At 38.1% G+C, this 71,394-nt stretch overlaps 4 protein-coding genes and 1 non-coding gene across 6 annotated transcripts; 4 read left to right on the top strand and 1 right to left on the bottom strand.

Moving 5' to 3' along the window:
* Positions 1-23,138: 23,138 nt before the first annotated feature.
* Positions 23,139-29,874, top strand: LOC133739205 (vacuolar protein sorting-associated protein 45 homolog). The gene is made up of 13 exons (XM_062166942.1): positions 23,139-23,395; positions 23,495-23,696; positions 23,780-23,859; positions 24,428-24,655; positions 24,897-25,022; positions 25,143-25,223; positions 25,314-25,455; positions 25,580-25,758; positions 26,550-26,705; positions 27,070-27,177; positions 27,272-27,393; positions 28,435-28,566; positions 29,192-29,874. Exons 1-13 carry the CDS (start codon positions 23,306-23,308, stop codon positions 29,247-29,249), a joined length of 1,704 nt encoding a protein of 567 aa, XP_062022926.1. The 5' UTR covers positions 23,139-23,305; the 3' UTR covers positions 29,250-29,874.
* A 7,356-nt stretch (positions 29,875-37,230) lies between these two features.
* LOC133740726 (uncharacterized) lies at positions 37,231-38,704 on the bottom strand. Of its 2 annotated transcripts, none has more exons than XM_062168669.1 (3): positions 38,333-38,704; positions 37,986-38,181; positions 37,231-37,878 (listed from the first exon to the last, which is right to left on the bottom strand). In XM_062168669.1, exons 1-3 carry the CDS (start codon positions 38,456-38,458, stop codon positions 37,526-37,528), a joined length of 675 nt encoding a protein of 224 aa, XP_062024653.1. In that variant the 5' UTR covers positions 38,459-38,704; the 3' UTR covers positions 37,231-37,525. The 2 variants fall into 2 exon arrangements, with proteins under 2 accessions (XP_062024653.1, XP_062024652.1); XM_062168668.1 differs by having other exon boundaries at positions 37,233-37,893.
* Positions 38,705-50,259: 11,555 nt separating this feature from the next.
* Positions 50,260-53,205, top strand: LOC133737561 (protein FAR1-RELATED SEQUENCE 5-like). Its single transcript, XM_062165088.1, has 4 exons — positions 50,260-50,458; positions 51,557-51,633; positions 52,069-52,969; positions 53,051-53,205. The coding sequence occupies exons 1-4, from the start codon at positions 50,260-50,262 to the stop codon at positions 53,203-53,205; spliced, it is 1,332 nt and encodes a 443-aa protein (XP_062021072.1).
* A 2,167-nt stretch (positions 53,206-55,372) lies between these two features.
* LOC133738853 (protein LAZ1 homolog 1) lies at positions 55,373-61,261 on the top strand. The gene is made up of 9 exons (XM_062166525.1): positions 55,373-55,507; positions 56,677-57,196; positions 57,357-57,413; positions 58,604-58,712; positions 58,948-59,132; positions 59,229-59,317; positions 59,539-59,794; positions 60,240-60,485; positions 60,585-61,261. The coding sequence occupies exons 2-9, from the start codon at positions 56,984-56,986 to the stop codon at positions 60,879-60,881; spliced, it is 1,452 nt and encodes a 483-aa protein (XP_062022509.1). The 5' UTR covers positions 55,373-55,507; positions 56,677-56,983; the 3' UTR covers positions 60,882-61,261.
* Positions 61,262-62,094: 833 nt separating this feature from the next.
* Positions 62,095-62,180, top strand: LOC133741556 (small nucleolar RNA Z221/R21b). Its single transcript, XR_009862002.1, has one exon. It is a non-coding gene; the product is annotated as a small nucleolar RNA Z221/R21b (small nucleolar RNA).
* The last annotated feature ends 9,214 nt before the right edge of the window (positions 62,181-71,394 follow it).

Below are 71,394 nucleotides of genomic sequence, written 5' to 3'. Positions count from 1 at the left end.
TGAGAAAATCAAGAAACTACTTGAAGAAAACATCGATACAGATCCTCAGAAGTTTTGGGAAAAAGACCCAGTGGTCTGTGAATTAAGATTGCATGACATGAATGCTATCTGTCATGTCAAAGCCATTCCTCAATACAAAGAGGAAGACCAAAAAGAATTCAGAAAAGATATTGAAGATCTCCTGAACAAGAGATTAATTCAACCTTCCACTAGCCCTCATCATGCTCCAGCATTCTACGTAAGAAATCATGCAGAAACCCTTAGAGGAAAAGCTAGAATGGTTATTGACTACAGAGATGTCAATAAGAAGACTGTCAAAGACGGCTATCAAATTGCTCAAGTACGAGTATTGATCAACCAGCTCAGAGGAGCCAAGGTCTTTTCAAAATTCGATGCAAAGTCGGGTTTTTGGCAAGTCAAGATGCATCCAGAGAGTGTACCTCTCACTGCATTTGGGACACCACAAGGACATTACGAATGGCTGGTAATGCCTTTTGGCCTAAAGCAAGCTCCCTCAATCTTCCAGAGAAAGATGGACAACATCTTCAAGCAAGTGGCGGAGTTCTGTGTCGTCTACATAGATGACATTCTAGTCTTCTCAAAAAATAGAGAAGAACACATGAAACACCTCCATGAGGTTGTAAAGCTGATAGTTCAGCATGGAATTATCCTAGGAGAAAAGAAAGTCTTCTTTATCCTTGATGAAGTCGATTTCCTAGGAATAAACATCAAAAATGGGGTAATAAAACTCCAACCCCATATCCTTGAGAAGATCTGGAAATTCCCAGATAAAATTCCTGATGCTAAGAGTCTAGAGAGATTCCTTGGTGTCATAAATTATGGGAGAGATTTCATCCCTAAAATTTCAGGGTTAACAGCAATGTTATCTCCTAAGACGAGTTCCAAAAGAAAATGGAACTTCACAGAAGATGATGAAAAAACAGTAAAGCAGATAAAAAATCTCTGCAAAAACCTCCCTCCTCTTCAACAACCTGAAGAGAATGACGAGATTATCCTCCAAACAGATGCGAGTGATAATTACTGGTCCGGTGTAGTTCGGGCGAAAGCGCCTGGAACTAACATTGAAAAGATCTGTAAATTTTGTAGTGGCAAGTTCAGCCCTGCAGAACTAAATTATCCCACAGGGGAAAAAGAAATTTTGGCTGTTAAGAAAACAATTTTAAATTCTCCAGCTTTTCTTGGAAAACCCTTTACTGTCCGCACCGATTGTGCCAGAGTAAAGAATTTCAAAAATTTCAAACTTGATAAAGCTGCTGATAGAGGAAGATTAGCCAACTGGCAATTATTTCTTAACCAGTACGATTATGTTGTTGAATTAATTGCAGGAAACAAGAACTATCTTCCAGACGCCTTAACAAGAGAATTAGCCATGTTCAACAGAAGAGATGATGACGACGAAGGTCGTAATCCCAGAAGCAGAAGAGCTGGGAAAGAACATGAAGACACTGAGGATCACAAAGAAAAAATCCTCAAAAGATTCTTGCTAAGTCCAAAAGGACTAACCACAACTGATCAATCCCAGGGTAAAGGATTGGCTAGCCCGTCTCAAACGGCAGACGGTAAAGGCTCATCAAGACCGTTGACGGCTGTTGCTTTGCCAAAAAGCAAACCTACTCCAACTGGAGTACTAAATGTCTTTAACTATGAACTTCGAACCTTCGATACTCCTGTGTTCAGAACCAGCAGGAGACTTGCTTACCACCAGAAGGCAATTCTAGATAACCTTTTATTTGCCTTTCAGGAAAGAAGCAGTGGTCTAATGTTTCCAGCTCTCTTTGCCTTAGCTGAGGAACTCTATGAAAACGGCAGACCACAGTTTGAAGAAATACAGCAGAGTGCTGTCAAGAAAGAAAAAATTAACTTCCTTGAAAACTCAGAAAGTGCTAGGGTCCCTATCATGGCACTCACTGAAGCAGATTGGCATGACTTCCACAATCTGATAGGAAGGCACAACTCAGAAGACCTAGTTCCTCCAACTCTCTTTATTATCTCAGGATCATATGTTGGAAGATACTTAGTAAATGTTCAGAGTGAACATCCTCAAGAACACAAGCTTTGGCTTGTTGAAAATGGTTTTGTCCATAACCTGTGGACGAAAACTAATGATGATCTAAAAGGTTTGCCACCCATCATCGTCAACACAGTCAAGAATGTCAGAAAAACTGATGGCATACTCCGACTAAAGTTTAGATCCACTCCTCCAGAATGGATTAGAAAGGCAAACGGCGAGGTTGAATACATTTCTCCATATCATTATGTGAGAGTTATTCAGAGAAAATATCTACAACCTGCCTGTGTTGGGTACAATGGCCAACCAAACTCAAGCATCCCATGGATGAAAGCCATGGCCCTGGAATATATGAAGAAGATCATCTCTGAAGATATCAACAATACCTTCCTGGCAGCAGGAGAAAAAACTATTATCACTGCCTATGATCATCCTGACGTAGTCAGCAGTGACCTATTTCTATCTCTCACCAGAAAAGAGATAGACTCAACGATGGCATGCATGCAGTGGATAGAACGACTTGAAAATGACAACCACTATAAAATGTATGTTGATACAGACGTTGAAGATAATGCCACAACGGATAGAATGGCCCAAGCTGACAACAACTCCTTTGTCTTAGGCCATAATTCTGAAACAGACGAGAACATGTGAAGCAGCAGGTGTAGAAAACCACCGAAAGTACTTTTGGACTCTTCCCAAAAGTTACTTTTGCTTTTCAAAAAAAGAGAAGGTGAAAAACATTTCACCCAAAGGGAACCTGCCTTTTCCTTGTCCGACCTCTACCAACAAGAGCACTCAGGAAAGCAGGAAATCACGGAGTCCTCCTGTACATTTTATGATTTTGAATGCCAGTTTGAAGTCCGCTCCCTATATAAGGAGTTTTAGTTTCATTTGTAAGAAATCGAAAAATCCCCACACATCAAAAAAAACTTCGACCATCTGTAAAATAGCTTAAGAACTTGAGCAGAAGAATCTTCTCTCAAGAAGTAGCAGTGTGACCTTTCTTTCCTGTCTAAGTGTGAAGTGTGCTTCTATTTACAAGTAAGTACTGTAATCATTCTCATGGATAGCTAAACAGCTTTTTAGCTGTTTACCTGAGAATGAGGCTCTGAATTCTTAGCTTGTAATTATGTTTATATAAATAATTTCAGTGTGTTCACCCACTTCATCAAGTTTTAAATTAGCAAGTTAATTTCTGTTATCATACTCATGTTTGGCTCGTATCCTATACTACCTTCTAAGTTCAAGATTTTCTGATTATTAGAAAAATTTGCCTCAGCTTAGGATAGAAACAAGCAGCAGTGATTCCGCCTGTTAAAGTAACCGTTAGGCAGGAAGCCGTTAGGTGAAAAACGTTGGCATGTTGAAGGCTAGTTTTGTTTTTCTCAAAAGTTGAAACAGGTTTTTCTAAGAAAATGTGAAATTGAACCCAAAAGTCAGCTTAGGATACACTAGGCACTACTTTAGAAAAGACTACCCTTATGGGTCTTTTCCCCTAAAAGTTGTGTAATTGGGCAAAATACAAGGATGATGGATTGATTGGGTAAAATACTAAGGGATTTTGGGCAAACGGGCACAACCCCTTATATTTATTATTTACCAATTACAAATAGGTAGGGGGAAAAACTAATAAATGTATTAGGTATAAAAATCTGGTGCTATTGAATAGAGAAATCTTGGTATTAAGTGTTATTAACTACTTAAAACTTTTTATTTATGAGGATGGATTCCACTAAATGTTGGATTTGGTTAGCAATATGGTTTGGTTGGTGTACCAAAATACCAAATCCCATGACAAATCCAAATACAACTCATAAGATTCCAATTCGTTTCTCTTGATGAACAATCCTCTGATTATAAAGAACAATTTTATGCACATGGGACCTTCTAGTTAACGGTTAAGACCCACTTTTACATCCAACACTCCTTCTAACTATTTTTTTTAAAACTTCATCAAGTTATTACGTGTCTTAGTATGTATGTATAACTTCTATTTTTCACTTCAAATGGATCTATAAGCGTGTCCAAAAAATTAAGTGACATGGCCAACGTATAATTAAGTACTTCATGTCATTCCAATCCCTAGTTATGAATGAAAATATTCGTCGTCCAAATACCAAATTGTAACGTGGTGAAATTTTCGTAGCAATCTATTGTTGAGTCATACACGTCAAGGACAAGTGAGAACTTTCATCATTCAAAGAGGTTCAATTTATTATTATGAATCTCAAAGAATTTTAAGTCGTATAGACAAGATCGTAAGAAAGTTATAATACCAAAACAGGTATCATACATTCATCAACCCCTAAACTTTGTGAAAAGCCATAGGATAATCAGTTAGGGCTATTTATTATGTGCACAGGCTGTGAACATCCCATTATCTCTGCACCTCTTTTTATTATGTTCTAAAGGGCTTACGGGACTGTTCCAAAAAGTAGGCAGGGAAGGCCTTATACAGGGAGCTAGGAATTGTTACATTTTGAAACAGTGCTTACTACTTTATGAGAGTGCAGCAGGACAAAAGATTAATTTTCAGAAGTCTGTTGTTTCCTTTGGGCCAGGTATTTCGAGGGATCAGAAACTGCCTATTATTTAGTTGCTTGGGGTGCCTAAGGTTCCGTTTCATGAGCGGTATTTGTTTTACCAACAGCAGCGGGGAGAAATCGAAAGGAAATGTTCAAGAAGATCCATGAGCGACTTGATCATCATCTACAAGGTTGGCAGACTAAATTATTGTCGAAGGCTGGTAAGACGGTGTGAATAAAGGCGATAGCTCAAGCTATTCCGTCCTGCACTATGTCGGTGTTCAAATTATCTAAAGGGATTTATTGCACCTATCAATCTAAAGTTAGCAAATACTGGTGGGGAAGTGGTGATACATTGGTGTAAGTGGGAGGTCCCAAGGAAAACTTGGTAGGCGGTCTAGGTACGTTTTAGGGATATTGAATGTTTTAACCAGGCTCTGCTTGCGAAGACTATATGGAGAATTGTGCTTCACTCTGATTCTCTGGTTAATCATGTTCTGCAAGTGAAGTATGGAGTTGGGGGCAATTGGGTTGCTGCTCAAGTGGGGTCCAAGCCTTCTTTAATTTGGCGTAGTCTTGTATGGGGTAAAGAATTGCTGTGCTCAGGGATTCGATTGAGAATTGGCAATGGAGAAACAACGAGAATCTGGGAGGATAAGTGGTTGCCCTCACCATTGACGTTCCAGGTGGTGACTCCAAGATTTACGGTTGAGAATGTGGCTATGAATCAGTTAATGGAACACCCAGGTTTATGGAATATTAGTTTTATTAAAGATAATTTTCTTTCCGTTGATGTGGAGAAAATTCTTTCTATTCCTTTTTTTGTGAAAGTAGTGGGGGTATGTTGCTATCTGGCATTATACGGAGAACGAGTATTACACCGTGAATTGGGGTTATTGTCTTAGCATGGAGCTGCAACAGGTGAGGGTGAGAGCTGAGTATAGCAGCGAGAGTGATGATTCAAACTCCAAATATGTATGGAGTATCATTTGGAGTCTCGGAATCCCTAACAAAATCAAGTTTTTTTTTTTTGTGGAGAGCTTGCCATTCATTCCTGCCTTGTGTTGAGCGTTTGTTTAAATGAAAGATTTGCTCTCATGATGGTTGTGGTAGATGTGGAAGGTCGTGTGAAATTGTTTTGCATAGCCTTTGGGAATCTCCAGAAGCGCAGAAGGTATGGAAGTGTTCCTAGTTAGGAGGTTTTCTTAAGCATTGGAAGGAGTTCTCATTTATTGATTTACTGCTCCATGTGGCCGCTGTGGGTAGTAGGTGTGAATTGGAATTATTTGGATTAACTAGTTGGTGGATATGGAAGAGCAGGAATGATGTGTTGCATGGTAAAGCAAAAATGGAGGCTAAGCAGATTGTACTAAGATGTGAGGATTGGTACCCTGAATTAGTTCAAGTGTAGCAAGGTAGTAGTTTAATGCAAGGGGAACGGTAGTTGGATGAGTGTAATATTCAACAGGAAACAAGCATGGCAGAGGCCAGAATGTTCTTTGATGGGGTAGTGGATGTGACAAAGGGTTGTGTTAGGTTTGGTGTTAATAGTGCAGGTAATCTGGTAGGTGCATTATCTATTCCACTACAAGTCCCTATTATACCTGCAGCAACTGAGGCGTTGGCCTTGTGGCATGGGCTAAGGTATTGTAAGGAGTTGGGGTTGAGTACAGTTGTAGTACATGGTGATGCACTTGATGTGCTTAAAGGCCTGCATTGCACTAGTTGGGATTTAAGTGATATCGGAGGAGTTCTAGATGCAGTTTGTTTGATGATACGAGAGTTTGAAATGGTCTCTTAGAAACATGTGAAGAAGCGCTCCAATGACATGACTCATAAGTTGGGTAGATCGGCCTTGTCCTTGGTTCAAGCTATGTTTTGCAAGGAAGTAGGACCTCCTTGGCTCCATGAGTTTATTAATGTGGTTTATTTTGTTAGTTCTGTGGGGTTCTCAGTTAGAGAACATATATTCCCCATATTGATGTACTTTGTTGAGTTAATAAAATTCTTCTTCAATAAAAACAAAAACAAAAAACAAAAAATTTGTCCACAACATTTTAAAAATAATGTTAAATCAGGTCATTTTAATATATTTGACAAAATTTTCATTCAAATTTGACTCTTTTTCATATCAGCCTCTCTTTTTTTCTCCGTGGCTTCTTCTCCCGCAACCAAAACCACCTCTGCTTTCCTTCACCTCTAACATAGCCCAATCATGTCCACCCTCACCACTGCCTACCCCAAACTTCACCGGGTCCCACCGTCATCACCGTTTACCATCGTTAAGGTCCTTCGCCCTCCCCACCACCACCACCACTCTCCTCCCCTCAAACTCAATAACCACACCTTCCCTTTCCTCCTTCAGTTCTTCAAATCCATTCCTTACCTCCAATCAAGAAAACAAATCCATGCCCAAGTTCTTTCTCTTCGGGTTCGATCATAGATTCCATGCCTAAGCACTTGCCTTATTTCATTTGATCATAGAATGAAAGCTTTGCTTTCTTTAATGAAGTTGACGCTTGGGGATTCGAAAAGTGACATGGTTAGCAACGTACTGTGACATGAACAAATAAACTGTGACATGAACTGTGACTTCATATTGTGTAATTTGAAGTGACAGTTCAAGTCACAGTGCATGTCACAATTCGTCATTGACTTGCCTTGTGCAACTACATTCTGAGGGCTGGCTTTCATGGTAATTGTCTATGAGATTTTGCTCTACCTTGCAAATAACTATATCATAAGTGGATCTGAACTCTTCTTCAAAATGTATGGAACTGGATTCTTTGGTGCTAGTTCTTCCACTTGCTCGGCAAAATACCATAAGTAGGAATTGTTCTTGATTGACCAATTCTACAATTTAGGGATCATATCGAATCCCTCAATCGAGTATTTTTTTTGAATTCGAAGAAATAAGTAGAATGGTGTCAGAGCTAGGGAAACAGACAGTGGACCTCTCCATTGTGGTGAACCGCGCTGTGGGGGAGTTCTTCCTTTCTTTAAAGGAGTTTATGGAGAAATAGAAGGCAACAGCATCGGAGCTCTCAGATAGTCAACAATCAAATTGACATCCAAAATACTTAAAACACTACTCGCATCAAGCTTCTTCTCATTAGAGTACCCAATTTGCTCCGAGTCAGGCTTAAACAGATTGATCTTAGGTACCTCAAGCTCATCCTCATCTTCACCACTTGACAATGTACCAATCAAACCACATGTTCCCAAACATTTGACCGCGGAATCCATCACTTTCTCAGTAAAAGTCTTCCACATGACTAATTGGGCATTCTCATCCAAATCTTGACCCGACAAAATACCTTTCTCTGTTGCAACTGCTTTATTAATCAGCACCAAACTCCTAGCTTCAATATTCTTCGTCGCAAACAAGCCACACCCTCTAATCCCTGACTTCCTCATCTCCACTGCCCCAATGTACTCAGCTGGCTCCGGAGGCTTAGCTCAAAACCCATTGATCACCCACTCAGACATATCAAAACCTCCAGTTTTTGACATCAACTCGAGGGGTGCTCTCAATCTTTAATGCCTCATCATAATCCTTCAAGGCTTATGCATAATCTTGGAGCTTGGATCGCGCTTCGGCTGGGTTCGATAGGGCCAGGCAGAGAGACTTGTGGAGCTTTGGGAGGTTGTCTGGGGTAGTTTCATTGATGTGGTGCTGGCAGAGATTGATGAACTGAGAATAGACTTGTATGGATTCGTTCCATTCTTCTCTGAGCAAGAGCTCTATGGCTTGGATCTGAGTTGTTGCATTAGCTCTTCTGCCATTTGTTGTTGTTGTTGAGTTTCTCTCATTTCTCATTGTGATTGTTTTAGGTTTAGTAGTGACATTTGTTCTTCACTGTAATTTTTGAAATATAAGAACATGTAACTGTCACAAGGTCTTTTTTTATTCGATATTTTTGTAATGCTAACGGCTATATCAGTCTTCCACTGTTCAGAGCATCTTATCTAGTGTAACAAACTCACCTCCCTTGGGTTCATAAGCTAATATATACAACCACCCATTAACTTATTTCTATGGATCATCTTATTAACTTATATACATCTTTTAACCCCATGGAATCAATTCCGTAACTTTCTCCGCAAAGAAAAAAAGAAAGAAACTTCAACTAAATCTGTGAATCATGTACACAATTTTTTAGCCAAAATTGCATGTTCTTATTTTCGCACCAAAATTTTTTCACTGTCAAATCATAATTTTCAAGCAATTCTCAGACAGTTAGAACTCAAAAATATAGACTTTTTTTTTTTGTTACGGTTTTTCAAAGTCGAAAAACAAGAAAGTTTATTAAAAGAAATCATATTGAGATTCTTGAGGTCTATAACTTTGAACAGTTCCTAAAAATTATTACTTAATAACAGTGAGATTATGACACATAAAAATTTCAAGAAGAAAAAGATTGCTGTTAAAATTTGACATGTTTCAGCAGTCCAGTAACATCATAGATGAGAAGATTCTGCTCTGCTGAAAATGCTTTGGATTATAACTAATTTCTATCGAAAAATGGTTAGTAAGTACCACTATCTTTTACTTGAGCAATTTTCTCTAGGCTAATCTCCGGTAATCCAGAGTTTCAGGCATGTCTACCGACTAGCAAATCATCATTTTACATTTGGTACATTGAAAATGAATCCTCTCCACTACTGGTTCATGCAAACCTCTCCATCTCATTACAAATTATGAATTGTGAATTGGCGTCTCCATCAGATTACTCATATGTCTAACCTACAATATTTAGCAATCTCTCCTATACATTGGTAATGCTTCTGCATCTTGACCTTGAAACAATACAATGGGTGAATTAACACATTCTTTTCATTCACCTTCCAAACTTGAAAGAAAATCTCATTTGGTGTGTTCGACTTCAGTCTTTTGATTTGAGGATACCTAGTGATTGAGTATGTCAGGTTTACTACTTCTTCAAAAAGAACATGCCATCTCTTAGTTCTAACTTCTCTTCAGAAACTAGACCTGATAAGAAACTTTGCAGCTGTTGGAGGGTTTTGTCATAAGTAGGATCAGTTATGCAGAACATCTGCAGAAATGTGGTGAAAAATCTATTAGAAAGAGTAATATGACAAATATTTATCCAACCATGTTGCGTAAGCCAAATACTACGAGGAACATTTAAGTCATGTTCACCTTGAGAGTATTATGAATTCGATCTAAAGCCATGCTTCCAAAGTTTGTGAGCATCCCCAAAATAAATTTCTACAATAAACCAAAGATTCTTTACAAGAATGAAGCCATACTTGGTACTGGAGATAATGAATATAGGTTCTAAATTTCAAGAGGCAACCATGCATGTTTTAGTTTTTGCTATTTCCCCCCTTCCCATAGCGGGAAAGCTGATTTAAGAATACTGCACTTTGTTGTGTAGATATCAACAATGCCATGAGGCAACACCAGAAGATTTTCAACACATGCCCTCTGTAGTTAGACCAGCAAATTTGGCCCCCTTTGCTCTTTATCCAAACACAAATCCAAAAATAAATGGGTCATATCTATCCATTTAAATCCCAAATGCTGGAACTACATGTGGCTTGATCTCGCAAGAGTATGTAGGCAATCTAGAATCAAATGATCTAGATGCAACCGCACCTGAAACACTATTCCATTCCAAAAATCCAAGCCCTTCAATGAGTCATTCACTCATTATTACTCTTGAACTACAACTATGAATGGCTTTATCCCCTCCTAGCTACGTAGGTAACCCATTTCAAAATTCGGGTGCAGCCACAAAAATAAAGAAAGACACATTGTTTCTTTAAAAATGGAATCAAAGGGTGTTCCCTTGTAACAAGGGATTGTAATTAAGAGACTCAACATAATTTTTAGCATGCTCGGTGGGACCTATTTTCCTTTTCATCTCCATTTACTAAGAAACTAATCAAATCTGTTACTTGTTTGTCACAGAAAATAAAATGGCACCACAAGTGACAATCTACTTCCATGAGCTCGAGGGTACTCAATCAAAGGATGGACATGTAGGCAAGCTGATCATCGCAAATCATTCATCATTGATCAAGCTTCCATTTCAAGCAATTTATTGAAGTCCAATCATGATGTCAAAGAGAACAAGGTTTCTTTGACGATTGACAAGGCCCAATTGAATAAAGCACCTTCAAGGAATGCTCTCAGAAATGCAAGGAAAAGGGTTGCTAGAGCGCTAAGGAGAAACATCACTAAGGCTCAATTAGGGGAAACTATTCAATAAATCAACTCAGAAGTAGCTGCTCAAAATACATCAACAACTTTGAAAGTCATCAAAATGTCAACATTGGAGACTAATGATAAGATGAAATCATTATCAGAAGAAAAGCATAAGATTACAAGGCTGCACAAGAGAACAAAACACTCCAGCACAAGACAATTGGGAGACAACTCATGCTCTCTCAGCCACATACAATAGACAAAGCTTGTTGCTACATTGCAGACCAAGAAGACCAAGCACAACCACATATTGAACTGCACAGCTGACATCTCTCTTAACAGTCATATGTGATCTTATTGTATGATAGCAGCTAGGCTTGCTCACAATTGTAGTATTTATATGTGTTCTCTTTTGTAATGATTCATCCACTTCAATCAAGCAAATTTCATTTCTCTTCATGGTATCAGAGCCATTATTTGCCTAACAGCTCTTGATCCTGTGAACTCCAAAACTCTCCCTGGGTTTATGGAGTAAATTTCTCCATACACCCACGGGTTTAAAACCAATTGCAACATCCATGTATCCTTCCTCTTAGTTCAATTTCCATTTCTACTTTGTTAACTCCCTTCTTTAATTGTTGTTATGTGCTCAAGCTAAAATCTTTCATTTTTCACTTTAGTTTTTCATTCTCAATTATCATGGCAGAAGCACCATGTTTCAATTTTCCATCAAATCCGAGCAACCCTTCTCCTCTACAGCTTCCTTCCATTAACCTTAGATTGTTGTTTGGAAAATAGTAACCACATTCCTCTGTTCTTTTACTTTCTCCTCCCAACTCATTCTTCTCTCTCATGAAGCACCCATTTTGAGGGTCAATTTCTTCTTTTTCACGTCCAGGTATATGAGCTTTTCTTCCAACTTTATACTCCACCTCATGCTGCACAGCCGCAACCGCAATCTTCTTTCACATTTCAATTGCACATCTCTCTCTTTTGCATTAATGTCGCTGCATCTCTCTCTCTTTCTTACTTGACAGCACCATGCATCATGTTCTTCTCTTGTGTTTACTTGTTTAAGTCTTTCTTCCTTGTTTTTGCTTTTGCTTAAGCTATGTTTAAGTCGATCTTTATGTCTTTTTGTTAGTTTCTTATGGTTTCCTCGATCTTCACCTAGTTATGAGTTTCCCTCATCATCTTGTTCAGCAACCTTATATCGATTTTCTTCTACCTCTCTTTTAAAAGCTTCTCCATCTCATTCTTCTTCTCTTCATCCTGCTCACTCATGGTTTTCTTCTCATACCTACCATGGCAATCACTTCTTCGTCACCCCAAAAGAACAAAAACATTACTCATCTTTTATATAATCAAGTCCATCTCCTTTCTCATCTTCTGTGTTTTTAAATCTATATTCCCTCTTCCTCCCCACGTCCGCTATTTTCCTTGGTTTATAGTTTCCTTTTCCCATATTTGCAAACTCTCTCTTCTTTTCTTGTTAGGATTGTATATCATGCTCTTCTCTTGCTATTACTTTGACTTAGTCTCTCTGTTCCATGCTTTTATTTTCTGCTCTTTTTTGCTTTGTTCAAACCTCTATGCCAAACTCAGCCAACATATTTCACACAGTCTTCCAAGGCATAGTTCTCGTCATCTAACTTCCAAGCTGATTGCTTCACATCCCGCATCAACTTGCGGGGGGATGATAAGATGAAATCATTATCAGAAGAAAAGCATAAGATTACAAGGCTGCACAAGAGAACAAAACACTCTAGCACAAGACAATTGGGAGACAACTCGTGCTTTCTCAGCCAAGTATAATACACAAAGCTTGTTGCTACATTGCAGACCAAGAAGACCAAACACAACCACATATTGAACTGCACAGCTAACATCTCTCTTAACAATCACATGTGATCTTATTGTATGATAGCAGCTAGGCTTGCTCATAATTGTAGTATTTATATGTGTTCTCTTCTGTAATGATTCATCCACTTCAATCAAGCCAATTTCATTTCTCTTCAACTAATCTTGCCCCTGTCATTGATCAAATTATGATTGGCTCAATTCCAATTAATTTGATCACTACACCATCAACGAATGTGGCTACTCAAATCATTATAATTGCCACAGAAAATGTGATGGTGTCCACCAAGGAAGGAAGATGAGGTTCTAACAAGGCCTGGAGCCCAGACCCTCAAGTCCCCACAGTAAGCATCGACAACTAATAGAACTACCAAATGATCTCAAACAATTATTTTCACTTCAACCTCTGACAGTTCGTCGAGTGAAGGAGAGTGTTGTAATACCACAGGGGACATTCCCGATAAATGGTAGGGGCATTTCAAGCTAATATATCACAGGGGGGAATTTTCCGAGTTTCAAGTCAAATCAAGACCTCATACTTGGTCAATATATACCTCTAAATGGTCCAAGAAATAAACAGATACAAACTCTGAAGCCATGTCAGTTATGGTGACTAATGCATCAACACTAGAGGAGCAAATGCAACAATTGCAAACAAGACTAACTTAAGCTGAAGCAGAAGTAGCTTAAAGGCAAGCTGACAAAGAACTAGAAGCCAAGAAGCGTGTTGACATTGAAGCCGAAGTAGTTAAACAACTAGCCGCAAAAGATGCTGAAATTGCTGACCTTGTGGCAAAGTGTGCCTTATGAATCAAAAAGACAAAAAAACAAAAAAAACAAAAAAAAGGACGACAAGAAATATGGTCATTTTGATTCAAATGCGTTCACGAAGCTGAAAGGATTAGAGAGTTCCAGTTGTCTCTAAATCCCCCAGTTTCTGGGTATCTAAAACCTGTCCATTATGATACATTACCATTTCTTAAAGTGTATCAGAAGCCAAATTTCGACAAGCTCGACGGAGTAAATAGTTCTCCTCATGAACATTTGGCTCATTTCTACTTAGCTTGTGGGGAAGCATCATAGGTCGATGCATTATTAATTAGGCAATTTGTCCAGTCCTTAAAGGAGCAGCTTTTACCTGGTACACTTAACTACAACCCGGTTCTATTGTCACATGGGAAGACATGCAAAAAACCCTGACGAAGGAAGAAAGTCTCAATAATTGACTTGGCTGACACTAAACAAAAGCCTAACGAAGGCGTCAATGCGTTCATTTCGAGATGGAGGAGCTTAAATCTTCAATGCCCTGAGAAATTGACAGAACAATCTGCAGTACAAATGTGCTCAAACAATCTCCTTCCAGAAATAGCAACTTTTGTTATCATCGCAGAGCCTCAAACATTCGACGCACTTGTCTCAAAGGCTAGTAATGTTGAAAGACAGATTGCTCGTAAGAAAAACTCAACACAAGGGATGATCTTCAAAAGTAAGAAAACTGACAGTACAGGAGACTCACTAGCTACCTTTGTCAAAACTGACGAAAAGTCAAATGCATGCAAAGGAAAAGAAAGGTTGAGCAAACTCACTCTGAAAGAAAGAAAAGAAGTGCAAGTACTCTTTTGATGATGATGATGATGACATCAAACAAATCTTCATTGAGCTCTATAAAGAAAAAAAAATTGAGCTTCCTGAACTAAAACGACCGAGTGACGTCAATAAGACCAAGAATCACGGATTTTGTCAAAACCATCGTATTATCAGTCATCCAACAAGTGATTGTTTCATTTTGAAGAACATAATTCAGGAAATGATCGACAACAAGGAAATAGAGGTAGAAACATCATCACTGAAGTGATGTGCAAACAGTGGGTGATGAACTACTCAAAAAAAAAAAAAAAACTCTTTGGAGTGAAAACCCAAAAGGGCGGTCTAAGCAAAATATAGAGCGATGAAAAAAATGACAAAGCTTGTTGAACAAAAAACCCACAAAGGGCAGTTCAAGCAAAAGTTAAGGCTAAAAAAAAAAAAGGGTACCTAGGGAGTCTAGCCTCAAATACTAGATCTAGCCGTAAATCTCTCAAATCTCATTTCCCAACCAACGGATTGTGATAAAGTGCTACTAAGCTATACAATCCTCAAAAACTCCAAGCATGTATGAGTATAAGCTATATAGTCTGCAAAAGATTTAATTTTTTTTCTTCGGGAAATGGGTCAAAGCTAAAACATTGTCGAGCCTCGCACGTGCAAAGCTATTCCACACATAACGCTTGAGGAGGCAACTGTTGAAATAAAAAAATTTCATCGTAGGAAAATATGCGTGCTTTATTGAAATAAAATTGAAAGCCTCTAATTGTTGGGTAGCCCTTACTATTTTAGCCCCCCGATAATCACTATTCATGCAGATAATAAGAGCTATCATTTCCAACCCTTAGGGCTATAAGTTTAAATGCCATGTTATTTTATTGTTTTTCATTATGTAGTTCAAATATATATATCGTATAACTATGCTACTATTTGTACTCTTACATAATTATTTTTCTGCTCAAATCTTATTAATTTTTTGGATATGATTTTATAGTGTCACGTGTCACTTTTTAAGCAATTATTAAGATTCTTGATTAGATTTTGTGTCATCTTCTCAAAATTTTCAAATAGGATTTTACGTGTCATGTTCCTTATCAAGATTTTTAACTAGATTTTATGTCCATGTGGTATATCTTATCTTCAGCCCTAAAACTCAATAAAATGTATGCTTTGGGTTCCATTCTTCACCATCTCAACTACTTCGTCTTTAATCACTTTCTTTCATAGAGATTTTAATTAAATTCGAGATTTTAATTAAATTCTGCAATTAATTCTGATTGGGATGCCAGGTGAGAGGAGATGACTACCAAAGAAGAGGAGGAGATGCAAGAAGAAGAAGAGGAGGAAAAAGAAATTGCATATGTGCAGTAATCTGAGCCATTGATCTCTTAAGCCTCATGGATCTGATTTATTTGGGCCACCAATGTGGTCCCCACGAACAAATAGCCCAATGGCTATATAGATGGCTAGTTTTAGTCCACCCCTTGGCCCTCTAGCCCTCCCAAGTTATATTTTTGGTTTAGCCTAGCCCCCAATTGGAGGATGAAAATTGACATTTTTTTGGCTATATCCACCCCTTAGCCTAGGGTTGGAAATGGCCTAAGAGTCACTTTTGGGGCTATTTTCAGCCCTCCCCACCCCCGCTTTGGATCTGGACTAACCTTTAGCCCTATGGCCTTTTGCTTACTGGAGTCTATAATTTTTAGAAAAGAGTTAGAGAACCTAGTTTGGCCCACCTATTGGAGATGGCCTAATGGAGGGCTATATTAGGTCCGAAGCTAAATTTTAGCCATCGGGATGGTCTCCAGTAATGTAGGGCCAAAGTTTAGCTAGTTTTAATATTTTGTTATTATTTAATTTTTTTTTTTTAATTTATGATATTATTTAGTTGTAATAATATCCCTTATCCTAAACTTGGATTTTTTTTAGACTTAAATATTTTTTCTAAAGTGTACAATTTCAATAAGATAAAATATCTATGTGCCATCGTTCATAACTTTCATACAGGATTTTCAAGTGTCACGTGTCCACTTGTAAGAAAATCTCCAGATTTCCTATTAGATTTGACGTCAACGCGGCAACTCTCATTTTTATATAGAATTTTATCAAATTTTTGGATAAGATTCTTGATGCCACATGTCATGTTGTAATCATCTTTATAGAGAATGTGTGAAATTATAGAGAAATGATATAGGTATAGAGGAAAAATTAGATTTTTTAAATCTTAACGTTATAAAAAAAAAAAAAAAAAGGCATCAACTAGCCGTTGCCTTTAACAGTCATGAAATCTCAGCCATCCAAAGCCTATATAATTGTGTTGGTGTATAATTATACACCATTGATTACCTAAACTTGGAACATAAGATTTTGTCAAGTTGTTCGTGGACATAATATTTGTCTCATTTAGTGTCTAATGTAATCTTATTTGATTTCTTGAACGGCAAGTGTTGTAGAGACTCTTCCGTCTAGCTCTTTTTTCTTTTTCTTACAAAAAAAAAAAGACTAACCATCATGAACAATTTAAAATTTTTAAGCAACCAGTGGCAGCTTGCCATATGTCCATCACCTTGATAATAATTACTTTATCAATACATTCATGAGTCACATGCCATCAACTTGTGTTTTTTTCTCCATGTAGTGATCTCAGCAATTTGGAAACAAGCTACTAACATGGCCACATTTGGCCCTCCTCTACGTCTTTTGGCCCTCTAATTGGCTCTTTAGCCCTCTTGTGGGTTCTTATTAGAGATGAAATTAAACGAGGGCTAAAATGTGAGGTTTAGGCCTTTTGCCTTATGTGCTGGAGATGACCTAATATATCAATTCGATCTTTATTGATTACTGTACATTACTATCAATGAGTTGCTACTGGAGACTGAAATGCACCATAAGTAATATTCCATACAAAGATCACATACCACATAAGTCTATGTATGTATGTCTCTTTAAATAACATAGATATTTATTGAGGGCTGATGAAGAATTATGGTCAAAACGGTTACCTTCTCATTTGTTATGATTATGGTGTCAGTTTTTCAGCAAGACCACGGGTAAAAATTGAACTTGTTTTGTATAAGTAGACACTTAAAAACGAATCAATAGGACTCCCTTAAATTGTCATGGTACTATTAATTTCTATAATTTTGATTCGGATTGTATAATTAAAGCAGTTTCAACTTCCAATCTAGTTGGTTTTTGTTGTTCTTTATCTAGAGGTTGTAATCTAGACCTCATCAAGGCATAGATAAAATCAACGTTGATTTTATACATTCTTAAGTATAAAGACAATGTATAAATTGTGTGAGCGAGTTCTTCTTTGGTGCACATGTTGATGTATGAATACATATATAAATCATGTTTGTTAATCTTGTATCCTCAATGTGATAATTAGGGTGGTTAGACTTTTTCATGGAGTCAGTTACTTCGTATGTGTCCAGCCGGTTTGATCTCTTAGGTATATGAGAGATTAGTAGTCGTGAAACCATAACTCCGCCATCATAGAATTTTGTTATTTATATGATTTTATGTTTAAATCCTATACAAGTAATTTGTACTACCTAATGTGTGAAATTGTGTAAATGTGAGTATTGCTTAATGCATTTCTTCTGAATTGGGAAAAAAGAAGAAAAAAGCATATGTACCGGGTGATCAAGAAACTGAGATTGGTCAAATGTTAGTGAGAATTCTCTAAATTCTATCAACTAGCAAAAGGAACAAAGGAAGTCAAAGTCATATTTGACTAAGGGCAAAAGGCAAAGGAAGTTTGATCATACTAGAGTGCTAGTGTTACTAATTGACATCATATTTGAAATTATGATATGTCTATTTCGATCATTTTAGGAACAAGTAGTTATTTCAACATTGTTTCGATCACATCAACACATGTGGATTGGTGGTGTAGCGTTAATATTTATCGATATCTAATTTTTCATGTACCTACGAGATCAAAAGTGCCACATTTGATATGAAATAACCAATTTATGAAAACATCCGACCCTAATTGTCGAATTGAAGATACATGATAAATGACCATTATCTGTATGAATACATACAATCAAGATATGCATATCAAAGAAGCTAGGACTCCCGCAAATGATAGCAAATTGTTAACCCGCCACCAAATTCAATCTTCATATATACTGCACAATTATGAATTTAATTGTGCGAGAAACAAATTATGAGAATTTTTTAGTGAACTAATTAAACACATAAGAAAGTTGGTGGGTTTTGGTCAGTTTTGTACAACATAATGTAAATACTTAGGAGAAACTAATGATTTTGAAGTAAGAAGTAATTAGAACTATATTGGGAACTAGCTTCAACCATTATTCCACTCCAACTTAATTATCACTAACCAGCCTCATGTCAGTCATGTGCTCGAAGAGGGGTTTATATATATACTATTATACTATTGGGCACCTCGGCCATCCAGCTGTCATAATATTGGTGTGTGTGTGTGTGTGTGTGGGAGAAAACAGTTTTTTTGAAGTGGTTTTGTTCTTTAACTCTATGAAGAATGTGGTCTAGCGAATTGAATCACGAATTCACGATATATAATTGTGGAAAAATCTCAATTCTCTTACATCTAGATTTTCTTAAACAGGAGAAGTGGGTGTTTGACGAAATGGAGCACAATGATGGGACAGTGAGATCACTTGCATGGTAGCTATTTCTCTCTCTCTTTTATCAATTTGATCTTTCTAAATGAAATTAGACGGTATGTTCAAGCGTTCCATTTTTTGTTTTATTTACAGCAACATCTCATTACCTTCATCTTATTATCCATTGGATAGTAGTCATCATCATGCAATCACCAACTTCGCTCTACTCATCATACATTTTGTGTTGTCGTCCTCTCCCCATTTTATACTTCAAAGACATGCCTTATTTCTTCCACCTCTCCATCTTTGTCTAGAGAAAAAGATGATACATTCTTCCACTTCCTTTATTACAAACATTTAGAGGTCATTTGTTATGTGAGAGTGTATTATGTATCTCATTATTTGTTAATATTGTCACTCTTGAAAGTGGGCTTAAGGTAGACTAATTTTGGCCTATATTTTTTTCTTCTTAGAAGAAAAAGAAAGATCACAACCGAAAGCCCTCAACACAATCACCACTAAACTGGTCAAAATTAAAAGTAGAAAAAGGAAGCTCATTCTTTCAAATGCGGAGATCTTGGTTCGCATGGCCAAGGGACGTCACCGCATTGGCTCAAAATAATTTTGGCATATGCATGTTTGGTGCATAGAAAGACTATGTCTTTAGTGTTAGCTTCTATTCTTTCTTAATTCCTTCCTCCAACTGGATATTGTATAATTCATCATTAAATCATCTCTTTATCTTCATAAAATTATTTCATTCGAATTCTACAAAATACAATGAATCAATTCAATTTCTATAATATCTAAGACTTAAAAACTTGAGAATTTCTTCGTGCCTCACAAATTCATTATCTCTTCATCTCCTTTCCAATCCACAATTAAATTCAACAAAGATTGAGAAACTTAACATAGATAATAAAAAAGACCTCTGTGGGCAGAATTGAAAAGGAAATAAAAATAGCATATCTGAAAATGTGGAGGAAGAAGAATAGTAGATCTGAAAATTTGGAAGAATAGTATAATAGCGATCCTTGACAATTTTCGTTGCTTTGAAGGATGATTTGTAGATTCCCACAAGTTTAAGGGGAGTGAAAGACACCAACAGATGGAAACAAAAAAAATAGCAGAGTAACAGACTTGTGCAGTGTGAGTTTTGAAAGGAAGAAGAGGGGTGAAGTTAGTCTTAGCTAGAGACACCCAAAATGTGTACTCAAGTTAATGCATGCTAGGGAGGTTGAGAAGAAAAAGCGGTGCTATGATGTCCCATTAATGTTAATATTGACCAACTCCAAACGCAGTCCAAGCCATACAATAATTCTTATGTAAGACAGTACCATCTAATCCCACGAAACAAACGTGCACTTATTTGGGTGTGTGTGTTTGGTGGGGTGGTAAGGCTTTGGTCTCATATATAAGAGGTCAGGAGTTCGAGCCCCATCAAGGGTGGGAATGGGGTGGGGTTTAAAAAAAAAAAAAAAAAAAAACGTGCACTTATTTTCCTACACTTCCTAATACATCTCATTCTCCCTCGTTCTCTACACAATCTACTATCTTCTCCATCACCACCACCATTTCTTATTTTCTACCTCCATTAACACCACCACCATTGCACCATTTTCTCCATCTTCAATTCTCTCATCAAAATTCTCTATCTACTCCACTTACTTAGCCCATAACACATTACTCAAGCATTATTTTCTACTATCATCAAAAGCAACAAGAGTAAGAAAGATCCCTTATATGAACAATGTCTAGAGAGTAGCTAACTTTTCTCATCTTTTCCTTAAGTTCCTTTTATGCCCCTCTAGGAAAAAAAAAACAATGAAGTATGGCCACGACCATGAAGCCGTTCCCAACCTCCTTGCCACTCAGACACTCTCAAACTCAATCGTATAGTTTACGTACTGTATTTTCTTAACCAATAATCATGAGATAAGCTTACAATTACACAAATTAAATAAGGTATCAACATCATTCACCAACAATGAATCATTTTCATTTTGATTGTATAGTAGGCAAGAATCCACATGACAATGGCTTTCCAAAACAAACTCATTCTCTATAGAACGCATCATATAAAGAAATTCACTTAGCCAATTTACTTGTAACCCAAATTTGCTTCCTAAGATTACCAGAGAGTAATGCAACCAGAGTCAAAAAAAACTTTAATGTCTGGCGAGAAAGTTGGAGGAGCTTCACGGGTTGGCTGAAGCACCATGAAGGAGTTAGTATTCTTTGTCAATGGGGGTAAAAATGTATTCAAAAACAACTAAACAAGGGTGTTTATTAAGAAGATAGATATCAACCATAACCAAATTTTTTTTTACGTAAATATCCTTCATATACAGTAAAACTTCGATAAATTAATAATCCCACATAAGACAATGTATAAAATTAATATTCTCGCTAAATGCATAAGATAATAATTTTTTTTTATACTTCTACCAGTCCCATTGAATATATAAATTAATAATTGATTAAAATGATATATAGAAATTTATAAGACATATTAAAAATTCTCTTTATTCTCGTATTCTCAACTTCACAACTTATTCAAGTAAAATTTACCAGTTTATTCCAATTGTTTCCAATCAAGTAGTCAGATTTGAAAGACCTAAACCCTAGCCACAAGAGTTTCTCTCAAATTTCTTCTCACTCGTCCGGTGACGCGTCCTACGGACGTTGTTGCCGGACGGGTAGGCCTAGTGTCGCCGTTTATCGGCAAGTAGTGGCGTCGATCTTTGGTCAGTAGGTTTTGGGCTTCGACCATTGGGAGTTCGCGGGGTTTTTCGGCCGGCGGAGGATGGACAGATGGATCGGAATGGGCGCCACTCATCGGGACTGGATGGAGAAGTCGTATGGGGACGTCGTGGAGGGGGTGGCTGGATCGATCCGGGCTTGGATGGTCGGGTGGCTGGAACCCTAGATCGAGGATGATGGTTTGTTCCCGATCTGGTTTAGGGGGATGGGTGGGGTTCGGATCGGGCTTGTTTGGGTGCTCTACTGTTTGGATCGCAACTTCTTGGTGGTCTGAAGTCAGATCGATCTCCGGCCGGGTTCCGGTGGGGTGGTGCTAATGGGCGGAGTGGTGAGGCCGCGATCCTGGTGGATGTGACCGCAACGACGGTGATGTGAAGACAAGTGAGGTGTCTCGATCTACAACCAAGGTTTGGACGGCGAAGGGGCGAGGGAACTGTGGTCACGGCGGTCAATGGGAGTCGGGATGATGGAGCTGCAGTTAGGTCGAATCCGTGGTTTTGGGCCCAATCTGGACCCAATCTGGGAAACAGTATTTTGGTGTTTTTTCTTTCATTGTTTTTAGGTCGGGTGCACTGCAGGTGGTGGCAGCGACAATCATCATTTTGGCCTTCCTGAGGGTCGTTCCTGCCTAGTTTCGAGTCAGCATAAAGTCTGCCTGTGGCATAGACGAGCATTAATGGCTTTCTAGGAGGTCTTTCCTGTCAGGATTTGGGTTGGAAGTGATGGCGCTTTGGAGTGGTGGGATGACGGTGTTGGGTTTTCTTTAGTCCTAGGTCTGACTGTCCAGAAATCCCTTTGATCGGGTTCGAAGCAACGACTAGTGTTGGCTTGGTCGATCAATTGCTGGCCAGGTGGATTCTGGGTGGGAGTTGGTATTCTTGGATGAGTCTGCTCCAACACGTTTTGTTGTTTCTGCCACTTTGTCTGGTGCCAGTTTAGTATTTTTAGTTAAGTTTTTTAGTATGTTTGGAGTCGGGGCCTAGTTTGGCTTCAACAGTGCGTCAGTATAGATGTCCATTTTGACGTCTAAAGTGGGAAAAGTTTCGGTTGATGCTTTTATCTCTCATTATTATTGTAATCTTCGTTTTTATTAATGAAGTTCTTATTTGATCAAAAAAAAAAAAAAACTTCACAACTTATTCATGAAAAAAAAAACTTGACAACTTTTCTTCTTTATTCTCCTCTTTCTCAAAATATGCATCTATAGTTGTTTGCTTTTTCTGTTTCCCTAAACTGAACTGAATCTCATTCTTGATTTTTTGGAGTGCTTAACTCTTGGTATACTATGTATGTACGTACTCTTACTTAGAAGTACATCAAACATAAAATTCTTTCTAAATTAATATTTTATTATTTTATCAATAAATTATTAATTACTATTTTATCGATTAAATAATAATGTAACTAAATTAATAATTTTCCGGGTCATAAATAATATCGAAGTAACCAAATTAATAACAGAAAAATAAAAATAGATGGGAGATTTTTTTTTTTGAATTGGAGATTAAAAAACGAATGAAGGACATTAATAACTGTAACAAAAATAAAAGGAAAACTATGCCGGGAGCGCGAGGCCTTAAAAACAAAACGTAGCGGCATTGGCCGGGAAAACCTGACGCCTGCTATTTAAAACGGTGTGTTTCGATCGCCTTCTATTTCCTTCTCCCAATTCTCTAGATCTCTCCCAATTCCACTCACTCTTTGTCCGAATCTTCCCCACGCAACTCTTCCTCATCGCCGTCGCCGTCCGCCGCCGATCTAAACAATGGTACTGGTCTCGGCCGTCCGCGATTACATAAGCCGCATGCTGCAGGACATCTCCGGCATGAAGGTCCTCATCCTCGATTCCCACACGGTAACAATCTCAATCCAAATCCATCAATTTCTCAAACCAGTAGCTTTTGATTTTGATTCGGTAAATAATGCGGTAGGTTCGTTAATTTCTGTGTTCTAGGTCAGCATAGTGAGCGTGGCGTATTCGCAATCCGAGCTTCTGAAGAAGGAGGTGTTCTTGGTGGAATTGATGGACTCGATTTCCAAGTCCAGAGAGCCTATGTCACATCTCAAAGCCATTTACTTCGTTGCCCCTACTTCCGAGAACATTCAGTATTTGCGACGACACTTGGCTACTCCTCGATTTGGAGAGTATCATCTCTGTAAGTTTCTCTTCTTGTTTGTTTGGTTATCGAATCTGTGATAGTTGGAGCTCATTGCTTTTATGCCGTACTGGAATTCACAGTTTTCTCCAACATATTGAAGGATACTCAGATTCATATCTTAGCCGATTCGGATGAGCATGAAGTTGTACAACAAGTTCAGGTAGTTGTTCCTCATGCACTAAAATCCTCCATCTTTTATACTTAACATTTAGGTATGTAGGAATGTTAGTTGCTATTTCAATTGTGAGATCGAGTTTTATTTGGTAGAACTGCTTTAAGAAATCTATGATGAATAGCGACCTAGTAATAGGTATGTAGGAATGTTAGTTGCTAATTCAATTGAGAGATCGAGTTTTATCTGGTAGAACTGCTTTAAGAAATCTATGATCAATTATGAGTTAGTAACATTAAAAGAGGAATAAAGAAACTTTGCGTAAGCTTGACTATCATGAGGACCGATGGTTTTCTTCTACTTCTGTAAAAAAGTTGTTAAATGTTATTATTGGTTCAAAAGTAGTCGCTTTTCATAGCCTAGTTGAAATTGGTTTTATTTTGCTATTTATATTCTAGCATAGTTTTTCTTCTCAAAATGAATTGCGTAATGTAGTTGTCATGGCACTCCCATAATCAGAACAATAATAACAAGCATAGTTGTCATCACACCTCATATCTTGCTTACTCATGTTTCCACACTTCATACTAGACATTATTATTGTTCTGATGTGCAGGAATTCTATGCGGACTTTGTTGCAATCGATCCTTATCATTTCACTTTGAATATGCCATCAAATCACATATATATGCTCCCAGCTGTTGTAGATCATTCAAATTTACAGCGCTTCTGTGACCGAGTTGTTGATGGTATTGCATCTATTTTTCTGGCGTTGAAACGAAGACCCGTTATTCGTTATCAAAGAACATCTGATATTGCAAAAAGGATTGCACAGGAAACTGCGGTATGTATAATCATGTATTCCAATATTTTTGTACATCAGTATTATTTGTGCATCAGCATTACCGTTTTAAATGTAAACTTTGTTAGTCTACAGGGTTTTTGTATGTCCTCTGGTACTCCCACCTTAATCAATTGTTCCCTACCAACCCTACTTTTTATATAAGTTGATATAATGAGGATTTTCCAGCCGGCTCCTAGAAAGTTATCATAAGTAAACTAATAGTATATTTGGACTGTAACAGAAGCTGATGTACCAGCAAGAAAGTGGGCTATTCGATTTCAGACGAACAGAAATTTCTCCATTATTGCTGGTAATTGATAGGAGGGATGATCCTGTAACCCCGCTGCTGAATCAGTGGACTTATCAGGTAATTGTGATTGTTGCTATAGTTTTAGATGCCTCGATAGTTTTCCATTAATTTCTAAAGTCATGTTTGGATAAAATCAGTAGAAATATTATGGAGCTCATTGATTGCACTGTCCGACAGGCAATGGTTCATGAATTGATTGTCATTCAAGACAACAAAGTTGACTTAAAAAGCATTGGAAAGTTTTCAAAGGATCAACAGGTTGAGCTGTATTTTCTGCCTATACTGCAAATATTTGTGTATGTAATTGTCATTTGGTAACAATTGCATCTCTGGTGTTGATGCTTATAGGAAGTTGTGCTGTCATCTGAACAAGATGAATTTTTCAAAAAGAATATGTACGAAAACTTTGGTGATATTGGGATGAATATCAAGCAGTTAGTTGATGAATTTCAGCACATTTCCAAAAGTAACCAGAACATTCAGACGATAGGTTAGTAGGATGCAAACTGAATTTTTTAGATTTGGGACTGTGGTTACTAACTATTGGCTTTAGGTAACAATGGTTAAAGTAAATCCTTTCTGAATGAAATACTTAAATTCTTTGGTTTTTGCAGAGGACATGGCCAAATTTGTTGACAGCTACCCAGAGTATAGAAAGATGCACGGAAATGTTTCAAAGCATGTGTCACTTGTAACAGAAATGAGCAAGCTAGTCGAAGAGCGTAAACTTATGTTAGTTTCACAAACAGAACAGGAGTTGGCCTGTAATGGTGGGCAGATGGCAGCTTTTGAGGTATAAATAATAAGTTTCCGAAGAATAAGTTTAAAGAACTGATTCTACTACTCATACATGCTCTTTCTTTCCCGCTCGCTTACTCTTCTCACTACAAGTCTACAAATACGCATTCTCTCATATGAACTAATCACAACTGCCTATGATTTCTTTCATAACTATATGATTTAATATTAATTTTTCAAAGGTGTATTTTTCGTATGACTTTTACACTAATGTATAGGGTTAGTCTTATAAGGAGCAAAGAACAAGTAATGATTTTTAAGTACTTGTTCTTTATTTATTATTGTCTCCTTATCGGGGATGGTCAACAGCTTTAATATTAATGTTATAGAGTGACAAACAGAAAGCATCTTCATTTGACGAATTTCAAGGTTTAAAGGTAAAATGTTTTTAACGAAGGAAAAAAAGAAAACAGGAGGAGAGGGAATGGGGGGAGGTAGGTAGGGGTACAGTTGATTCAGTTTCATGAAACACTTAAATACTATCTGGTCATGATTGGATGGCCAAACAGACTCTTTGATATACCATCTGGGGGACGCTTAATATTTCTTTACAAGTGAGGTGACACAATTATTGTTATGAAGTTTGCATACGACCGGCCATGAGTTTGTCTATGTTTATTTCCTGTATTTGCTATTCTTGTAACAAGTTATATTAGGCTTTGATTTTCTACTTTTGGTCCCTATGATACTTCTTTAGCTATTGACTGCCAGTTGCCAACTGAGTTTAATCTCAATGGAAACATGAAACTGAAGTACAACCACCTCTTTTTCCCTTATAATTTGCAGGCAGTGACAAATCTATTGAACAATGAAAGTGTAGCTGATATTGATCGCCTACGACTTGTAATGTTGTATGCTTTGCGTTATGAGAAGGAGAGCCCTGTACAATTGATGCAACTTTTCAACAAACTATCATCGAAGATTGCCAAGTACAAACCTGGGGTAATTTAACCAAGTTGTTGCAATCACTGTTTGGATCTGTCCCTCTGCTTTGTTTCCTTAATTTTTTGTTTGGGAAGGGTGTTAATGTCTGTGACTACTAATAATCAATTATTCTTAAAGCTTATCTCTTTAGGTTTCATTTAGGGTTTAGGGTTTAGATATGCTTGACGGGTCTGAATAAGAAAAGTAAGGTATAAACAGAAGGTTCATTCTTTAATGTGTGTAAGTTCTCTCAAATGTTGTTGGAGATTGACCCTTCTTTGTGAAGCTCAATCTGAGCGTCAGTTATGCCAGCAGCTGTACCTATCCTGTGGCTACTAGAGTAATACACTGGTTTAATATGTTTGCTATTTTGCCATTACAGCTGGTCCAGTTCCTCTTGAAGCAAGCAGGTGTGGATAAGCGCACTGGCGATCTTTTCGGAAATCGAGATTTCTTAAATATTGCACGTAACATGGCTCGTGGGATTAAGGTTTGTTTCGGAAAGTTATACTTTTTGACTTTCTAGTTTCTACCATAGGATCTGCTTTTGGGTATAATGGATAAATCTTTAACTGATGCTGTAGGGAGTTGAGAATGTGTATACACAACACCAGCCTCTTCTCTCCCAAACTATGGAAAGTATTACCAAGGGACGACTGAGAGACGTGGACTACCCATTTGTTGGAAATCACTTTCAACAGGGCAGGTATGTTGCTTCTTTTTACATCTTATTTTTCGTAATTCTTCCCCAGGAATATATACATTTGGAGTGATTCTATTGGGACCTCTACTACTGTTGCTCACTTGACCTCCACTGTTTAAACCCATTTTTAACCTTGTATGAAATCATCGCCCTCCCCCCCCCCCCAAAAAAAAAACCCCCAACACACCAAAACTTAACTCGACAAGCTGCAGCTACCACCTTCCCCTTTCTCATAGGTTAACCACTGATAAAAACAATCCCTTCTCTATCTATCTATATATTTCTGCTCATTATTATAATTTAGTGACAGTTCTGTTGTGTCAGTTTTGACACAGTAGTGCCAGCTGAAGTATTCACATGTAACATTTTTTTTGACAGTTTCAAACTTTGCTGAATCAATCTCATTATTCGCAGTCAGAAAAATTACATTTTTTTTCTTTTTCTTTTTCTTTTTTTAATGCTGTGCAAGATGCCTAGAAACCATCACTTTATTGCTGCTCTATTCTATCCTGGTGCTTATTTATAGTTTATTCTTCCATGTGTAGCTACTCATAAGGATTCTTGCAAATGATTGCTTTGTAGAGGCCATGCTCTCTCTCAGCAGAACCTAAATTTAATCACCCTGTTTTTCATAATTGCTTTATAGTTCATGAGTTTGTATATTGTTGACACCCTATTGGTGTTGAGGTTTCTTGCTTGTTTATCGTACACATCTCTAATGACTTGGATATAAGCCCATGATTGTTACTAATTACCAGCTTGTTTCTCATAGACAAGCTGGTAATTTTAGACAACTTATGGCGGTCGTGAGGTTTCTTGTAGACATCTAATCACTTGGATATTAACCCCCTGACCTTTGCGAATTATCCGCTTCTCAGTCTATTTACCTCATTTTGTCTGGTCTACATTGTGAAGTACTCACATTATTGTATAAGTCTGATTTCTACCTTCTCTTGTTGAAGTTATAATGTGCTACTTAAAAAAATATAAATATACAGCGACTTGGATAATAATCCGAATTATGCATTCTGCATCTCTGAGCAGGCCTCAAGAAGTGATCATTTTCATTGTGGGTGGTACAACATATGAGGAGTCTCGTGCTGTAGCTTTACAAAATGCTACGAATTCTGGAATTCGATTTATACTTGGTGGGTCGGTGGTTCTAAATTCTAAGAGGTATGCTTCATTTTGACATTTATGCTTTCACTGAAATAATTGCATGGTAGTAAAAAATAAGTCTTTAGATGCTTACATGATACCATTTCTTTCTTGTGCTGGATGAATACTTTGGGCATGATTACTTTTAAGGTTTTCCAAAGCTTGAGTTCTTTGGGTTGCATTATTGCTTGTAGGTTCAATTCATCCACAATTTTAGTTTATAGAAATCTTCAAACAGTTGATATTTGGGACTTACCTAACCAACCTTGGATAATGGGAGATTGTGACAGTAGATAGCTGCTTCTTGAAGCAAAGAGATTTTGATTACAAATCTGTAAATTGCTAGTGGAGGTCTTCAATACACTGTTTACCAATAAGGGTCTAGTGTTCAGGCCCATGGTGTGCTCCCACATGGTATGGGTTGGAACCCCTTCGAGAGTCCTGCCCAGCTATCTGCTAGAGTCTCCTTCCACGTAAGGATTGTAGGCCACAGTTTCAAGCCTGTGTTTGCAACATGAATTTGAGGGGGTTCTAGGTGCTTAAAAGAGTTTATTATGTTGTAGTTTTGTGAGGTTATTATAATTAATTATTGGGCTTATTGAACTTGCCTAATACAAGATTATAATTTGGCTGGGAAATGCAGGTTCTTGAAGGACTTGGAAGAAGCTCAGAAACAAGCTCGTATTAGCAATGCCATCTAAATTTTAGTGTTTTGTATATCTAGCAAGTCAATAGTGATGTGGATACATGTTTGTGGATTTACTTGGGGATTTTAATTAGGCCAGCAGCTGTGACAAATTGTATCAAAAACTGCATATATGCCCTGAGGGATCATCGGAGGCTGCCCTTGTTCCTGCAGAAGCACATGGTTTTCTATACCATTTTACTGGAGTAAAAGTGAAAATGATGGGAAAATGTAATTTACATTTACGTGGGGAGTATACCAGTCGATAGCAGCCCATACCCTACCACAAGAAAAGATTGAGATCTCACATCTTTGCTCTAGTCTTTTCCCAACCAAGCTAGATCTATCCCTAGTGCCTGAATTAACATATACCTTCAGTAATCTTCTTGCGTTGTTTCAGACGAAACTTCTCATACACAAAAGGTCATCGGTCCCCTATTTTTGGTGGACTTCCTGGTGCTTTTCATACATATACTGTATTCATTCATCTGTACTTACTAATATTGTGAGAGATCAGCGAGTATAAATGTAGTCTTAGCTTCTGTTGTTGCACTCCAGGTCTTGGTGAGAGTGAGATTTCATTGTTCTAATTGTTGTGGTGTTGTACTAGACCTCAATGCTATTAGTAATTTGATAACGGATGTAGCCTTGCATTAGACTATTTTGAAATCTTCCCAACATCAATGCTCGATAGTGGTCTAGTGCATCAATGCACTTCCTCATGTGAAATCCAACTGTCAGCTAGAAATACTTTCCAATTGTTGACCAAATCTAATGGGTGACCTTTGAGTGGCTCTGATGTTATAGAGCATTGTCAAAGTCAAGGACGTCTTTAATAACATGTTGTGAAACAGTTTTTTGCTCTTCAGATGTAGAATTAGATGTAGAATGCGTATGATATGTTGTTTTCAAAAATAAATTTAAAAGTGTAATATCACATCTTGTAAAACAGGTGTTCTTAATACACAAGATTCACAAAAAGAAAAAAGAAAAAAAGGAAAAAGAATAAGCATTCTATATGACAACCCCACCTCACTAACCGATCAACGAACTCAACGACTGACCGGCAATCTCACTGACATCAACATTTCAAATTTCGGTTTTTGTTTTGATTTCGGTACTTTAAATTTAAGGAAATTTCGGAGAAAGTTTCGATTTTGATGGAAATTTTAGTTAAAAATAAATAAATCACATTAATTGCATTTATAAAATGATATATTTGAATGAAATTTTTACATAGACTAAACTAATCTATAATAAACCTATTTACAATGTAGCCTCTCTAAAATTATACATTTATAATAGAATTATGATATATAATATGGACAAGTAATTAACTAGTACTGTAGTAGGTTGCTAAACTAGTGTTTTTATCTATATGTAATTATAATTGTGCTGTATATTGATAATGTGAATGTGATTTTTTTTATTTTTATTTTTTTTATGGCCGGAACCCAGTGGGAGGTTGGTCATCACGCCTTGTTCACTAATAATTAGAAAAATACAACCAATGGGAGGGGACATAATACCAAAACCCCGTGAATGAAAATGAACAAGTACAACAAAAGCAATATAAAGTATTAATAATAAGAGCTACTACAATATGGTTCGATCCATATGGTTGAACTGTTTCCATCTAGTATCATACAATACTGCTCCGAAGTACATAAATTTTGAAAATGATTTTATTAAAGCTTTGTCTATATTTGTACCAGTTGCATTTTTGAGATTCAAAAATGTGAAATTCAATCTTGAAAAACAGTTTTCAAAAAATCATTATGTACTTACTATTGGCTAGAGAGAGAGAGAGAGAGATGACTAGTTCCTGCGATTTAATGGAACCGACAGTGTTACTGTAGGCGACTTACCTACAAAGATCGACCGTCATTTTTTGCGCCCTTCGCGCAGTTGTTGCTGCTGCTTAATCATTACAGTTTTTGGAGGCACATCTAAGCTAGCTACGATTGACTGACAGCATCTCTGGTTCTTGGCTTCTTGCTTGTCCATATTTTGCTTACACGGATTTGTCAGCTACATACCAAAAGCTATTAAGGCAGGGAATATTGCCATAGCCCATTGTAATACAGATAACAATTCTCCTCCCTCCCTAGAAACACTGCACATTTTTTTTTTTTTGAAATGAAACATTGCACATTTATAAAATGGAGTTGGACTATAATAAAAATTATTAAAATAAAAGGATTAAATTATGTTTAGTCCCTGTACTCTGATCCTTTTTTCGTTTCAGTCGCTGACATTCTCATTTAATCTGAAAAGTCCTTGAGGTCATAATTTCCGTCTAATAGGTCATCGCCAATTAAGGTTGTGCCACGTCAGCCTGTTAACTGAATAATTGGACAGCGAGGACCAATTAGACGGAAATTGTGACTTCATGGACTTTTTAGATTAAATTAGAATGTCAGGGACTGAAACGATGACAGAGTCATAGTACATGGACTAAACAAAATTTAATCCTTCTATCCAAAATAAAAATTTCATAAGGATTTTTTAATAAAAGGTTATGAGACTCATTTTTAGATCACATTTCAGTAAATCAACCGTTAGATGTTTAGAAATTCAAGAGTAGATCATTTCTGCAAATTAAATTGAAAATCGCTAAGGCATTCATAGTCGTGAGTCGTGACTTAATATATCATTTATGAACATAGAAGGTTCATGTTCGACAAATTTAGTTCGTCCATTGATTTAATCTAGTTCAGTACCTTCACGATTAACAATTTAGAAGAAAATTTTTATAAGTAATCTGCTTATGTATATCAAAACATCTAACGATTGATTTTCTGAAATATAATTGAAAAATGGGTCTCATAACTGTTGATTAGAAAATCTTCATGAAATCCTCATTAGAAGCTCTCCCTGGCAAAATGTACAGCGATTCAGTGTTTATCATATGAAACAACCAAGAGGCATGAAGTGATTCAGTTCAATATCTTGCACTAACTAGCCATTGTAATTTAATTTTGTTAATTTTCGATGCTTTGGTGCGTTTACAATCGATCTTTTAGTTTTCAGTTCACAAAATATCACCCCTATGTCCATTCACACCTATTCACATAACTCCTAAATTCAGACGACATTGCTAGCTGGTACAAGCTTTTCCTTGAGCTTCTTCCAAGTCCTTCAAGACCGAGAACATCTTATTTAAGCAACGCCAGTAAAACTATATCCACTAATTTTATTTTATTTTTCTTTCATACGAACTATCCACTAATTGTAGTGTTAAATTTCCGAAGAGTTATCTAGCACTGTTCAGTTTTTCCAACATTATCCTTCACGTGTTCCCCTAGTCACATTTGCACTGCTGAATATGAAGATACATAAAGTCTCTGAGACTATGACCAATTTTGAATGGTAAACTTCTCTGCTTCGATCTCCATTGCAATTCCTACCCAACTTCTCGCTAGACGAGAGGAGTTGGATGGAGTAGGTAACCTGACCACTTCACTTTGCTTCTTGACTTCTCATCAATCTGAAACGCTTCGGTACGTAAATATTCGATCCCTACTCAATTTTTGTGGGTGATAGACTACTGATGATACATGTCTGGCTAATTTTTGGGGAGCAGCTGAAAAGCCTCAATGAGAACAAAAATGGACAAGCAATAAGTACCTGCCATGCTGAGAAATGATATAGTAGCAAGCAGCCTAGCCTAAGAGGAGGCTAAGCTAGGGCATAGTTAGGGCACTATATCTCTGACATTTAAAAGCGAGAGCTGCTCAGTCATTTAGTACATGTTTGCTTTTATCAACTTAAAAGTCGAGAAATAACTCATGACTTCCATTACCCAAGAACCCTAACTTTGCAGGATCTTAGATTTTCTGCAGGTTCAGTTCTAAACTTCTAATCAGCAGTTTGGTTAATAGTGATACACTAACACCACACTTCTAGTGCTACTGATCAAGTGATCAATATCCCAGCAGATCTCAACAGTGGTCGATTACCCTTTTAAACTTCATGTATGATTAATTTTTCCTTTTGCTTCAGAAATAGGGTCAGATTTAATTAGGGAGATAATAAAAGGAGAAAATTTAGAATTAATTAGTGGTCATCCTACTTAACACCAAACTTCAGTCTTTTTATACGATGACAAAAACTGATAGAGTTTCTTAATAATCAAAGATATATAAATAAAAAACTCAGATAGAGATGAAGTTCTGGAATCTAATGGAAATGATTTGGTGGAATTAGTCTAAGACAAATTTAATATGTTTTCGAAATTTTCAAGAAATTAATAGTTACAGGCTTAAGTCACATCACCGAACTGATAGAAGACCATAACAAGGCTCAAGTCTAAACATAGAGATAATGTGAAGATAAGATAAAGAATTTTCATCCAGCCATCCAGGTACAGCACGGAACTTTGAAAACTTCTGGATATCAGTCTTTATCACAGATATTGCTCTCAGTACCTCCTCCATTACAGTACTGTCTATAACTCTATAAATGTTGTTTCCAAGGATAATGACTAATAAATTGGACAGCCATTACAATTTATTGTTGCTGGCTTGCAGATCTTTAACCAGGAAAAGATTGATGAATAGAATTATCTTCTCTCCTGAAAAATTATCTGAAATATTGATTAATTCCTAATCCTTCAATAACAAATTTTCAAGTTAAAATAGAGGGGCCATAGTCGACCAAAAAAAGGCGAGAGGCCAATACCTTGACAATTTGGGTTGAGTACGGTCTATATTGGATCCGTTGAATCGTTAGATATTCGAAACGTTATTTACTTAATATTGATTATATGCATGTCAACATTTTTTTTAAAATTACGACAATATATTAAGGAGACAAGCTATGATACTGTGATGTTTATCATACATTGATTTTACATATATATTTTTTTAGAATGGAGCCAGTAGGCAAAAATATATTCATCGAAAACCAGAATAGGCCATTACATACCCTTCCGCTGCCATAAAACAGACAAGAAGATAGTGGTAGTACCCACAACGGTACATAGAAACATAGACCCACTCATTGTACAATCAATACGTAGACATAGCGGGAATCCCCCTTTGGTACTACGCCGGAGGCGCTAGAAGGATCTGGCCCACCCAACCTAACTCATAACCAATAAACCTAGTTGCTTAGAGACCTCAATTGGTGTACAACTAGATCCACTGAGAATTAAGTCGACAAGACCAGACCAAATGCAACAACTAGATGCACAACAGTGCCTAGACTGTCCCTGGAAACGGAACCTTATTGTAAATAGACAAACATAGGGATGGGCTGAGAGCAAAACCCTAGCCCATCAAATTACTGTCCCAAGAGGCTCCAAAAACAGGCCCACCCAATGCCCAACAAGCCGAGATTGGCCCAGACCAACTTTCATCTCCAAACGCGTGCGGCAAGCACAGCAGCCCTCAGCCGCCACCGAACCCACGCCCGTTCCGGCAAGATTCCCACCGGCACGGACCCCGCCAGCGTTCCACGATTCCGCCGCCGAAGTCGAAACCGCCACGACACCAAGACCTAACGCTCCACAATCCAGCGCCGCCCCGAAATCGAACCTGCCCCGACCCAGCGCCCTCAATCTGCAACGCCGTCGATCTGCAAACGAGACCCACCATACTGCACCGCATGCACCCCAGAGATTTCCATCGATCCGGAGCCGACAACCACCTGCAAAACATTCGAGCAAACACCCACACCAGAGCCTCTAGAACGCTAGCATCGAGTCCCGTCCGGCAACAGATCACGCGTCATTGGTAAGGCCAACGTGCCCGCCCGAATGCCATAGCTGCCGCCAGACGAGAGTACTCACTTCAATGAAGCCGCCGCCGACCTTTCTAGGGTTTCCCCGAGAGAGAGAGAGAGAGAGAGAGAGAGAGAGAGAGAGAGAGAGAGAGAGAGAGAGAGAGAGAGAGAGAGAGAGAGAGAGAGAGAGAGAGAGAGAGAGAGAGAGAGAGAGAGAGAGAGAGAGAGGAGTTGATTATATTATGTTCTCTGTTCTAGAAAATGAGCTAGGGATCATCTTTTGATTTTACATCTATTTGAACAAAAATTACAATTTATATAAATCAAAATTACAATATTGAGAACAAAGTTACTACTTTCGTTTACACTATTTACATATAGTTAAACCAAAATTACAATATTGACAACAAATTTGTTCAAAAATTTGTAACAATGTCGTAGGTGATGTAATTACTATTAATAGAACTAAGATTACACAAAATAGGACTCAAGTTACCACAATGACAACAAATTTGTTGTCACATTTGTAAATGTGAGTATGACATACTGATATGTACTATAGAACTTTCTTATATTAAGATCAAAATTACGCTGATAGGCACATTGGTTGGGTGGCAGACTGGCAATTGCTTCCTAATGATGTATGTGGACACTTCATCTGCATAATCTGCATAACTTCGTGTTGTAGTCTAATCAAGTATCCTAGCATTATATAGAAAAGCTTGAATTTTTATTCAGGGGCACTCTATTCATATCTCCTTAATTGTCATTTGAATCTTCCCTACTAAAATTTGCACAAGACTTCCAATCTTGTCATTCTTTGTCTCCACACAATTTTTTTTTCTTTTCAAAATACACATCTACCAATAATTTGTCTTCTTTTATAACTTAAAACCTAGGTCATAGCTACGATTTAACACCATTCATCCTTGTAAGCTTGGATGAGTTGCGAGCAATAAAATCCTTATGAATCTCATTCCATTTCTTAATAAATTGTGCAATTTTAAATACTACATGAGGACTATTATCAAAATCAATTTCTCAAAACAGACTAGTAGCATAGTCTACAAAAGCCAAAAGAAAAAAGTATGAATACAAACCAAGATAACAATTGACGTCACCTCCATAAAATGAAGCACTTAATTAAGTCAACCCATAAACAAAAAGAATAGGCAATAGAAGGCGTTTTCACATTCATTATTTTCTTAATTCTTCGTCTCTATGTTTTTTGTCACTCTCTTTACTTGTGATCTTTAACACTCTATCTTAATCGAAGTTGTTGAATAATCCTTATTTATGGCTGCAAGAGAATGAGGGAGGTGAAGGAGAGAGAAGACAAGGTGCATATTTTATTTCATATTTTTTATTTTTCATTTTGTTAAGTTTTTTAGAAGGGCAAAGTTGGACTTAAAAACTTTCAAAAGTTGTTGGAGGTCCAAATACCATTTTAGGGGGTATGAATAGAGCTCTCCATTTTTATTCAACTAATGACGATGGTTAAAATCGTAAATGAGTGCATTCAGGATTAATTTTGGAGCTTGAGCATGCCACTCAATATTTACATCAGTTTCATAAGCAAAATTAGCTAATGTATGTGCCATCATATTTTTTTAATTTTAACCTTAAAAGTTGTTGGAGATACTCTATTACAATTGTAATATTTCAAAGAATCAAATGCAGAATTTAGGCTTTACGACCCCGTCATTATATTCAGCAGTTTTATGAATGAATGCACGAGGATAGTTGCACAGTTCTTTTATTAAAAAAAAATTAAAAAAAATCAAGTGCGGGTAAGCATGGAGACGTTATCTAGTTCTCTTTCGTTCAGTGACTTGCCTCCCAAGTTTCATCCCTCCTTTATGTCCCAAAGACTCTTTTACCCTCTTGTCGTGTAACAAATGATGCAATTTCTCCTTTTTCCAGTGAGTTTAGACGCTAACTTTCCCATTGATCAACAAATAGTAAACTCAGCGTTTTCTTTTTTTTTTTGAAATTAACGCCTCTAATGGAAAAAAAAGAAAAATAAACTCAAAAGAAAATTGGTTTTTTTTTTTTTTTTTTTCATGAAGAAAAAAAATTTACAGCTAAAAAGCACTACTATAATTCATGTCCGGTTGATCTAAATAGAATGCTAGGGTCACAGATAAGAGCATGCAATTAGACCAAACGATAACAATATTAGACTCATGTCCAAGGTGCGCAAGTTTATCGGTAATAAAATTGATCACTATAAAATATGACAAAAATGATAAAAGAGAGTCCAGTAATAAGAGTCTTAATATCCTGAATTAATTAACATCTTAATATGTCAAGAAACGGAACCATCACCATCTACCGAATCGATGAAAATTTTAGAATCCCCTTTAACTAAAACTTAGAATGACCATCTCAAAACTAATTTACAACTAAAACTTAAACTAAAAATTTTAGAATCCCCTTTAACTAAAACTTAGAATGACCATCTCATGAGTCAAAACTCAAAGGGTGTCAAAATCACCATTTTTTTTTTTTGAACCATTTGTTCCTCTTCTCTAGAGCTGAAAAAAAAACTGCCTCATTTTCCAACTAGTGCATTTGCGAGATGATACCCAATTCCATGTTTGTGGGTGAGATTGAGATTTTCTTGCAATCTTTGGAGAGCCACTTGGATTGCATGTAGGGGGCTTTTCTCCATGGAGGAACATGAAGACCCATTTTCTTGAGAGATTTCTTCGCAGCTGAGCAAACCAGAGATATGACTTTGTCAAGTTTTTCTTCAGTCCCAACAAAAATGTCTGGCAAAATGTCTTTCAGCTCTTTGTAGCTTGGTGATGGTCTTGCAAGCTCAAATTGTGACTTGAAATCCATGTCCACTATTAGCCTTGTCACCTTGAGTAAATTGTTGTCCTTCATCATAACATCAACATATTCATAGTCATCTGTAAATTCATAAACTTGAAACAAGAAAAACCCATCATAATCAAAAAATGGGTACTCGATCAAGAAAATAATGTCAGCGAGAGAGAGAGAGAGAGAGATGAAATACCTTTGGGGAGTTTAACAGAAGAAACCCATGAAGTTTTACAAAGAGAGGCTTCATAACCATCCATTTTCAGTTTCATCACAACCCATTTGTTCTTCAGATTCTTGGGTTGATCAATCATACTCTCTATGTCCCTCAAATAAATTGATATTTTGTCAAGTATCTCATTCTCATGATGTGTTGCCTTCCATATTATCTCCTAATTAAACAATCAAAAAAGAAACACATCATAGCATTAGTCACCAAACAAGAAATAAAGAGATGATCAACACAAGGAGATTTTTTTTTTTTTTTGGATCAACACAAGAACATATATAGAAGACCAAAACTAGAAGAAAATGTAGATGTACCTGTAGAGTTAGAGACTTGGATTGACGAGGGGATTTGGGAGAAGATAATGAGTCAGGAACTGACTCTGAAGATTCAATGAAGTCTGTCACCATTTGAACCAGCTCTTCCTCAGTGACGCTTCCCATGTCTACTTTGGTCCTAAACAGGAGAGAAGAAGAAGAAGAAGAAGAAGAAAAAGAAGGAGCAGTGGAAAACAAGTAACTTCAGAAAGCGAGACTTCAATTTTGTCTTCCTGAATTGGTATGTGTGTATAGAGTGTTGTCATTAAGAGACTATTTCAGTTTAAAAGAAATGAAATTGGAAAAGATGAGAAAAGTTCCGGCGAATTTCCATCATCATTACTTGATATCAACATCAACAGGCTATCTAATATCTATGGCTACGCGCCTATGATTCTTCTGTGTCTTTTTGGTTTTGACCACCCTAATTAGTAATTAACTAATTACTTCCGACTGTTTTCTGATCACCACGTTTAGGAGAGTGTGAGCCTATGGCCCCCCCACCCCAAATGACCACATTTCTTTGGGCAGTGCGATGCAATTAAACCTAGGCCTCGTCAACTGGTCAGGCCGGGCCACCTTATTCATAGTGGGCTTGAGTCGGGCCTTATTTGTATTTTTAAATAATGACAGGCCGGGTCGGGCTTTATTGTAAATCAAAATATCAAAGCTCGTCTATATAAAGTGGGCCTTGCGGACTTTTTCTGGACGGGCATTGTGGGCATTATTTATAATAAATATTTAAAGACACTAATTTTTTTATAAATCTATATTTATATATCATACATTCCAAAGAGCAACCTCTATCAATTCAAAGAAAATAGGAAAACTGACCGTTGGATGTGATTATTACAATAAATTATACGTGTGGTTAAAAATTTAGTCAATTTCACCATAGTTTCAAACCCGATCGGATTGGTCAACCGTAATCATTTGTATGTTTTCTTGGTTGACCGATGGCGTGACGACCGCGAAACGTGCTTATTTTTTTACATTACGTTTGTAAATATTTCATCGATAGATGTGGGTGGACATAAGATAAAAATTTCAATTTTAATTAGAAATACGTTGGTCTATACCAATTTGCCTCCTAAAGTTGTATAACTTATACATTGCATTTAAATTGCTGAGGTTCACTCTAAAGCAAACATGAAGTGGAAAATGAATTTGGAGAAACCAACCACTCGATGGACAGATTGTAATGTTTTATGGTGGTTGTAAAAATTTCAGCCAATTTGATTCTCGTTTCGAATTCGATCAACATGTCAAACTTAGTTACTCTTATAAACCTATATTTATATATCATACACTCTAAAGAGCAACCTCTATCAATTCAAATAAAATGGAAAAATCAACCGTTGGATATGATTATTACAATAAATTATGAGTGCGGTAAAAAATTTAGCCAATTTCACCATATTTTCAAATCCGATCGAATTGGTCAACTGTCGTCACTTGTATGTCTTCTTAGTTGACCGATGGCATGACGACCGCGAAACGTACTTATTTTTTCACATCACATCTGTAAATCTTCCATCGATGGATGTGCGTGAACATAAGATAAAAACTTTAATTTTAATTACAAAGACGTTGGCCTATACCAATTTGCCTCCTAAAGTTGTATTGACTTATACATTGTATTTAAATTGTTGAGGTTCATTCTAAAACAACCATGAAATGGAAAATGAATTCGGAGAAACCAACCGCTCGATTGAGAGATTGTAATGTTTTATGGTGGTTGTAGAAAATCCAGCCAATTTGGTTCTCGTTTCGAATTCGATCAGCTAGGTCAAACTTAGTTACTCTTATAAACCTATATTTATATATCATACACTCCAAAGGGCAACATCTATCAATTCAAATAAAATGGAAAAACCGACCGTTGGATGAGATTATTATAATAAATTATCAGTGTGGTAAAAAGTTTAGCTACTTTCACCATATTTTCGAATCCGATCGAATCGGTCAACCGTAGTCATGACATGTATAATATATATACACATATTCTATATAGAAGTATGAGAACGTCCAATTTCACCATAAGCCAAATTACAACAAATTCACACTCACACAAAGAGACACACACACACATATAATGATGATGTGGCACACGGAAGATTTCCAAATATATATGCTGGGCCTTCTAGACATAAACTTGTAAAAGATGTTACAGATTCCCGTCCAAGCTGAACTGCCTTCACTTAAATTGCCACAACTCCTTCTAGAAAAGTCCGAATCTCAAACCGTAAAATTCTTCAGAAACTAGACACATGGGGCTTTCCGTGCATATAGGGTACAGCTCCTAATTCTATCCGAGCAGTTCCCAGTAATTCAGCGAAGTTCGGTTCTAGACATGAACTTGTAAAAGATGTTGCAGATTCCCTTCCAAGCAGAACTGCCTTCACTTAAATTGCCATAACTCCTTTTAGAAAAGTCGGAATCGCAAACCGTAAAATTCCTCAGAAACTAGACACATGGGGCTTTCCGTGAATATAGGGCACAGCTCTTAATTCTATTCGATAATTTCCCAGTAATTCAACGAAGTTAGGTGTTCTGCACAACAGTTTATGTGTTGCAGATTCTCGTTCAAGCTGAACTGCCTTCACTTAAATTGCCATAACTCCTTCTACAAAAGTCGGAATCGCAAACCGTAAAATTCCTCAGAAACTAGACACATGGGGCTTTCTGTGCATATAGGGTACAGATCCTAATTGCATCTGAGAAGTTCCTAGTAATTCAGCGAAGTTAGGTGTTCTGCACAACAGTGTCTGTGTTATTTATATAATATTTTTTTGTTTGCGGGCTTTTACGGGCAGGGCCTAACGGGCTTTTACGGGCCGGGCCGGGTTTCAAACTCCTAAACCAAGCCCGGCCCTCTACCCACCGGGCCGGGCTTTTGGCCCTCCGGGCTGGCGGGTCTCCATCGGCCCACTTGATCCGCGGGCTTTTTGATGAGGCCTAAATTTAAACCCCTCTATTTTTGGTTACACAATTATCCCTTTATATCTTAAAATAGCTTAATTAAATATTGATTAGCGAAATTACACATAATGATTCATCTCGTGAGGCTAACAAAAATATCATTACCTAATCAATTCAATATTTTTAAAGAACCATTTGGAGCACATCCAAAAACTACCCCACACTATCCATAAAAAATCGACAGAAAAAATGTGGCGGGCGACATTTCTCAAGTATGAGCTGATGTAGGTCCTAACTCCAAAAAGAGAGGAGCCTCCGATTCTTCAGTTTTCATGTGAATCAGATACATCGATCCTCTCAACAACCTCAGTTATCTCCAACTTACGAGGAATTCACTTCTTACAGGATTTTGGCTCAGTCAAAGTTGAGGAACTTGCAACCTTTGTCTTGTTCTTGGGTTCTTGCTCTACCTCTCCTCTTCTTGATCGACCAGAGAGATACACACTGTCCCACTAGTATTTGGAAGCACAAATCCCTCGTTCAAATAGAAAATTACACCATCTCCATCAAGTTTAGCTCCTTCTCAAGCTTCACCAACTCCACCGAGATCGTGTGTCGAGCTCCAATTATTTGGGAGGGAGTAACCAATGTGGTCACAATAGTAGATAGAGTCAAAGCTAGCATATTCTATAATTCCAAGAGTGAGAACCCCAGAGAATGAAAAAGTAAAGCTCGTTGCTAGTGAGCCAATGCTTCAATCACTTGGTTGTTCACCACCATTCTAGGGTTACAATTAGAAACCCTAGCCAAACTTTCACCCCACCAGCTGCCAACTTCATCCTTGTCCCAACCACCGATGTGATAATTTGTACTTTTTGCTACTAATAGGAAAGTAAAATAGATAGTTAAATATTGTTATTTTTGCTTTAATATTGATCAAACCCACTGCCATAGACGTACAACTTAATAAGGAAAATATTAGAAGCTGGAGTTGTCGAAATTGTTGAAGAGCCTTGGAGAGTCAGGAAACCCAATTTGTGATTCATCAAAGCTAATAGCAGGAGGTGGATCCCTAGAAGCATGTGGTGGAAACCTAGAATCAAGAGGTGGCAGTCCATACCAAAACGTGGAGGAAGCTAGCAGTTTTGGTATTCAATTTTACTCTCCTATGTTTATCCAAAATCAACTTTTACCTTACACTATAAATTTCCAGGTCTATTCTATTTTTTTCTTTTAATTCTCTACATTTGTTTTGACACAAAAGGAGTGAGTTAGTAATCTAGAAGTCAAGGACAGTAACTGACACTAAGGAGAAACCTGAGAAGTATAAGCTAACTTCTGAAACGAGCTAGGTAAAGGGATCTCAGGGAACCTTTATATAATTTATTGTGTTCTTGGCTTTGGTTTTGCTATACGTAATTTTCATTATGAAACTTGATTCTTGAATTAGTGAATGGGTGTTATTTGTTATTCATTATCTTATTTAATCAGCATGTTCATTAATTCTCATAAAATAAGGGGGGGGGGGGGTGATTTTGATAGAATTGGGAATGAAATCTGTGGGAGTATTCTTTTGTATAGTTGAGCTTAATCCGTATGGACCAAATTTCATGTGGGCTAATATGGCTGTACGATTTTGGTGATCGAGATTAAGCAAGATGACTAGCAAAAAGGGAATCATGGCTTGGATTATGGGGTTAGTTCATATGTTATTTCATCTAGAGTCACCTCGAAAGGGTAAATAACATGGTATGAGACATGTAGACTCTTTGTGTTTTAGCATGTGAGTTAAACATGTATATAGGTGAAAGTATCATTGCATACATGCATTATTATTAGGGCTGGGCACCTGAAATCGGAAAACCGAACCCGAACCGGTCCCGTACCGAAAATTGCCGGGACGGAACAGTTTGAAATCTTCAAAATTCACTGTTTGGGCCCGTCCCGACCCGTCCCGTTTTAACGGGACGGGCTTCGGTCCAGAAGGTTGGAATCCCGCAAAGGCCCGTCCCTGCCCGATGTATTACAAAATAAGTAAACAACTTATTTTTCAGTCGGTTTGAGACTTTGACCAAATCTGCAACTCATTCCTTTCGACCTCTCCGTCACCACTTCACCGAGCAAGAGTTCCCAATTCTGCAATTCACCTCCACTCCTCCAGGCTCCATCAATTCAGTTCATAAGCATCACCGATACACCGACCCATTCCCAATTTCCCAAAGTTCCTGCCTTCCTGGTCGCTGAGACACCACTTCGCTTGTCAAGAAATACGGTGTCGCTCACTCGGTCCCGTCGTCAGCTCGGGGAAGTGGTTTCTCCGCCGTTAGCTTCGCCGTGTAAGCCATGGATTCGTACTTACAGTTTTGCAATTTATACTTTATAGACAAACACCGATTTCATTTGTGATTTGCCGATGGTTTTGCAATTTTGATTTGTTTGATTGGGATTGTGAGATTACATGTGTAGGATTAGCCGATTAGGAGTTCAATTTGTTCGACTGGGTTTGTGAGATTACATGTGTAGGATTAGCTGATTAGGAGTTCAATTTGTTCGATTGGGTTTGTGAGATTACAGTTGAGTTCGTGAAGATCGAGTTTTGGAGGGGAAAATGACCTGGGTTGTGTTCTCCCTGTTTTGGCGCTGAATTAAATTCCTAGAAACATCTATAGTTTTCTACCTTCAAGAAGGTGATGGCTAGGGAGAAGAAAACAACTCGACCTTGACCAGGTGCTTCTGGTCTTGAGGATTCTTCAACAGCCACATCACCAGCTTCTCCTGCATTGCTCGAAGCTGCAAGCCAAGGTGAAGTTGTAAGTGAACCTGCTGCAAGTCAACCTTCTGGAAGTGAAGCTGCTGCATCTATTTTGTTTAGCTTATTACATCATGTTTTTCTTCTTGTTTAGCTTTTAGTTGCAGCTTGCTTTGATACTTTGGCAGTTTGGTCTTCTTTGAGTTGCAGCTTGCTTTAATGGAAAAGTAGAAATGCAAAACTGAGAAATTGCAGGAATTTTTTTTTTTTTTTTTTACGGGATGTCCCGGATTGGGCCCGGTCCCGGCCCGATACCGATCGGGTTCGGGCCCGTCGGGATCACTTCTCAAAATAGCCTTAACCGTCCCGGCCCGTCCCGACAAATAATTCCGGGCCCGGGATCGGGATTACCAAGATTTCGGCCCGTGCCCAGCCCTAATTATTATTGCTGATTTATGTTGTTTAAAGAGGCTTAGCGTTCTACTGAGCTATTGTTGCTCACCTCTACTCAAATATTGCATGTACTAAACATGAAGTTTAACTTTTTCTTTTGAAGAGCTTTGTGAATAATGTGAAGGAAGTCTGTGGCTTGTCTTGTTTAGTTTTTTATTTATTATTATTTTTTTTTTTATGAATAAGATCAAATGTTAGTAGTTGTATAGTAGTATGTATTGTTGCTTTTGAAATAATAGTTTCAACCTTTTGTTTTAGTTCTGAGAATGAGGAAGTATCAAGAAAGTTTTGTATTGTAATCTATACGTAAATTACGTTTGCTGCAATATAACTTCATTCTTTTCCAAAATTCTTGCTATGTTCATCTAAATGGTTCTGTCTTTCAATTGATTTTGAGTTTTTTTTGGTTTGTGTCTATTAATTTCCAGCTCTTCTATTTACGATTCATTTTTTTGAATCAAACCCAAATTGGGTGCCAATATTTTGCATCACAAGCCAGAATAGGCCAGTACATACCCTTCCTCCATAGACAAGAAGTTAGTGGTAGTACCCACAATGGTATATAGCTATAGATCCACTCATTAGACAATTAAGTACGTAGACATAGCGAGAATCCTCTTTCGGTACTACTCCAGAGGCGCTATAGTTACATAGGGTGCACAAAAGTGCCTAGGTTCCTAACAAGGAAATTATTGAAAAAAGACTAAGCTAAATTCATACTAGAGGCTGAGGGAAAAACACCCAGCCCAAATTAGCAAACCAAAAAGAGCAGCACAAAGAGACAAAATGCTGAACCCAAGGCCCAGCCGAACTGGCCCGATCCAAACCATGCATCTCCATCCACCCAGTAGATCAATGAGACCGTTCTGGTGCATCACCGCTCAACCACGCCGCCTCCCCGATCTGCTGCCACAGCCTCCGCGACCCATGCCACCACAACCCATGCCGTGGTGGCCCACACCGCCTAGATCAAAGCAGCCTCGGCCCGCGCCGCCACTAAATAAGAAGCAATGCAGCCTCCCACTGTCCGAAGCGCCACGATCCCAACTCCCCGCGCCGGTCCCGGAAGCCTCTGACCCGCCCAGACGCTCCAAAACTCCCTCGCCGGATCTGCACAGAAAAACAACTCCCAGAGATGCCGCCCAGATCTGCCGCCAACCATCCAGCCAAACCACGAGCCCAACATCTTTTCTCCAGCCCAACATCCAGCAAACCAAAAAGAGCAGCCCAAAGAGACAAAATGCTGAACCCAAGGCCCAGCCGAACTGGCCCGATCCAAACCATGCATCTCCATCCACCCAGTAGATCAATGAGACCGTTCTGGTGCATCACCGCTCAACCACGCCGCCTCCCCGATCTGCTGCCACAGCCTCCGCGACCCATGCCACCACAACCCATGCCGTGGTGGCCCACACCGCCTAGATCAAAGCAGCCTCGGCCCGCGCCGCCACTAAATAAGAAGCAATGCAGCCTCCCACTGTCCGAAGCGCCACGATCCCAACTCCCCGCGCCGGTCCCGGAAGCCTCTGACCCGCCCAGACGCTCCAAAACTCCCTCGCCGGATCTGCACAGAAAAACAACTCCCAGAGATGCCGCCCAGATCTGCCGCCAACCATCCAGCCAAACCACGAGCCCAACATCTTTTCTCCAGCCCAACATCCAGCAAACCAAAAAGAGCAGCCCAAAGAGACAAAATGCTGAACCCAAGGCCCAGCCGAACTGGCCCGATCCAAACCATGCATCTCCATCCACCCAGTAGATCAATGAGACCGTTCTGGTGCATCACCGCTCAACCACGCCGCCTCCCCGATCTGCTGCCACAGCCTCCGCGACCCATGCCACCACAACCCATGCCGTGGTGGCCCACACCGCCTAGATCAAAGCAGCCTCGGCCCGCGCCGCCACTAAATAAGAAGCAATGCAGCCTCCCACTGTCCGAAGCGCCACGATCCCAACTCCCCGCGCCGGTCCCGGAAGCCTCTGACCCGCCCAGACGCTCCAAAACTCCCTCGCCGGATCTGCACAGAAAAACAACTCCCAGAGATGCCGCCCAGATCTGCCGCCAACCATCCAGCCAAACCACGAGCCCAACATCTTTTCTCCAGACCTCAACCCTGGGCAATGAATAAAGCAGCGGCGCTACCCGTGGCCGCCGCCGGACATGATAATGTTTGGTGGTGTAGGGTCTCTCTCGCGGCGCTAGGGCTAAGAGAGAGTTTGTTTTTTTGCAAGTTATTTCTATTTAGGATTCATTGGTTAAACTCAAGGTAGAACAAAGGTATGCAAATCTGAAATTGTGTTTCTGAGTTTCTAACACAGTTGAATTTTATTGAAAACTATACCGTTTGGTTGGAAATTTAAAATTGTTGTCTTCTTAAAAATTGCAGTAGACATTTTAAAGATAATTTCAGAATTGGAATTTCCTAAAAACAATTTTTCTATAATTAGTTATGATTTTTCAAAGTTGCAAGTCTGCTGCAGGAAATTTTGAACACAGCAACATTGTCTTGTTCTTTCTGTTTCTTTTTATAGTTTTCTATATTCAATATTTCTTGAAAGCACCAGTACTTGAAAAGTAGGCATTCCCAACTTTCAAATGAATCTAGCCCTGCTCTTTTTGGAGTTCATACGAAAGATTTATGCTACCACAAAGTCAGCCCTATGCATTAGAATTTTTGCAGCATAATTTTTTGAAAACAGCAAACTATCATATTCTTTTGTTCATTTATTATGGGGAAAAATGCACAGTCAGTGTCTGAAGACTCTAAGGACTGTCAAAATGATACCTGGACTTTCAAACGTATCAATATGATACCTGGACTTATAATTTGTTGTCAACGTAGTACCTATGTCAACTTTCTGTCATGGTACCGTTAAGTTGACCACGTGTGATGCACGTGAGGCCGAAAATGAGAGCTAAATGACTGATGTACCCTCAATTTTTTTTTTTTTTGAAATGTAAATTGCTTTTTATCTTAACCTTGATTTAATATGAATAAATAATTAACTTAATTCTATAATTAAGAAAGAAAGAATTTTTTTCTTCCTTCTCATTCATCATTGACCAGTTCTTCTTCTCTCATTCATCATCGATAAGTTCTTCTTCTCTCCTTCCCCATTCCAAATTGGTGGTTAACTGAGTCAAGCTGGAAACCGACTCGCCCAACTGATTGAACCAACGGGTACCGTTCATGACATTGCCTCGCCCTCTGTCTCAAAACCCATCAGCAGAACACCACCACCACTTCTGATCACAACTTCAAAGCCCAATTTACACTTGCATGGCTTCTCTGTGTTCAATCCTCATGCTCTCAAGTTCATTGTCTCCATAACTGCAAACTCCAGAGTCTAGGCCTGGCATCTCTTCCGCCCCACAGCACTCCTCGTTGCCGCTGATCCCTTCCACTATCGCCGTCGACTCCGGCGCCTCGCAGAAGTCACCGAGTAGATTAGAGGGAATTGAGGCAGACTTAGAGAATGTTATATATGGATGTCGGTTCATGACGTTTATGGCGGTTTTGTGGTCTTTGATTGGGTGGCTTTGATTTCTTGAGATCGGGCCAGAGGAAGTCGGCGGTGACTCGCCAGGATCGAGTCGACGGGATCAAATCGGAAATAATAGCACCTCCACACATTATCGAGAGGACTTGGGAGTTGAAATGGGTTGAATGATTTTGCATAAACAAGTTGGACTTGGCTCTGTGTTTTAGAAGTGAATCGAACAAGGGAGAAGCTTTGCATTTCTCATTTTTTTTTCTTTTTTTGAAATTGAATTAGGGCTGGTGTTTGGGAAATTGAACGCTTGTTTCTTTGAAATTGAATTGGGGCTGGTGTTTGGAAACAATGGAGAGGGATGGTTCGGTGGGATTGGAGCTATGATCTGAGAGCGGGGGCTGGCAGGGTCTGAGTTTTCAGATCAATGGTGTATATAGGGGGGTCGGAGGAGAGAGCGAGAGACGGTGCCGATTGCTGATGCTTCTACTGCTGTTGTTACTGACGTGACGACAGCGGCGGAGGAGGAGGACGCTGAAGCTGTGGGGGAGGAGGGGGGATTTTGTTATTCAACTTTTATTTTCAATATAATAATTTATTCTTTTTTTATTTTCAATTTTGAAATTATTCATTTAGGATTTGATGGAGTGAAAAAGTCCTTTTTGCCCTCATTTTCAGCCTCACGTGCGTCACACGTGATCAAAATTGACGGAGCCGTGACGGAAACTTGACGTAGGTACAACGTTGACAACAAATTATAAGTCCAGGTGTCACATTGATACGTTTAAAAGTCCAGGTATCATTTTGACAGTCCTCAGAGTCTTCAGACACTGACTGTGCATTTTTCCCTTTATTATGCTTATCTTCTACAATAAAAGTCATATTGTCTGAGTTGGGGCGTGACAACCAAGTACTTCACCAACGTTGTCGCCATCATAACCGCCACTTACTTGACAAGGAACTGATCACACCGTGTTAGAGCATGCATGAACAAAGCACAAGCCCTGCAGCCTATTAATCTTGCCATAGTGAAACTCAAATTCAGCCTTAGTCCCCTCCGATTGGTCAATAACTGTCACCGCACATCCACTACATCTCGAGCACATCGCTTAACCACACCCTGCTTAAGCTCAAATTGGTTCACCCTCAGATAGCGTCCCATTGAGGTTCTAATGAGGACCAATGATTCTTCCGTTCAAAGACGCAGTGACAATCACTTCACGACGACCTATGTCTCAAGAGAATTGAGAAAACACCACAGACATGCATCTTCCCTCACCCATCATACTCCCCTAGTACCAACATAATAGTGCCATAGACCACTGTGCACTTTCGTGAGAGAGCGTTGGATCCAGACTAGGTTTATTGAACTCATATAATATTGTTGCCATCTAGCTTTGATGGCTAGAGTTTGGGAGGAGCATAAAGCTCTATATATGATATTGCGTAGGATATGATCATTGTAATATTTTTTGTAATCTCTTTTATCTTTCAATGCATGTTTTTCTAGTTCAAACTAAACTTTTAGATATTAACTTAAATCATATACAATTGATTTTGGTGACAGAGAGAATTCATTACACATTATATAATTCATTAAAGTCAACATTTTAATTAACTAAAATTGAAATGAATCGAATTAAAATATTGATGAACCAATCCTATCGGTTCTCAATATTCCTATTAAATTTCAATTTCAAACGATAAACATGTAATTCTAAATTCGATTTGCGATTTGTGCCGAAAAACCGAGGATTCAAATTTGCTCACCACTAGCCCCTAAGTGGTGATACCACCACCTAATAAAAAACTGTCATGTATGATAACTCATAACCATGGGCTAACTATGGTTAACCCTTAATAATGATCAGGAAAGATAAAAAGTAATTTAATAATAATAAAACTAATTTTCATTAATATCATATTATTCATTAAATAAACAAATCTTAAACCCTTTCGTCTTCTAATTGCTTTGACTTTTCTTTTTCTGCTACCAACGTCTTCTACCATTGTCTTCTTTATTTTTTTTTTTCTTTGGTTCACTCTCCTGTCACAGTTGTTTGGTTCTTCATCTTCTGCATAACCTATATTGGCAACGGTAAGTTACTCTGCTCTCCACCTATATTTTGTTTTATTTGCGCTTGTCTTTTACAGTATAGCACTTTCTTTCTCTCAAACTTTCTAATCCGCCTGAACATTTTTTACCCAGAAAAGTGATAATCGTTTCATTGCTTTTGGCAATAAATATATTGACACATGCAATTGTTTTATTTAGATTGACAGAGGGACACAAGTCCACACAACCAAATTCATGGAAAATAAAGACGATGAATTTTTTTATCAGCATTGTAGTAACACTGAGAATGAGCAAAGAGGATGTGAAGATGATGCGATTGGTGGTGAGACTAATGAGGAACCTGAATACGATATTCAAGAGCCCAGTGATGCTAAACATGTGGATTCTGGTTTAGAAGGTTTATGTATCTTGGATGGTAAGAAGCAAGCAGAAGGTGAGAATATCCCAGTTCTTGGTATGAGTTTTTAAAGTGATCAAGATGCATATGACTATTATAATTCATATGCTAGAGTTGTTGGGTTTAGCGTGCGAAGGCTGAGAAGCAACAAATATAAGCATACTGATGTGGCATGGAAAAGAGAATTTTGTTGCTCTTGTGAAGGATTCTATACAAAAAAGAACACTCCAGAGAAGAAAAGAGAAGAAAGAAGATTCGGATGTAAGGCAATGCTACAGATAAAACTAAATGAAGATGGGAAATTTGTTGTCACAAAGTTTGAAGCTGAGCATACCCATGATCTTGTTCCTCAATCAAGTTCACATGTCTTAAGGTCACAAAGAACCATAGAACCTTCTCAAGGTGGTTTGATGAATCAAATGCACTTTACAGGGTTCAAACCATCACAGATCTTTTCATACATGCCCGTCGAAGCAGGAGGACTATAAAATCTAAATTTCCTTCAGACCGATTGCAATAACTTCATTCAAAGAAGGCAGGCTAAGTTTTTGAAAATAGGTGATGCTCAATGTTTGCTTGATTACTTTAAGAAGAAGCAAATGGAGGATAAGTAATTTTTTTATGCAATTCGAACAAACATCGACAATGAAATATGTGGTTGTTTTTTTTTTGATGGAAAATCAAGGAGCGATTATGCTATATTTGGTGATGCGGTTGTCTTTGATACAACCTTCAAAACCAGCAAGTACGACATGGTTTGTGCTCTAATCGTTGGAGTTAATAATCATGGTCAAACAATTTTATTTGGCTGTGGGTTATTAGATAGGGAGACCACAGAGGCATGCAAATGGTTCTTTGATGTTTTCCTACAAGCTATGGGAGGAAAAAAAACCAAAGACAATATTTACAGATCAAGCTGCATCAATTGCTAGTGCAATTAGGGAAGTACTACCTAATTCTCACCATCGTCTTTGTTTGTGGCACATATATCAAAATGCTGCAAAACACTTGAATCAAGTCTTTACGAAGTTCTCGACATTTTCACAAGCTTTCAAAAGTTGCATATATGATCCAGAGAGTGTTGAAGAGTTTGAATCAAGTTGGAAAGATCTACTTGATTATTATATTTGAAAGAAAATGAGTGGCTAAAAGACTTGTATAACTTGCGTGAGAAGTGGGCACAAATCTATGGCCGATCCAATTTTGTGCAGGTATGATAATTTTTGTTTGGTTAAATTATTTTTTATCGTTTTCTTTTTCTTATAATGTAGATCAAGCTTTCTGGTTAAATTATTTAATAAACATGTAAAGGAAACAAAGAAAGCTATATGTTAGTCACCCTTCAACTTAATCCTACTAGCCTAGTAATATATGTTCTACAACCCCAGGACAAACAAGATGACTTAGTAGTTAGTACAAGTACTGCTTTGATTCCTAGCCATCCCAGATATTTCAAATTACAATCTAGACCTATCTTAGATGACTTCTGTAGTCATTCTTGGTTGTTGGTTTTTTTTTTTTAAGTCTTTTGTGTTGATACAGTAATGCATCAGGAGTTTAAATGACATTTCATTCATTTTGTAGGTATGACAACAACTTAGAGAAGTGAAAGTATAAACAAGACTTTGAAAAAGTTCTTTTATAAGAACCTTATTCTTTGTGAGTGGGTCGTACACTATGAGCGTGCTTTAGTTGATCGAAGAGAAAAGAAGAGGCTCGCGGAAGTTGCAACTACACAAAGAAAGCGAAAACTTCTGTCTAATTGGAAAGTGGAGGTTGAAGCAGCAAAGATGTACACAAAAGCGAGTTTCAATTGTTTTCAAGAAGAGTTTCGAAAATGTTTGGACTTGATACTGGAATTAGAGAGTGATGATGGGAGAATAGAAACATATGTGGTTCAAAGACCAGGGAATCCAAACTTGAGAAGGTCAGTCATCTATTCCCCTTCAAATCAGTCAGTTAATTGTAGTTGTAAGAGATTTCAATTTGAAGGGATTCTTTGTGCACATGCATTAAAATTATTCCGTGAGTTAGGCTTGTCAACGTTACCATCCAAGTACTATTTAAAAAGATGGAGACGAGATGCTAGACAAGGAATTGATTTTGAATGTTATGGGCAAGCAAATTTTAGTGATCGGAGCGCATCTTCTGCACTCCAATATAGTCACTTGTCTCATATAGCACAAAGAATTGTAGCAAAAGGTGCAAATGATAAGCAATCACCCACTTTGGTGGAGTCTAAATTGTTGGCGTTGGAGGCAGAATTGGATGGCAATTTATCCATTGGACAAGAACATGAAACAAATGGTGATATAGATTCAGACGATCAAGTGAATGAAAATAATACAAATTTGGTTTTGCGTGATCCAAAAGTTAAGAGGCATAGAAGGCGCGGTAAAGGTAAGAGAAATAATGATTTGGGATCTAACAAGCAATCAAAAAAGAGATCTTCATCAGTACGGCAGGAACAAGAGGATGGTCCAGTACCCCCTAAAGAAAAAAATGTCTCTGTATCAAAGAAAATGAAAGCTCCATCTAAAAGAAAAGGTTAGTAGAAAATTACAATGCTTTGTGTATTGTTTATCTATACAATAACTAACCATTCTAACAATCATTATCAATATATAGATTCTCAGGAACCCAACTCATATGAACATGAGAAGAGTGGCCCTTCAAATTCATATGAACATGTTCAGGAACAAGAGGATGCTCCAGTACCCCCTAAAGAACAAAATGTATCTGTATCAAAGAAAAGGAAAGCTCCATCTAAAAGAAAATGTTAGTAGAAAATTACAATGTTGTGTGTATTGTTTATCTTGCATTATTTGTCTATCTACACAATAACTAACCATTCTAACAATCATTATCAATATATAGATTCTCAGGAACCCAACTCATATGAACATGAGAAGACTGACCCTTCAAATTCATATGAACATGTTCAGGTTATTTTTGTCATTTATGAAATCTATAGCTCATATTTTGTGAAAATTGAAATAATCTCATATTACTATGTATATAATGTATAGGGATCAATTGGATTGGTTAATCAAAATCAATCAAATATGCCCTTCATACGTCCTGAATTTCAAACAACTTTTGGTGCTCAAGGCATTCCCTCGCATTATCCTTATGGATTTCCACCAACAGGTTCTATTGTTCATGCAATTCCAAGTCAATCACTTGGTTACCAACCTATTCGACCAATGTTTGATTATTCACTTATGTATTCGCAGGTTTGCTCTCTTGTATGTATCTACTATTTTATTTTTTTAGATTTGTTTATCTAAATAATAACTATTACTTATGTCAAAAATTGATAGGCCATCACCCAACTAAGACCTCAAGGACCAACTCTCCAACTGAATTTTCCAGATCCATCAAAATCGTAAGCACCAATGTTGCAGCTAGCAAGAATTGAAAAGAAAAGAAGTTTTGAAGCCATTTTATGAGTAGCTGGTCTGTTTTTTTGTTTGTGGTCTGTCTATTGCTTCTATCAAACTATAAAAGTGATAGAGAAATTTACGTAGAACAGTTCGTGAAATGTACATTCAACTTGGATGTTTCCTTAATTTCATTTATCTAGCGACATATTTCATTTTGATCTGGTAAGTTATCATTTTTGATGAATAATAATTGAAAAGAACAAATGTTGTTTTTATGTTAGTCTTGTGAGGCTTTTTGTAGAAAAACAAAAAAAGTAAAACAAGAAGATATAGACATATATGGGAGTGAACCGGAGAAAAAGAACAACCAAAGTAGAAGGTGACAAATTGACAATCAGGCCGGCCAAAAACGATTGCCAAAGCAATTGTGTCAGTCTAACTAAAACAATTGTGTCAATACATCTATTGCCAACAGCAATGAAACGATTATCACAATTGTTTTAGTTAGAAAAAGAACAACCAAAGTAGAATGCGATTATCAACCAAAGTAGTATAGCACTTTCTTTCACTCAAAGATCAGTTCTTAATTGTAATTCACAACAATGACAATCAGACCGGCCAAAAACGTAACCAACACTTTTACAATACATGATTCTCTCTATTCCCATGAACCAAAATATTTTCTCAAATATTGTTTTCCCTGTTGCAGTTGGTCATGAACGAGTTAAAACATCCATTGCATCATGAATCTGGCTATCACTATAATCGGCTAAACCAATTTACAAAAAGATATGCACATTAAGTTCCGGGAACATCACTTTGCTGAGGTAGAGAGTTCCTGGCAGAAGTAATCCAAGCTTTCATATGAGTTTCTGCATTTGTCCATTCGAATATGAAGATGATGAACAATTGAGTTATACTCGAAGCAGTTCTCGATGAGAAATTAGGAGAGGCTAGTGATGGTGATGAAGAACCAAACGTCTTTGAGAGGAGACTGAACTAGAAAAAAAAAAAAAAAAATAAAGAAGACGATGGTAGAAGACGTTGGTAGCAGAAAAAGAAAAGTCAAAGCAATTAGAAGATAAAAGGTTTTAGAATTTGTTTATTTAATGAATAATCTCATATTAATGGAAATTAATTTTATTATTATTAAATTACTTTTTCTCTTTCCTGATAATTATTAAGGGTTAACCATAGTTAGCCCATGATTATGAGACAATTTTTTATTGGGTGGTGGTATCACTAGAGGCTAGCGGTGAGCAAATTTGAATAAAAAAACCGAACCGATTTTTAGTGTGGTGGTGTATACTATAAAGTGATCGAGTATGATCCGCGTACACTTTGCTTGCGTGGAAAGAACGTTATCCAATTGAAAACCCACCCAAAGGCAAAGCCGTCTCACAACACGACAATTCACAAACTCATATGACGACCACGACCAGTAATAATGCCCAATAAGTCTACCCGTGGGACCCCGATCATAGCAAAAGTCACGGTCAGATGGCATGCTGTCACCACCATAGGTCACCGCCCTGTAACTCCTATCCTAATTTCCTTTCGTAATAAAAAAAAGAAAGAAAAAAAACTAATTTGTATAGAGTCGTCTTCTCCAACCGCCGAAGCAAAAGGGGAAAAAAAGGATCCTTTTGATTTTCGCGGAATACCAGTCTGAGTTTCCCGGGAAAAGTCCCAAGCATAGGTTCGTACCCTAACCCTAACCCTAATCTCACTCTCATTTGCAGTTTTTACGGGAATTAATTACGTCTATGTTCATTCAATTAGCTCCGTTTTTCTTTTCCCTGTGATGATCGATTTCTAGGGTTTTGTGAGGAATGTGGTATATGATTCTCATCGGCGATTTTTTTCTGTAATTTTTCCTCTTCTGTGGAAGTTGGAGGTTTTAGAAATTTGCTATATTTGTGTGGCTGGTAAAGAAAGACAAAGAAGCAGTAATGGAAAACCTGTTTATGGTTACTTGAGTGCTTGATTTCGTTTTTCGATGCTAGGTTAGTGGGATTTTGGAATATCAGTAGATGCGAAGCGATGTTTGGTACTTTTGCTGTTTATGTTTACAAGCTTGATTAGGCTGATGGTTTTCTGAAGTCTATAGAGATATGCTGAAGATGTTTTAGATTCAGAATGTACTGTAATTTATGGGTTTGTCATTGATGGAGCGTAAAAGTCTCTATCGGTTGAGTTACTCTGGTGAAGAAGTAGAGATCTTGTGATTTTAAGGAAAAGTAGAATCAAAATAGCATTGATTGTGAGCACTTTTGCAACTCTTTCAGTACTGTTTTGTTTCAACACTGAAAGCACTGGAATAGAGTGCTAAACTGCGTCTTGAAGAAACTCATTGTCATTTACGAGTATGGAATTGTATTCTGCGACACTAGCCATAAGAATCACTGTATTGATTCTGTGTGCACGAGAGGTTTAGCATTGTGTATTAGTGACATAGAGTAGGCGAGGTGCTTCTTCATATGAGGTCGGCATGTGTTTGTGCAAGCCATGATAAACAGCTTTATTGGAACTTCATCCTGTTATCTTGCAAAGCCTTAAACCAGCATTTAGCTGGATATACTGGCTTGAAACTTATGATTTCTTGACATCCATGTTGAGTTTTGCGTTGTGCTTGAAGCAAGTTGGTGCTAGACATTTAAGTTGAACCTAGTATCTTAGATTTAGTGCAGGTATTACATTGGGGGTAGTGTCTTATGTTTACATGTCTGAATATTAGATCTTTGCTTGATTGTTGTCTGATCATCATGAGTGAAAACAATTCACAGCTGTTAATAATATGTTTTTTTTATTCCAAATTAATTGGCGGTTTATGCCTGTGTAATTGAATTCTTGTTTTTCTTACTGCAGAGTTAGGTTCAGTCTGGGTGCTTCTTCGTTTACGTCTTTGAAAAAGCATCTATATCTGACTTAGATGGTATACATCGTTGCATATACTGGACAAAATTTATTAAGAACACTTGAGTAGGCAAAGAGGTAGCTGCCTTTGCACTATTGCAAGACCATAATCTGTTGTAGCAGTTTTCTTAGAGAGAGAAGCGGAGACGTCTAGAAAAGGGCTGATATAATCATTGTGGACTTGATATATCAGTTAAGGATGTGGTAGTGGACCTCTTCTTCAGTTCAACTTCATCAATACTCGAATACTTTTGACTCAATGGGATGGAGGGGCAGTTTATGTTCTTCCTTTTTCCTTTTCACTTTGGTCTCCTCCATCAGAGTAGGAGACATGTGGCCTGTCAATCTCAGTGCTGAATCTGCCGTAGCCATCAGCTGGCCAATCCTCAGTGCGAGCATGTTCGTACTAGTTGCACTGTTTCTCTCCATGTATCTTATCTTCGAGCACTTAGCTGCCTATAATCAACCAGAGGTCTGATCTCAAATACCTTATTTGTAGTAGAAAACTTTTTGCATTATATTTTGATGATCCAACTAATGTCCACTCCCCTGCAAATTTGCATATTGCTTCTACATCATATACCTGTATTCATCTTTTATGGAATCATAATTTTTCTATTTATCTATTTCAGGAGCAGAAGTTTTTGATCGGGCTTATTCTGATGGTTCCTGTTTATGCCCTAGAATCAGTACGGCCAACTACATTTCCTGTCTGCTAGTTTTTCTGGAATTTCTAAATAAATATAGCTGTTTTATTATGATTATGATTTTATGTTATTGTGTTACGAAGTCTTAAAAATACATTACTATGTTAAGAGCACGTGATACCAGGTGCATGCGCTTTTAATCCAAGTGCCTTCGAGACCAGTTCATTATTGCCTTATCTCTTATAGCTCGACGTGACTGTTTAAAAAATAAAATAAAAAAAGAAGAAAGATAGAATAACCAAGACATGATGTGGCATATTGAGTATTTATAGTTTATTAGTTTTAAGGTAGGGATATGAAAGACTAGTACGAGGAGAGATTGCAGATGTTAGGATACACTTATAAAAAGACGAGGGTAGTTTAAGTTGTAAACTGACATTCTTAATGAATACGTACAAGTTAAGTATGAAATAGTATGTGAGCTGCCTTTTCTTTTTCTTTTTCTTTTTAATATACTTTTAAAAAAATTTGGTACTTGAGGGTCACAGCAAAACAGGATATTGACTTGGTTAATAGTATAGTTGTGGAGCTTAAATGAATTCTCCTGCAACTGGAATACTTGCTCACCAGATTTGATAATTGATAGGGTGATATATGTTGGATGTTTTTTACTCCAATTGGAAGGCAAAGGAAAGAAATTGCTCAAGTATAGGTTTCAGTTGCAATCTACTGGTTAGATTTTGATACTTTGATAGTACCAACTTATAGAGTTATAGAAATGACAATAACAGACTGCTAGACTGATCATTTGGATATGGTGCATTGCCTTTTTGTTAGATAATGTTATTACATCATTCGATAGGGAAGTGTTTTTAATTATTATTAAATTTTATTTTCTTATGGTGTAATGCTTGAGTTTGAATCAATCTGGTACTTCTGGAGACGATGCTATAAAGTTTCTCAGAGGAACTATATTCTTACTGCATAGCCTCTAAATGACACGCATTACATTTCTGCATGTACTTGTCCTTTGTCTGCACAAGTTGGAAATAGTACGAGTGTGACAGACGTTTGACTACTGCATGCAGTTGGACCTTTTTCATTTTCTGGCATCCGATTGCTTTCAGCCTTTCATTCTCTAAGAAATCTACTGCACTTCTGTTCAATTTTTTACTATTTACCTTTTGGTGGATTAGTTATATATTGTGTGTAATGATGTTTTTCGTTTGCAGTTTGTGTCACTGTTGGACTCAAATGCTGCATTCAACTGGGAAGCAATCCGGGACTGCTACGAGGCCTTTGCATTATATTGTTTTGAGAGATACTTGATAGCCTGCTTAGGTATGTGTACATAGATGTGGATATTGAATTCTCTGTGGATATTAATTACATATCATTTTCAACTATTGTGGCTTGAATGGGCGTATTCTTTTTTTCCTCAATATATGAAAATTTTGTTTCTGTAAGGAATTATTTGTAGGGTGAGAAATTAATCAAGCCTCTGGAACATAGTTAATAACTGAAAGCCCGATCAAATTTGCTTCCTTTCCGCGAATAATTGTTTTGCTGTTTAAAGGTGGTGAGAAGCGTACAATTGAATTTATGGAGAGTCAGAGCATAGTTGATTCGAGCACTCCTCTTTTGAAAGAAGAATACGCTTATGGAGTTGTTGAACATCCTTTCCCACTGAATTGCTTTATAAGAGACTGGGATCTTGGTCCGGCATTCTATTATGCTGTGAAAGTAGGCATCGTTCAGTATGTATGTACTGTTTTCAAGCTGAAACTTTATTTCTTTAAGTCTTTTTTCTTTGAATTTCAGCCTTGTTTGGTCGTTTCTGACATAATAGTTTTCCAGATGATACTGAAATTGATCTGCGCTCTGCTAGCCATGATTCTTCAAAGTTTCGGTGTTTATGGAGAAGGAAAGTTTGACTGGAGATATGGGTAAGATGTTCCCTTTGTATGATTCTTTTTGTCTTCGATGACTGAATAAGTTGTTTTATAATTGATGCTTGCATTTGCATGCACACACACTCATACTTCTTGATCAGAGAAATATTATATGCACTGGCGGTTGGAATTGTAGATTTATTGCATTTTCTTACACAGCGGCATTTGTTTCTGGCGTAATTTGATTTCTTACTTTTAATTTTGTTTGCTTGCAGCTACCCTTACTTGGCAGTTGTTCTTAATTTTAGTCAGACATGGGCCCTATACTGCCTTGTGCAGTTCTATTCTGTCATCAAGGACAAACTACAACCTATTAAACCACTGGCGAAGTTTTTAACTTTTAAGTCAATTGTATTCTTGACATGGTGGCAAGGTGTTGCTGTTGCGTTTCTTTTCTCTATGGGTGCCTTTAAAGGGGCCTTGGCGCAGGAGCTGAAAACCCGCATACAAGATTACATCATATGCATAGAGGTATTTACATTAGTGATATTGAGTTAATATTGAACTTACATCATATGCATAGAGGTATTTACATTAGTGATATTGAGTTAATGTGTTGAATATTGCTCAAGTTGTCACTGCAATAGGATTTTTAATGTTTAAATATGCAACAGTTTGACGTGAAGGCCTATTATGTATATAACAATTTGACATGTAAACAATGGAAAGCTTCGATTTAGGTTAGAAAGGGTAGGCATGCTGATGCGTGGAAATGATCTTAAGGATGTCCAGAACAACGTGAAGATATCAATGGGGTTTTAAATCTCTCTTTAGATGGGTAGTTTTAAGTTAATGGATTATAAATCTGACTTCACTTATATTTTAGCCATATCTATATTCCCTTCTGTTAAAAGTTCTGATTTTCAAAATAAGACCCTGCTGTTCAGAGGATACTGATTTTAAATTTGTCAAACAGATGGGTGTTGCTGCTGTGGTCCACCTATATGTCTTCCCAGCAGTACCTTACAAACGTGGAGAAAGATGTGTTCGCAATGTTGCTGTGATGGCTGACTATGCATCACTAGGAGCGCCTCCTGATCCCGAGGAGGTTCGTGATTGTGAAAGATCAACAAGAATTCATCTACAACGGCATGATGAGAGAGAAAAGCGCTTGAATTTCCCCCAGAGTGTTCGTGACGTGATTTTTGGAAGTGGAGAAATCGTGAGAACTTAGTTCTAGTATGCTATGGCATTTCAACTTCATTTTGAACTCTTTCTCGGAATCAATGGTGACTTTGCTTTTGCTTTTTATTGTTTTCAGATTGTTGATGACATGAAGTATACAGTTTCGCATGTGGTAGAACCAGTTGAAAGAGGATTTGCAAAGATAAATAAAACCTTGCATCAGATATCTGAGAATGTGAAACGGCACGAGGAGCAGAGGAGGAGTGCCAAGGATGATAGTTATCTTATCCCCTTGAGTTCATGGAACAGAGAATTTTCTGAAGTCCATGAGAATCTTGTTGAAGGGAGTGTCAGTGACAGTGGTTTGTCCAGTGGGAGGAGACAGCACACCCAGTCTAAAGCTTCAACTTCTCGTCCAAGAGCAGGGAGATGATGTCATCAAATATATGGAAGACAAACACAGGAGTATGTAAATGGTGTGGTGAGGAGTTCGACGTGATTTTAGACGATGTCGATATACTTGGGCTGGCGGGAAGAGCTGGGGGTTTATGGAGCTAACACATCGACGGAAAACATTCATGTAAAGGATCTTCTGACCAATGAGTTTTTCTTGAAGTGACCATGCTCAGTACAGAATGGAGCAATGGATACATCAGGTGACAGGGCTAAAGCCACTTTGACTATGTGAACAACTTTCTATGGCTCGTAACAATTTGAATATATCCAAAATGGATAATCAACTTTTGTTTTGGTGGAAGAAAAATATAATCTGGTACAGGATGTGCTATAATATAAACCTTTATTTTTCCTCTATATGGACGTCTTCAGAAAAATGACATTCGGTTAGGCCAGAGCCGCCAGATGCACATTCTTCTATACTGTATATTATTATCAGCAGGTTACCAAATTGCAAATTATCAGCAGGTTACTAAAGGCCTAAACCAGAGCAAAAGGCAAAAAGCTCACCTTGAGCTCTTACTTTTTTCTTTTCTTCTTTCTTTCAAATAGGCAATCTAATTTTTTTTTTCTTGTTCTGCGAAATAGTGCTATATATAATTCCATCACTTGTTTTCATAATTTGAATTTGGTTCTCAATTACACAAAAAAGATTTTGATTGGAATACATTTATCTAATGTGCTATGTAATCTTAAATTTAATTTTTAGGTTAATATAACATTTTTTTTCTTATACTTTTGTTTTCTTTTCTTCTTTTATCCTTAAAATTCTTCTTTTTATTACCCATTTATATGAGAAATTTTTCAGTGTCACGGTCATATTTTTCGTAGGATAACTATACATTAAAAGTCAGGCAGCTGGCAGCTAACTGAAATTGAGGAAAGAAGAAGATATGATTCATGATTAGATTCATTTACAGAAGAGGTTAATTGGGATCCTTTTTGAGCGACTAAAGATTCAACCTCAAACCCATTTACTATGGGCCTGGTCATAAGCCTAGATGACAAATGTATGGGCCTGTCCTCCGACTCACTAGGGTATACTTGTCTCTCTAATAAGATTGGGGAGCTAGGGTTTTTGTGTCCGTCTGCCTCTATAAATAACAACAGCAAGGTCATACCTCTGTATCTATCTGCCTTTTCTCAGTTTCTTATCTTCTTTCTAGTCTCTGTGTTTATAATTTTGAATGAGGCTATGATGATTCTCTGAGGAAGTCATGCACCACTCTGATTTTCTGTGAATGAAAAATTTCTCATACCCAATATATCTGAGCCTCCTTTTATCCCTCAATTTTTGATGTAATTGTTTTTGTGAATTGATTTGTTTCTAGGATTTAGTTGATTGTGTGTCCAGGAATCGAAGGACCAAATGATGGGATCTTCGGATCTTACCATGATGCGGACCGTACAGCTTTTTGCTGATGAGGATACAATTTTGGTCCTGATGGTTCCTTCTTTGACCTTAATTTCCTTGCTTTCTGTTTACAAGCCCTGAAATATGTTCTTATGAGATAGTAAGTTTCTGGGTTTCTTTGTAAATTTATGTTGGAATTCAACAGTTTAGTTTACCAGATGTCTTTCTGTCAACACTGGTTCATCCATAGTTTGTACTTTGTAGTTATTAATTGGGTTCTCCAAATCCATAGATTCCTACATTGGAGGATATGGGAGCTTCTTGGGGTTGATTTAGATGTGCTTGTTCTTATTTTGGATAGTAACTTTTGAAACTGTAGTTTTGTTTGGTAAAATGAATGAAAGCAGTAGAGATGAGGGAGTTAAATGAGTTGGGAGTAATTGTAGAGTAGTACTAAAACTAAAAGTTCTTCTCCATAGAATTCTTCTGCTTCCCTTGTGAGTCAGGAGATGTCTATGGAGAAGATCTTATAGGCTTGGTATTACCTGTTGCCTTTCCTACAACTCGGGGCATATAATTGCTTGAGTTGAGCTTTCAACTTTTTGGCTCATCATCAGGAGCGAAAGGAGGAGATGCGTTTGGGAGAGATAGCCAATCTAGATGTTCTTCTCCATAGAAATCTCCCATTGGGCTCATCATCAGGAGCGAAAGGAGGAGATGCGTTTGGGAGAGATAGCCAATCTAGAAGTTCTTCTCCATAGAAATCTCCCATTGTGTTGTCACACCCCCCCCATAGTCGAAGATTTCTGTGGAGAACAACTTTTAAGTTGGGTATTACATGTTGCCTTTCCTACCAAGGCACTTTGACAACCGATTGACATTGTGATTCCTAAATTCCTTGTTTTCATGCCCAACTGATTAGCGGTGTTTTCCATCTAGTAAATCAACGGAATGCAGATAGTCCATCTAATTGTTTCACATTAGAATTCAATTGTGTACTCTGTATTCTGTTAATAAACTCCAATTAATCTGTAGACATAGACAATAACTGCCTCATTCTCCCCAATCCCCTCATTGGATCCCTTGGTGGAAGGTGAGTTGCAAGAGTCAAACAACTTGGTGGAATGTTGTTCATGCACATTCATATTCTTTAGATTATCATGATCTTCCACGCGATGACACTATAGATCGACCACTTCTGTTCTTTTTCGAGTTTATTTTGGATACTTGGTCCCAAACTCTTAATCAAAATTTCATTCAACAAGTGCTGAATTTGGTGAACACCAGCTTGATGAAGATTTTCTACCGTTTTCGACTTGTACGTAGTTTGGAACTTTTGATGTTGACTATGGTTGTACTATTTGCAAGATGGTTGTTGTTTCTTGTGGCAGTGCTGTTGTGGACAATGGAGGTGGTTTGTTTACACTTTACACTCAGTCCTAATAGTAACTTTTCTTGGTTCAACTTGATTTGATGGTGGTGATGGTGTTTGGTGGGTGGTAGTTGCGATTGCGGATGGTATTAGGTTTTGCCTCAGGATTGAGCTCTTTAGCCCAGTTGGGTTGTGTTTGCCACACTTGAGCCTTTTTTATTTTTATATATATATATATATATATATATATATATATATATATATATATATATATATATAAGAAAAAAAAAACTACAAAGATAAATTATGAGAACGGTCTCATCCAGCTGATCCAAAAACAGGGAGACAGTTGAACGAAACAGAAGGACTAGCTCAATCATGATCAAGGTCAGCTAATTTATCTAGTTACAAAATTTGTCTCATGGAAGATGTGTTGAATCTAATAAGGTGAAACCGTTGAGTAAGAAGCTGATGTCTTCAACCAAAAGCTCGTTTCTCCAAGGAATAGAAATCTTGCTGAGAAGAAAATCAATGAGAATTTTGAATCACCTTCAATCCAAATGTAAGTATGATGATTAACAATAGCTGAGCTTCAACCATCTGTCCGAGCAATAGCTTCAGCTACAAGAATTCTAGCTTGACCAAACTTCTTAGCAGTAGCCAAAACATGATTACCATATGCATTTTATAATGCAAAAATCAATTGATGAAGCGCCATTCTTCATAGAACCATCAAAGGTTAAGCTTAACTTTCTCAAGAGTTATGAAAGGATTTAGAAACTTTCTGTTAGGAATCATTTTGTTTAGCCAGACAGTAACTATTTCCAAAACAAGCAGCCCTAAAGAAGGTTTGAGAAGAGGAAGGAACTAGTTGCTGAAAGACAATTCGGTTTTTAGAGTTTCAGATGGACCAAGAGAGAATTAAAATTTGAGCAATAGTATTAGAAACCGATTCTGAAGCCAATTAATAAAAAAGGGCCGTGACCACTTTCCCAATTTTAGATTCAAAATTGCCCACATACTCCACTAAGAGTTTTTTAACCCCATCTACTCAATTTAATATTTACGTACAGTTTTGTCCTTAACTCAATTATTTAATTACATGTGCATCTCCTTGTCTCTCTCATCCCCCATTCCCCGATCTGCTCTTTCTCTCTCATCCCCCATTCTCCGATCTCTCTCTCTCCCTCTCTGTGGCAGCGTGCTGGGCGTGCGCAGGCGGGGTGGCGCTGGGATAGGCAGGCGTTAGGCTGCGCAAGCGTGGGTGTGCTGTGGTGCGCAAGCGGCGGTGCAGGCCTGCCGGATTCTGCAGCGATCTGTGTTGGGATCTGCGTTGTGGACTGCGCGGGTTGGCCGGTGCGGGTGTGCTGGCCGCGTGGGTAGGAGGACGATGGGATGCTGCTGTGCGAGTAGGAGAGGGACTAGGCGCGGGTGGAGGCTAGATCAAAGGCTGGGAGGCTCCGGTGAGGAGGCTGGATCGAAGGCCGGAATGCAGGCGCTTGGGATCGGTGCTGCAGGTGGTTGGTACTGCAGTTCGCTGGGCGGTGCTGCAGTTCCTTATGGGCTGGTGGAGACGAAGGACAATCTGGTGGGTAGGCCGCCGAGAAGAAATTTTTTTATAATTTTGATGGTCTACTGGGGGGCAGTGAACACATTATTGGCCTCCAGTAGACTTTGAAATGAGGGACAAGGATCACTATAGTGTGGTGTTTTGATAAGTTACCTGTTGTTTTTTGTGTATTAAAGTCAAATTATCTGTGAATCCAACAAAATGGTGCATTTTTGGTGATCTATTGGGGGGCAGTAGAGACATTGGACTTTGTATTGGAGGCCAATGATCTACTATCTGATCAACAATGCAATAATATGATTCTTGGGGGGCAATAATATGCATATTAATTGATCAATTGTGCCTGTAGTGTATTCATTTTAGTTTTGGGAGATTATGCAATTCACTGAGAAGGCAATAATATGATTACTGGGTATTATTAGGAGGCAATAAATTCAGACGCTGAATTCCGGTCAACAGTATGGTGGCCGGATTCCGGCCATTGGTTGCCGGATTCCAGTCATCGTTCACCGGATTCCGGTCACCGGTCGCCGGAGTCCGCAGCCAGCCACTGGTCACCGGAGCACAGCAAGGTGGAGGATGACTTTTCTCTCTAAGTGAGAAAGAAGGAAAGGGCAAAAAAGTCTCAAAAATAAATAAAAAGAATAAAAAAAGAATTAATTGGGTAAAGGGGAAATAATCTCTTAGAGTGTTTTGGGTAAATGAGGTTAAAAAACTGTTAGTGGAGCAAGTGGGCAAATTTTAAGCTAAAATTGGGTAAATGATCATTTCCCCTAATAAAAAAGCTACGCCAATTAAGAGTAGAACTGTAGAAGAATTATGATAAATATTCTAAACCTGAGTAGGGAAAGAACAATGCATGAAAATATGGTCAGTAGTTTCTACCTGAGAATTACAAAAATGGCAGTTAAGGGGAACATTAGCATTGAAAACTGAAAGTCTATCTCTTGTCCTTCATCCATATCGATTCTCGAATTAGAATCCAACAGAAGATTTTAACTTTAAGTGGAATGCTTAACTTCAAAATTTTGTTTAATAAGGGAGCTCTGGAATGTGAAGGAAAACTTTGAGCCTGCAACCAAGTAGCACTTTTGATTGTAAACTTACCTGAGCTGGATGTCCCCCATACAAATTCATCTGGAATATTATGCAAAGGAATAGGTGTAGCAATTATTTTCTAGACAATATCATTAGGTAAACATTAAGAAGACCATCAATTTTCCAAGAGAAATCATCAATAAAATTAGCTAGAGTTAAAGACCAATTTAAGGTATTTCTATCATTTTTTTTTTTTGAAATAGAAGTTGAATTCATTAGATCAATAGCAAAATGGCTGAAGTCTACCAAAACTTACATAAGAAATCCGGCAAGAAAATCCGGAGTAGCCTACCTAAGCTAAAGCGAACCTTTAAAGATCACTGGGACGCTCACATTTAAGCGAGCCTATACAAGAATGAAAAAACCTCGCCTCCTATGGAAAAGAAATCATTAAACTAGCCCTCACTTGCCAATCACGCAATTGTGGTACAAACAAGAGACTAGAAACGTCATAGAAGACTCATAGAAGTTAATCCACCCTCAAACAGGCTCATACGTACCCTAATAAATTAGGGCCCAGATTGTCTTGATCTGAGCCCAAGCCCGTAGGCCCAAGCCCAAATCAAACATTCTCTAGCAAGAATAGGCCCCTGCCCCATCGGCCCAAGGTTGAGCCCAGGCCCAGAAACCCAGGCCCAAACCCGAGCCAACAAGGGAGATGCATCCCTGCACACTGCTCCTTCGCCGCCACCGTCAGACTGTTCTCCGGCGACGCACCATAGCTCTGGCGGCCGGCTTCTCCAACCGTGCATCACCATCCCGATCAAAGACCGCCGAAGCCTCTGCCTTCCGAGTCCCGACCTCTCAACCAGACACGATCGGATCTTCGCCGCCAAGCCCGACTCAAAGCCTTGCGACCTCAAGCCCAGACGCCGCCGTTCGACCCGACTCGTGCTCGCTCCTCCTCTGCAGCCCAGACGACAACCACGAAGACAATCCCCAGCCGCTCTCCGCTGCTGTCGCCCTCGCCACTCAGCGCCTGGACCGAAAACCGCCACCACGGTCTGAGGAAACCCCTCGCCGCACCCACGATCGCCGCAGAGATCTCTCCCCACGTCGCCGCCGTCCACGATCGTCGCCTTTCCCAAAGGAAGAAGCGCCGCCGCCAATCGAAACCTAGGTTTCGAAAGCCAAGTCGCACCGAGAAGCTCGGAGACGACTCCTTGAGTTTGTTCTAAAAAAGGTATTTCTATCATGTTCAGGAATAAGTAATTATAAAAGAAAATGCAAAACCTAATTAAAAGTCCAGAAATTTTTTACTCTCACCAACGCCAACTATTCATTTGATACCTTCTAATAAAAGTTCTCTAGCATCAAGGATCCCTTTTCAAGCAAGAGACTTAGAGGACTTTTTTTTGATAGAGGAAATGATTATTTCTCAAGTATTTAGAAGACACAAGTTTGACCCACCAATTATTTGGTTCAGTTAGAACCTTCCAAGCAAGCTTAGCAAGTGCTTCCTTATTAAACCAAGCAGCAGGACGAATACCAAGACCATCTTTGCTTTTAGGTAAGCAAGCCTGACCCCAGGCAACAGGAGGAGCTAGCGGAAGATTTCTAGAAAAAATATATACTTTCCTTATTAATTCTAGAAGTAATTTTAGCAGGGCATTTAAAACCGGATAAAACATGATTAGGAATACCAGAAAGATTAGAGTGAATAAGATTAAGTTTACCTCCTCTTGAAAGGAAATTTCATCCCGTAAGTTTCTTTTGAATTTTTACAATTAGCTCAAAAGTATTAATAGGATCTTTCCAAAAAATGATATTATGAACTCTAAAATACTTACCAATAGTAGATTTATGAGTAATTCCAAGACAACCGAAGATATCTCTTTTAATAGATAAGTGAAGATTAGCAGAGAAGTAGATGACAGTTTTATGATATTTTATCTGTTAGCCAGAAGCTTCAGCGAAGTTATTATATTTAGTAGTAGCAGAATGAGAAGATTTACTCAAAATTAAACAATCATCAGCATACATTAGGTTAGATATTTTGAAACCATAATTAAAAATAAGAATTCCAACATGAAATTTAGGTTGTAAAGTAAGTAAATTAAGATTTCTAATAAAAGGTTCCACGACTAATATAAATAACTAAAGAGAAAGGGGATCACCTTGTCTAAGGCCTCTAGTAGGAGTAATATTTTCATACGCAGTGCCTTTAAGCAAAACTGAGAAAGAAACTGAAGTAATACAATTTTTAATTAAGTTAATCCAATTAGAAGAAAAAACAAAAGCCTGCAAGCATTTAAAGATGTAATTCCAATGTAAATAGTCTTAAGCTATTTCCAAGTCAAGCTTGATAGCCATGCACCCTAGTTTACCTTTTGTTTTAAAGGAAGAGAATAGCTCATGTGCAATAAGAATGTTGTCATGGATAGATCTTCCAGGTGCAAAAGCACCTTGATTATGAAAGTTACATTTATTTAACAGAGGTCTTAGTCTTGAAACAATGATCTTAGTAATGACTTTATAAATTACATTGCATAAAGAAATAGGTCTATAGTGATTGACAGTTTCAGGGGATTCAGTTTTAGGGATTAAAACAATACAGGTTCTATTAATAAGACTCGAATCAAGAGTATGAAAGAAGAAATCAGACAAAAGTTTAAATAAAGGATCCTTAACCTGATCAGAAAATAAAGTAGAAGATTGCATGCAAACCATCCAGATTGGGAGAAGCTACTTAAGAAGCTGAAGCAGTCGAAATTTTCTTCGAAGTTCACTGCTAAGTCTCTTGGTCTTGTCGAAGCACCGGATGGGATGATAGTGCAAGGAGTTGCTCCGGCAAAGAAGAAGAGAGGCATGCCTCTTGGAGCAAAGAATAAGGTACCCTCAAAGACAAAGCTCAAGATGGATGAGGTCCCTCTTTGATTAATTATCCCACAAAGGTCTCTCGCCCTAGTTCTAAGGGTAAGGAGATTTTGTATTGTTGGCTTGTTGCTTACCTGCTATGCTTTGTTCTTACACCTGATTGACGAGGTACCTGGAGCACCACAATTGAGTACATTAGCGAATTGAGAACCTCATTAATTTTGATTTTGTGTTAAAATACTAAACATAGTAGTAGTACTTAGGCTTGCTGAATAAGTGAACGTTTTTGTACAAGTGGATGCATGATAATGGTCTTTCTTAACCTGCTTGGCCACTTATTTTGGATGCAAACATGAAAAATCATTGTATGTGCCATTTTGGCATCGGATGAATGATATATCTCTTTGCATGTCAAATCAAAAACTAATATTCATGTTGCATATAATATACGTGTATGACGTGGATTACACCCATGTAGTACTTGCTTCATACAATTAAAGAAATAATATAAGTGCGTGACAATGGGTTTTTTCTAAGGGGTCGTGACTACTTACCCAATTTTAGACTAAAAATTGTCCACTTACTCCACTAAGAGTTTTTTAACCCCATTTACCCAATCTAACAGTGTTTGACAGTATTGCCCTCATACTCCCTCTATCTCTCTCTCTCTCGACTCCCTTTCTCCTCCCAGACTCCATCTCTCTCTCTCTCTCTCTCTCTGTGCCATGGCTGCTCTGGCGCCCCACCTCCGGCTTCGGGCCAACATCTCCATCAAGTCAACATCGCCAGGTCCCCCAAGCCAGCCCCAAGATCGGAGCACTGCATCCGGATTCGAAATGAACCTCCGAGCCCCGCCGTCACCCAAAACAGACTCTCTCTCTCTCTCTCTCAAACCAGACTCTCTCTCTCTCTCTCTCAAACCAGACTCTCTCTGCCATGGCTGCTCCGGCGCCCCACCTTCGGCTTCGGGCCAACAACTCGATCGATCCACCTCCGGCGTCGCCCTCACCCAAACCACAGATCCAACGATCCAAGGCCCATTGCAACAACTCAGCCCCAACGCCGATCCGACTCCGATCCCAGCCAGAATCGACTCCGCTCCAACGTCGCCGTCACCCTAAAACACTCCCCGACCACTCCTGCATCGGCCTCACACTCTCGTGGGTGCCCAGAGAATTTTTTTTTTTTTTTTTTGGTATCCTGAGATTTGTTTTTATTTTTTTTTTGTATCTGTAATGTATTCATTTTGGTTCACTTGAGGGCAATAATATGATTATTGGAGGGTAATGATAGGAGTATAATTATGTGATATTAATAATGTTAATCTCTATACTTTCTTTGTTAGTTTAGTGTATTTTCTCGTTCTTTACGTTGTTTATTTGTTTTATAGGTATCTTGGAGCAAAGAAGGAGAAAAGAAGTAAAAGAGGAATTGAAAGGCAAAACCGGCAAATCTGCCTGTGCAGATCAGTCAACTTCGACAGATCACTGAGACCAGCTCACAACGATCCAGATGATGATCTTTATATTGATGGAAAGCCTCGGATGTCTAGTTTCCAAATATTTTTACGGCTCATCAATATCATTTTTCTAGAAGAAGTTATGGCCGATTTAGTACAAGAAGGTCAGGCTGCGCGTGAATCTGAGGTTGAACGGGAATTTATGTTTTGAAGCCCAAATCACACCGAGAAGCCCAAGGACGAGTTTGTGGTTCATATTCCGACTTATGATGGACAAATGGCATGATGTGAATGGTTGGAATAAGTCATCAAGTTCAAGAGCCAATAGGAAAACTCCACCTAAGCACGTGAACCCTAATTCTTTTAGGTTTTGGATTTCCTACACAACAAGAAAGATGAAGGCAACCTCTAAGCATATAAAAGGAGATCAATCTGCAGCTCTCTCTCTCTCTCTTCCTCCCCTTCTTTAGTTAATTTTGTTTATTCTATGTTTAGCTAGTTTTTATTAGTTAGGGGGCAGTTGAAGCCCCTAGACATGATCCATAACATGCTTTGACATTCAATTTATTTTCCAATTAATAAAGTTGAGGTTTTGTTTACCAATTTCTCATTGATGAATTCTATGTTTGTATGCTTTGGAGGCCTACTTAGTATGCATGCTAGGGTTCTAATACTTTGATTGTTTGATGCCTGGATCAATAGTTGGATTCCTCAAATTGTCTAGAGAAGTAATTGGTAGTTTTCACTAGCAAGTAAACAAACCCTAGGTTTAGCAAGGCTCTAAGTTATTTGTGATGCCTAGTGATTGCTCAAACTCTTT

This window comes from Rosa rugosa, chromosome 3 (genome assembly GCF_958449725.1).
Source record: "Rosa rugosa chromosome 3, drRosRugo1.1, whole genome shotgun sequence".
In the NCBI taxonomy this organism is placed as follows: Eukaryota; Viridiplantae; Streptophyta; class Magnoliopsida; order Rosales; family Rosaceae; genus Rosa; species Rosa rugosa.
This window is presented reverse-complemented; position numbering and strand designations above follow the sequence as displayed.

Coding starts and splice junctions, on each gene's coding strand:
- LOC133739205 (XM_062166942.1), top strand. CDS start 23,306: ATGGTACTGGTCTCGGCCGTCCGCGATTACATAAGCCGCATGCTGCAG. Junction 23,396..23,494: donor TCATCCTCGATTCCCACACG/GTAACAATCTCA, acceptor TCTGTGTTCTAG/GTCAGCATAGTGAGCGTGGC. Junction 25,023..25,142: donor TGAATCAGTGGACTTATCAG/GTAATTGTGATT, acceptor ACTGTCCGACAG/GCAATGGTTCATGAATTGAT.
- LOC133740726 (XM_062168668.1), bottom strand. CDS start 38,458: ATGGGAAGCGTCACTGAGGAAGAGCTGGTTCAAATGGTGACAGACTTC. Junction 38,182..38,332: donor CCAAGTCTCTAACTCTACAG/GTACATCTACAT, acceptor TTGTTTAATTAG/GAGATAATATGGAAGGCAAC. Junction 37,894..37,985: donor TTCTGTTAAACTCCCCAAAG/GTATTTCATCTC, acceptor TCTTGTTTCAAG/TTTATGAATTTACAGATGAC.
- LOC133737561 (XM_062165088.1), top strand. CDS start 50,260: ATGGAAAATAAAGACGATGAATTTTTTTATCAGCATTGTAGTAACACT. Junction 50,459..51,556: donor TGGTAAGAAGCAAGCAGAAG/GTGAGAATATCC, acceptor TATATTTGAAAG/AAAATGAGTGGCTAAAAGAC. Junction 51,634..52,068: donor GCCGATCCAATTTTGTGCAG/GTATGATAATTT, acceptor TTCTTTTATAAG/AACCTTATTCTTTGTGAGTG.
- LOC133738853 (XM_062166525.1), top strand. CDS start 56,984: ATGGGATGGAGGGGCAGTTTATGTTCTTCCTTTTTCCTTTTCACTTTG. Junction 57,414..58,603: donor CTGTTTATGCCCTAGAATCA/GTACGGCCAACT, acceptor TTTCGTTTGCAG/TTTGTGTCACTGTTGGACTC. Junction 58,713..58,947: donor ATACTTGATAGCCTGCTTAG/GTATGTGTACAT, acceptor TGCTGTTTAAAG/GTGGTGAGAAGCGTACAATT.